The sequence below is a fragment of the Trachurus japonicus genome, chromosome 16 (assembly GCF_045865225.1).
Source record: "Trachurus japonicus isolate A0001 chromosome 16, Traja_1.0".
Taxonomy (NCBI): Eukaryota; Metazoa; Chordata; class Actinopteri; order Carangiformes; family Carangidae; genus Trachurus; species Trachurus japonicus.
The window spans coordinates 22,781,805-22,852,588 of record NC_140922.1 but is presented as its reverse complement, the minus strand read 5'-3'; the positions used below and the strand labels follow the sequence as shown (position 1 = coordinate 22,852,588).

Sequence of the window (70,784 nt, the reverse complement as noted above, 5' to 3'; positions counted from 1 at the left end):
CCAGAGGACAGTGACAATGACATTAGCAGCACAGAGCTCAGTGAGAAAGAACCGACACGAATAGAAGGACTCGTGGTTTTTGTTTTAGAAATTATATGTGAGCAGCAAAAGAAAAAAAACTGTCTTGTTGGGTCAGCAAACTACATCTTGAGGTTGGAGTGTCCCCGAAGGAGAAAATGGTGAAAGTATGGAGCTGAACCAGTGGCTGGAACATGAAGAACTAATCTGCCAAATGTGTATAAATCCACATAAGCTCTGTCAAATGCAGCAAAATCAAAATAATAAGCACATATTTCTGGTCGATTACTTGTCGTAATGTGAGTGCCATAGTTGTACCATTTAACCAGAAGATCATCATCATGTTTCTAATGCAGGCTTGTTTTCTGTCTCAGTGCCCATTTACTGAAATAAGGATGAGCCTCCTCTCAAATCTGACGAAGGCATGGAGATAAACAGTCATTCAAATGCTAAATGATTTCTAAAATTCATCCCTGAGGCAACATGTGGCAGAACTGAGGCATCTTCCTCCTGCATGTCATTACTATCCGCCTCACTATACTGCTGCTCTCCGACAGTGCTGCCACCACCACCACCACCACGGACAGCGTGAAGAGAAATCCACTCCATCCACAGCACGGATGTGTGAAAAGAGGCCAAATGGACGGGATGAGAAACTTAAGTGTGAACCGCAACCTTACACAGATATTTCAAGTGAGCGATGTTCCAACCTCCATGTGTGAAAATGGCTGTGGTGTCTTTCACATGCTCCCAATTCTTCAGCATTTGTCTCTTGTGGTCTATGGAAGAGGAGGAAAGTGGAGGCAAACACACACACACACACACAAAATCCGGATACTACAGTGCCTGCAGCCACAGTGTGGTAAGAGTAGAGGAGTGTGTGTGTGTGTGTGTGTGTGTGTGTGTGTGTGTGTGTGTGTGTGTGTGTGTGTGTGTGTGAGTGTGTTTGTGTGTGTTAGTGGGACCAGTGCCAGTCTTGGCATGGCTGGATGCCTGTCTGTGAGTCTCCTGAGAGGGGACCAGGGGCACAGCAAATTGGCACACAACACTTCTTGGTCCCACCTGCGTGTGTTTGTGTGCTTATATGAGTGTTTGTGTGGAAGGCTAATGTGTATGTGTATGTGTATGTGTATGTGTGTGTGTGTGTGTGTGTGTGTGTGTGTGTGTGTATGTGCTTGTGTGCGCGCGCATGTGCATAGTGAAGGCTACTTTGTGTGTTTTTCTGGAAGCCTCTGGCTGAGAGCAGCACCAGCTGTGGAGATGCCTTCTCTCCTTCCTCCTTCTCCTCCTTCTCGACTTCTCCTCAATTTCATCCTCCATATTTTCCTCTTCCCTCTCTTCTTTATTTCAGCTGACATCCCTGCATCCTGCTTTTGTCTCACATATGTCGCACATAATGCATATAATCCATCCATAATATCAACACAATAAACTTCGATTGTCGACACCTAAAGAATAATGTTTGGGATATTCTACAACAAAAACCCCAAACAAAAGTATTTAAGTACAGGCCACAAATATATGATTTAATTTCAAAAGAGGCTTTTTTTATAGCAAAGACTACATCAGCTGAATATTGGGTATCATAGTGAATATTTATGGCAGCTGTCAAAATATCTTCAAAATAGTCATCATCATTATTTTTATTAAAAGGAAAGAAACAATTTGGCTTTTATCCTCCAAAGTTGTGAGGAAATGAACATATTGCACAACTCAACTTTGCAAATGTGAACAACCTTGTTGTGACCGTGGTAGACCATTTTCCTCTCGCTGATGGTGCAAACCATTTAGCCATACAGCATCCATTCCCACACATGGAGGATTGAACTAGTTGCACCTTCGCCATTAAACCATTCTGTGGATGATTTAATTGCAACCCGTCATTAAAGATCAACATCTATTTTAGCACATCACATTTCGTCTTATCCACTATTATCTCTTTCTCACCCTCTTGTCTTTCTCCTTTTTCAGACACAGTGGTGTCAATTAAAAAAGAGACACCATGAAGTGACCTTTATATGAGGCCAGGGACACTCCTTCATTACCAAAAGGTGAAAGGTGAGGATGTTTTATTCTGAATCCAAGAACACTAGAGATAGAAAGATGAAATCAGCTTAAATCATTTGAAACTGCTCTTAATTTTCAGTTCATCTCCAATTTGAGCCTTAAGTGCCTATACAGCCTACGGGATTTCAGCAATCTCAGGTTTTATTACAGACAACACACGGTGAAATGGATCTCATCAAGTCGAGCACAGCTAAGATATGTGAAGACTGTTTGAACACCTGAATTATAGCTCAAGACACAAATCAATATATGAAAATAAAGCATCATCAGCATGTGTCATTTACCTATCTGTGGTACACTGGTGACCAACGACGACAAGCAAGAACTGAGCTCTGTCAAACTGCCTCTGGCAAAGACAGCTTGAGATAAGTACATTTTTTCATGCATAAACATGATGTAGCTGTCATTTCATGCTGTATTCTTATTGGCTGGTTAATGATTGCAGGTCACATAGTCGAAAAGAGTCACCTTTGAACTTGCAGTGCGAGTCAAGACCAAAGATGTCGCCATATTTCTTTATCTCTCACTAGGGACAGTCCAAAATCACACAGCGTACACCTGCCTTAAAGTGTAAGTGAAGGGCACAAACAGATATGAGTGGTACAGTAGGTGCCACTCACTGCCATTACAAACCACTTCAAGTATGTGTGTCGCCTGCAGTACTCCCATGTCACTCTGTTAATGACATGGAAATTAGATGAATGTTTTTTTTTTCCAGCAGCAGCAGTTGTAGCCCACTGAGTATTTTCACTGTCTTCTCCACCTCCATGCCAAAACAGACTTCTCCTTCTCTACACTGCATCTTTTATCAGCGGCTGCTGCTTGAATTAAATCAGACGCCTCCGTAAAAGACAAAGATACACATGTGCACACACACCCAATACACAAAAAGTGCACAATGAAGATGACTGACAGCTTCTTGTCTATCAGGAACAGAAGAGATGATCTTGGTCTTGGCCTTGCTTGAACTGGATTATTGTGAAATGTGGTAGTATGTAGTGTCTATTTTTATGATGGAGTGCATGTTAAGGCTTAAACAAAATGCCTGTATCAACTTGATGTTCGTTACATTTAAATTCAGAATGTGATAAACATGAATATATCTGAAGATCACGTCCGCCAGCTTTTTAATCTACCATTTGTAAGGCTATGTTGTTGTTATTAGTATTTTTGTTCTTTACGTAGACAGAAGGAGAGAAGAAGGGGTGGGCAAGAGGGATTTGATCCTCGGGGCAAAAAGAGAACACATGTGGTTGCAGAAGCAGGGGTCATAACCACTCTTCTGTCTTTTAGCACCCATGTCAATAACTTTTACCATCATTTACTGAACCTGTGCCAGCAAAAACGCAACATCTCAGAAGGAAATAAGGCAAAATAATCACTTTAGATCTCTCTCGCTCATGACTCTTTGCCCCGTAAAATGGAAGATGTAGGTTTAGTCCTGTCTGACTTTCAATGGATACATTCGATCGGGGTGAAGTCAGGATTGTCTGTTTTTTTCATTATCATAGAGTCACGAGGGGAAACTCGCACCACGGTGCAACTTGGCCAACGTCAGATGGAGCACCTGTAATTCAGAGACAATAAAAATCAAACAGGAGCACCAGTCAGCAGGCCAGCATTTGCACATTCAGATACAATAGAGCCCACACAGCTTATAAACATGTCACATACATCCGTTCAGCTTTTGTATCAACGTCAATCATCTTCTTATGAAATCAGCAAGTGGTCTGGAAGCAGCCGTGTTGTAAGTGAGGTACATATAGGAGGACAAATACTCCAAAAGCAGAGAAGCAGTAAAAAAACAGAAAGACAGAGGAGAGAAAGCTGAGTTGGTGGAGAGACAGTGAGACGGACAGACTTTCAGACAGGCAGGCTGACAGACACATAATCTGTGGACTCAAAGGAGGGGAATGTCATTGATCTCCCAGAGGACAATACAATACTCTGCCCTCTGTGACCACTAGTCTTTCATACACACACACACACACACACACACACGTACGCACACACACACACACACAGGGGTCAGACCTTTTGGGTGTGGTGGTGAATGGAGTCTAATTCCTATTCAGTCAGTTGGAAGCTGTCTAAGTCTATAGAGAGTCATTGTCAGGAAACATTACCCCGCATGCCACACAACACATCAGGCTGCATAACCTCCATGCATTCCTTTGGCTTTCAAAAGCCGCTGCTTTCACGACTATTTAACAACATAAACTGCAAACTTTAAAGTAGTCAGCAGAGACATAGGAGTCAGGAGACATGTAAAGGGTCCAACATTATGTACTTTTCATTGTTTGTCTTGGAGCATTCTTTTTTTATAGTTATTTATAAACAGTTCAGTGGCCTCCCAGAATAAAACACAAATAGGCAATGTACTTGACTTAGTGGCTTAACAAACAGGCCATTAGAAAAGAGAGAAATGCACATCATAAACACACACGGCTGCACAAGTTGTGGGCCAAGCAGAAAATTCAGTATATAGAGTCCACACACTGAGGTTTGCTCCCATATCAATAAAACAAATGGAGCGAGCGACTTCATTACTTCTTTACTTCCTCCCAACAAGTCTCCAACCTCAACCAACACATACAGAAAGTTGTTTGTCCCTAATCTAGGAGTGTACCAGCAGACATTTATTGTCATATAACTCGTTCATCAAGGTAGCAACATAAAGTACTTAACGTTACTTAAAAGTAAAATTTACCTGTTAATTATATCACAATTTCTGGCAATCAAAATATAGACAAACCATCATCCGACGATCATGATTCCCACAGATCAACAAACTGATCACTGACATGGTGATTATCTATAAAAACATGATTATCTATAAAAACATTACCTGAAGAAACACCAGTCTGGCTGCTGCATACACCATTTATACTCTAACCAATTAACTGGCTCAGTATAATTCACCAAATTACTGATCAAGTCCTCATTAGCCTTATATTCACTATTGTCTATACAGAATAAGCTCATAATACTCACTTCCCTCTGTGGAAAATGAATCTATAAACACTGATTATGCAGGAACATATTGTATAAGACTTTTTTGATTAAAAGCGTTCTGCTAAAAGCCCAACGACACTGTATATAATGTTATGTGGGAGCATCTTGAATACAAACTAAAATAGAACATCATGCTTCAGCCAAGCCTCAAGAAACACGGCTTCTTTTAAGAAGACCCACAGACCTTGCAACACGCAGTCAAAGTAAGACCCCATATGCACCGTTTTAAATGTTTTATTTGTGTGCTCAAGGTTTGTGACACATGGCAAGGCTCTCTGATAAATGATAAATGGAACAAAATCAAGTGGGCTAGAGGGAACAAAACCTCCAGACTGAAGTCTGCCATGTGAATATTTTTATTATCTGGGACCAGAGAACTGAAAAATGCCTCATAAAATGCCAAAGATTTATATTTCGAGTAGGAAGAGAGACATCTAAAACAACTCTGTAACATACATTTTCTGCAGAAACCATGGGCTTCCAAAAATACCCTAAAACAACAACATTTTTCCAGAGAGAAAAACAGAATTCTCCTCTGACAAGCATGTTCCCATGCATTATCAATGGTTTAGCTCAGCCCCATGGTGATAAAACATTTTCTACACATGAGAGACAATCTTGGCTGTCAGTTACTTAAAAGAAATGTTAAAAGTGGTGCTATGGTTCTCGGAGACACAGATATTATAAATAATGAACAATGGCTGGAGAAAAAAAAGGAGCCAATTACTGAGTGAGCTGGGAGCGTAACTGATCGCTGTCAGTGTGAGACAGAAGTGGACAGAGATCGATCGACGGGGTTTCAGTACATGTAAATATTTACAGCCTGACTAGTCAATACGGAGAGAGAGGAGGAAGAGGAGGAGGAGGAAAGTATGAATGTTAAGGACAAAGAGAGAGACAGAGGCACAGAAAAACTGAAAAACATAAAAAAAAAATAGGACTGATTTGGAAGAAAATAGGAAAGTAATTCAACATGAACACACAGAGCCATGTGCAGGCCCACTGCAGTAACGGTGACATTTGCAGTGTGCTGGTGGTTGTGTGCGGCTGGCTGATGGCCCACAGCGATGGCCTTTAGAAGAGTGACAGGCCAAAATTACCATTAAGAGCAAGCAGTATTAACCTTCCATTATACACACACCTCTCTCTCTCCTTCACACACACACACATTTCATTCCCATCTTTTACTACTCTATGTGAGTTCAGAAGCTTAATAACCTCAAGAGTTGGACAGATTTGATTGCTTTCTCTTTCTCCCTCTGCTCACCTATATCAGCCCTTCTCTCATCAGCCCCGGCCTCCATTTTCTCCTTCTATCCATCGTCATCTCCACCTTTCTTTTATCATTCCTCCCATCTTTCTCCTCTCTTATCTTCCCCTGCCCTCCACCCATCCCCCATTTTCTTCCTGTCTTTCTTCTCTTCCCTTGCCCACATATTTCCATTATTATCTTTATCAGTCTTCCTCTCTGCCCCGGCCCCAGCCCTCACAAGTTGTCTGAGTTGGTCCACTTAGATGGAGTCAGTATTTCAGTATAGACTTCCTTATATGAGTCGATAGAAACATTTGTTAAAAGAAAACGTGCCTTTAAGAGTGCAACAGCAAAACAGACAACCTCATTCTTTCTCTGTTCGGTTGAGTTGGTGTAAATGTCGAACCACAACGTCCTAGTGCCATTCCTAATGAAACCTGGAGTGAAAAACTTACATATCAATGCACTTGTCCACTTTTGTTTTTCATAGTCAGAAACATCTATCTATGATTTTTTTTTCATCAGCTGGCTCTTCAGGTGGTCCTACAGGTGCATTACCTTCTTGTAAATCACTACAACACATTTCTATTGATTAACTTGTTTTGACAATGTTAAGCTTCACATTTTATTTAATGTCTGTTTTTCTGGCTTCAGATGTTTATATTATTTGTACGTTTTATGTTAAGAACTTTGTGACATTACGTTTTTGTGTTTTTTTCCCCCCTTTGCTAAATGCACACAATGCCAGGTGGGGGAAATAAAATAACAGCCTTTATGGGATTAAAGTAGGTCAGCCATGTTTTAGCCTTTACATTATATGTGCATAACCCCGACCACTCTGCAGCACAGGGCTTCACCGCCTCATAGATGTAGAGGCTTTTCCCAACAATACTGACCTTGGCAGCAGGGGATAGACAGGCAGGGCAGTAAACAGACAGACAGACAAATAGACTGGCTGATTCTCTACAGGCTGCAGTTACTGCCTCGTATAGCCTTGGTGCAAGTGTGTGTGCGCGCGTGTGTGTCCAAGAGAGTGTGAGGGAAAGCTTGTGCTTGTATGTGATGTGGTGTGTGCATGTGTGTGTGTTTGTGTTATCAGGGTAGTGCAGACTCTGCTGTCCAGCGGTGTGTGAGATGAGACAGAACGAACGATTTACCACCATGAAACACTAAGCAGACTATTAAACACACACACACACGCACGAACGCACACTGATCCATCCTCTCCAGATACATAGGTACGCACACACACACTTTTTTCTCTTATCTGTTGTACCACACACACACACACACACACACACACACACTTAAACACTGTCATGCACACGCCACAGACTCATATTTAGCAGCAGTGTTATCAGAGTTCACTATTGGTCCATATCTTGGCCAGGGGCAACCACTTGGACCTGTATGATGACAGGCATATCTGCAGATAGGAAACTAACCAGCCAGTAGCAGTAGCCCACCTCTCAACCTCATAGCACACTCTAACATACCACTTTGCTAATACTGGGATGGATCCCTGTGAAGTCATGCTCCTTCAGCTTGCAGGACAGGTCAGGAGCAGGGTCAAGTGCAGACTGCAGTGTTGCAGAGTGGTGGTTAGCGTCCAGCTAAATATTTATCACGCTATGTGTTTATCAGTTTATCAATTAAAAGTTTTAATCAATTCCACCGTGAGTTGTCATTTCATCGTCATTTTGAAGCAATTTCTATCAAAACTTAATTACCGCCTTTGCACTCATTATTTAAACTAAGTGTGAATTCTGCAGCACATCTGCAGATTCCTTTGAGTGTTTTTGTTCAGTATTAATGCGAGAAGCAATGTGGGCCTCTTCATTTTGCATGATGCAAGCTCAACATGTTATTAACTATGAATCAGAGAATCGCACTGGGAACACAAGCAAGAACAGTCTGAACGATATTCATTAAAACTGGCACATGATTCAAACAAAAACAAGGCCAGCGTGGCCAGAAAAAGACGAGCGCGCTGCTAAAATCTGAAGCCTTGTGCGCATGTAGGCGTGTGTTCAAAACAGAGAGAAAGAGAGCAAGGTGGGGCACGAGAATGCACTTAAAATGAAAATCTAACTTATAACTCAAAAACATACTTGATTATTTTCTCAACTAGAGCGTCCACTGTTTCCAGTTAGTGAATGTGAAGCAGTTGTACTTTCATGACCTTCAGTTAAGTTATGGGGCTAAATTTAACCTGGCCTTGTAGCTGTCCACCATGAACGTCTTACAACCTCACCACACATAACAACTGTTCGCCAACAACAAAACAGACATGGGCTCATTTTCACCATTTGTTTTCTTCTAAAACTCACTCAGTCCATCCACTCATATCTTGCCTCAGAGTGGGACATGAGTGCGTTTCTGTGGAGTTTGCCATTAATCAACTTTAGTAAAAGTTCTCCTTTGCAATATGTTTTTTTTTAATGTGTTTCCTCAGTGTTTGTCCTGACTCTGAAAAGAAAGCGTTTTTAGCGTAAAACACTGCTATCTGCTATCTAAATAAATGTCATCCAGCTGCAGAGGCCAAACACTGATGACGAGAAGTAAACAAATACAAAAAAAAAAAGAGTCTGTATCTGGAGAGCACATCTAGGTTGAAGGCTATTTGGCTGGCTGCGTGTATTGGCAGAAGCAGCGATGCCTCAGTTATAATCCCAACAGAAACACAGTGAATTAGCCCATCCTTTAGTCTGACACAACAAAACAGAGAGGAGCAGTAGAACCAACATTTATCAATGTGAATTTGGCTTAAAGTGGTGTTCAGGACACTGTAGACATCACCACTCTTAACTTGAGACTTCTAAATCAAATAGATGAAGATTTTACAGTGTGACATTAACCCTACAATCACAGTAAAGAATTGGGGGAAAAAAATAATTTTTGCATAATAAATCATAGTAGTGATTTTACAAATCTTTTTAAAGAAAGAACCAATTGTCTTACTCTTGTAGTTATTTTGGGCTCAACTCATGAAACTGAATGAATCAGTGGAAGCAGCTTTTTAACTGTGATGCATGACACACTGAATTCACAATTCTCTAAATGTTTCTGATGACAAACTCCTGGCAACCCAAGGGTTTTGTTTATTTTGGGTATGATGCCAAAAATACAAGGGAGCCCGAATGTTATTCAAATAAATTCCCCAATCTCAAGTGACTTGTTTCACTCAAGCTCAAAATGTACACTTTCTAGACAAATTTACAACCGTGCTTTTCTTTTTTGGAGAAAAACAAGTTCACATCACACAGACTGCTCCTCCAGGCACAGCTCACCTTTATTGTGTGTTCTGCACCCAAACATCGCATCTTAGCTGAATGCAATTATCACAAAGATTCGTTATTAACTGATCAAGGGATTTCTATTGATCAATCGACAGTTTTTATCATCACCCCAATTCACAACAGACTCACTTATAAACACACACATTCTAAATTGAAAAGATAACAAGATAGCTAAAAATAAACAACAGATAAGGAAAGGAGTTGTTGTTAAATTATTGAAAAAAAACCCCCAAAAAAACCAAAACAGCAGACTGTTAAAAATCTATTTAGGTCTCCAGAGAAAGTCCCTGCCTGCTGATATTTGTTTTGCTCCATGCGTTCTGTTTTTATTGTCTAACTACCCCGGGCCAAACCATCACAAGTGTCTAGCAGGGGGGTTGGGGAAGCAGCCAAGTTGAGGCAACACTCTGCTGCTGCCTCCCCAGATTTACATTCAGGAGCCATTTTCTGTTTCAGCTACCCTGAATTCAGTCCGAGCCGGTCTCTCTCTCTCTCTCTCTCTCCCCTTCTCCCTCTCTTTGTATATGTCCCTCTGTCTCGTTCTCTCCATCTCTATCACTCTACTCATTATCACTGTCCACTCCAAAAGAGAGTAAAGGGAGAGAAGCAGGGGGTGGGAGCGGTGGAGGGTTAAGAGGGAGAGAAGTGGAGAGAAGGAAAAGGTGAAAAAGAGAGAGAGGGGGAGAGACAGAGCGCGAGAGAGAGTGAGAGAGAGTGAGTGAGTGAGTGAGAGAGAGAGAGAGAGAGAGAGAGAGAGAGGGGTACAGAGAGCTGTAGCTTTCTGCTGAAATATTCATGTTGGTGCCAGCAGCTTTTCCATTCCCCGCTCAGCAGGAGGCTGCTGTTTGATACATCCATCGCCCTCTCCCTCTCTTTTTTACTCGCCTCGTCTCCCCACCCCTCGCTCTCTCTGTCTCTCTTGACGTGTAAGGTTAGCAGATAGTAAATGCTCATCGAGAAACACAGGACCAATCTCTCCTCCGAACTGGACGGAGCAGCCCTGCCTTGTTGAAAAACAAAACAAAACAAAACAACTTCTACCACTAAAAAAAAAAAAAAAAAATGTTTTCTTGTTCCATAACATCAGCAAATCAATCAGTGAAAATAAAGCTTCTGCTCCCTCTTCTCCATTGCATACTAATGAACTGTCTTAGTGAATGGCATCACCAAAACGACCACTGGACACTGTTGGAGGGTTTCATCCATGTTGCAAAGTCTCTGAGCTGTAGTTTAATGTTATCAGATTTCAAACAACATTAAACAGAACTGAACATTTCAGCCATTTAAACCAATATCTTCTCGTCTTATTTCTCTCTCTGATTAACACAGAGTCGACAAGGTGAGCAGCAGCTACGGCTCCCATCTAGTTAGGGGACATATATTTAGTATTTTGTACTGAGCTACAGTCTTAAATATCTGCTGGACAGTTTCACTTCCCATGGAGAATTACAATCAAAATATGTTTTTGCTTTATCCAAACACATAATAGTCCATTCTGTCTTAGACAGTCACTATAGTGAGAGCGGTGGTGAAATCATGTATCTCTAAGATGAAGGTTAAAAATTCACCTGACAAGTATAAAAACATGCAAAAGAAATTAAGGATTTTAAAGATCGATAGATGTTGCACTTTTCAAAATAGTTTTTATTTACTCTCTCTAAAAGTTCCAGTGGAAACGTTTAGTGTCACATGATCCAAACACTGATCCAGAGGCCGTTCCACGCAGCCAAGAAAGCAGTCCAAGGGAAACACTGTTGAAAATGAGAAAACAGCAGTTGTAGTTTCCAAGGGCGAGGCTGTGCCTGTCGGTGAACAACTGCATCAGTTTATTTAGAACTGATGTCAGGGCCGGTGGTTAAACGGGGAGGGGCTGCCTGTATGGTTACACTGGTGGATATGCGTGTGCGCATGAGTGTGTGGTTACATTTAACCAGCACATGTGCCGGGGGATGTGGCAGATGTTGCAGAGGCAAGGATTAGTGTGTGTGTGTGTGTGTGTGTGTGTGTGTGTGTGTGTGTCTTTAAGTGTGTGCATTAAAAATATCTTTGCCACAGCAGGAAGCCACAGTGGCCAATTACAGTGCAGCATCTGGGCAAGCACACATGCATTTTGAGTGAGTTTGTGTGTGCGTGTCTGTGTGTGTGTGTGTGTGTGTAGTGTGTGTAGTGGAGGGGATGGGGAGGTTCAGGAGGAGTTCAGGTTATTTACATCTTAGCATGTAGAGTTTCAGTAAATGGTGCAGTGTGTGTGTGTGTGTGTGTCAATGGTGAGGCTGTGTGTCACTGCTGCAGGATCTAAACACACCATGAAGACAACGACAGAACAGGGGAGAGAGAATTAGAGGGATAGAAGAGTAAATACAGCAAAGCAGTGAAGACAATGATGAGAATGGAGAAGACACTTTCAGGAAGGGAGGGGAGAGATGGAAAGCTAAATAACAGCCCTGACATTTCCAGCAGAGATGTGATACCTCGCTGTCGCTCTCTCCACACTCTCAGAAAAAGAAGGAACAGGGTGAAAGTACAACATCAGCAACAATAGGTACAACATTTTAGTCTGTTGCATAATTCCCTCTGGAGTCGGTGGAAAACTAATCCTATTTGTTTTATTTTGTCTCTCTTTCTCAATTAAATCAGTCTGAGATGAAGATTACTTTGCTGTCTGAATAATTGGATGATTGGGAGCCACCGGTAAAGCTGGGCTCGCTATAATTTCACTGAAATGAATTGAATCAGCAGCAGAAATGAAATACTAGTAAATGTAATAATAACTCACATTTTTCATTAAAAAGACAAAGGAACAGCTTGTTTTGTTATTTTATACTTTTCTACAAAGTCAAATTTTAATGGGAAAAAAATGATAGCTCTTGTCCCATGTTGAATTTAATGTAAGTATGGTTCTCTTAGGTAGTGGTTGTTGTACTCAATTGATCTTACTCCTAAATCTTATGACAGTTTTCAGCCTTTTTTCCTCATTTGTGACCAAACAACACAACACAAAATCTGTGGATGACTAGAACATTAGTGGCGCACATGAAGTCTTCGTTCATCTTAATTACTGTCATCATCATTAGTGAAATGAGGAAAAAGTCAGAGATAAGGCCACACTAATGTAATCATATACAGAACAAATTGTAAAAGCAGGGAAATAACCATTAATCACCTGTGTGCTTTCAAGTCTTTATGGTATTTTGGGGGAATTAAAGGAGAAAAGTTCTTTTAATTGAGCTCCTGAGACAATAGAGCATCATAATTACTACAACAATCTCAGAAAGTGGTCACTAAAGAAAGCATCGAGTTATTGATGAGAAGGAGGGAAGCTCTATTCCTACTAATTATGATGAGGACTGTACAGGATCATGTTCAGATAATCATTGATATGATCCCTCAGTACTAACACCTTTATATTCAGTCAAGTGAGGATTTGCTACTTTTAAAAGGTTTTCCTCAGTTTCATTGGTACATTTCTTTTTTTCCCCCATCATCTGCACATCATCCCTCTTCAACATCTAATGAAATCATCAAGTTTTAAAAAATAATAATTTTACAAAACTCCATCCATCTCTACAAAAACAATCACTTCACTCAGCCATGAACTCACATTCATGCAGCCTGTTTCTTAATGCTGGTTCATTAAGTGATTATCATTAGGTGAAAGTGCTTCATGCTGCACTGAAACTCCACATTGTTCCTTTGGGGTTCATAGAAATCCTGTGGAGGTGTGTTAACAGAGCAGGAACAGAAGGAGGGGTGAGTGAGTGCTAGAGGAAGATGCAGAGATACTGAATGAGTAAGAAAGCTCTCAGACAACTTTAGAGCAATTGACTGTGTCATTAATCACAGTTTTCCCAGGTGAGCGACTGAGGAGAGAGTTTGCCCTAATGTGAGCACATCGACAGCGGCTTCCATTATTAATGTGTTCTGTATAGATAGTCTACACAGGCTGTAAAACACACCTTTTCTAGAAAGCACTAAAGACTCTGAGTGGACGTTATTGGACACCCATTACAAATGTGCTAATTTTGTCCCTCCTCATTCCTCTGAGTATAACCACAGATACTTTTTTAAGTGTTGTGGTGAACAACATATTGGACACAAATGCCTCTAAAATAAATTAATTTACAGCAAGAAAAAAGCCACTGGGCCTCCACACTGATGGACTACACAGACAAATTTGCCACAAATGAGGACTTTATTTAAAATCCTCCAAACCTTTAGAAGGTGGTCACGTTCAGTCTGTCAAGAAATAATTAAAAATGTACTCTGACATTATGAATGACATTGAGATTGTTTTTTTTTTTCATTTTTGCTTAATTGAATGAGAGTGAAATGACCCGAGTCCTGCTGTGATAATTAGCTGTTAGACAGCTCATATAGAAAATCTATTGGTCTCAAAGAAGGACGCATGTCTCTGGGTACAGGCTGCCAATCCTGCATTCAAAAATGCCTCGTTGGCCATTTGTTTTTTTCCTTTATTGTATTGGCTCGATGCAGCCACTCACTAGCTAAAGGAAGACAGGAGAAGCTGGATTATTGGTTCAGTAAATGGAGAAAGAGAGAGGGTAATGCAGAGTATAGATTGATGCAGTGGATATATTGCTGCACAGGGCAGAATGTGCTCAGCAAGGCAGAATTAGACTATCAAGTCCCTTAAGATAAAGCATGTAAAATATCCAGTCTGACAATGCCTCCAGGATACTGACTGCAGCAGCTAAACATAAAGCATCTTAATGGGACGGTTTCTGTTCTATTTGTTTACATTTGTGAATGGTCCAACCCAATGAATCCCTTGTTTATGAGTTCACTCAAGGCTCTTGTTGGACTTCATCACCAAATTAATTTGAGGAATTCGTCAGAGTAAATTTATAGTCAACTGGTAACTTCAATCAGTCCTGTCCTGATTGTGCCTCCTGGGGAAACTGCTGACAGAGCTGAGCAACACACAACGGTCCCACTGATTTAATGCAAACAGAAACTGAATGGAAATCCGATTATGCTGTGTTTTAAAATTAAGATAGTAATTTTAATCAGTGCCTATCTTTGTATACCTTCAATCAGCTGTTCAGCTCTTGAGAAAAACACAACAAAACAAATAATAAAAAAAACACCATCAGCAATGAGAAGCACAATAACCATAACAGCACAAGACACATAACACTATATCTAAATAAATGAAATATCCAGCTATGAGTCTTTTCGGCCTCAACCTGACATCTTTTGTCCCCTGTGCTCTTATTTTTCAACCATGTGTTGCTACTGCCACCCAGTGGTCAAAGCCTTCCACTGCCTCCACAGCCGCACCACAGCCACTGATTTACAGTTTTTTTTTCCGTCACTTTGGTACATTTCTCAGATCAGAATTTAAATTCTCAAAACTACTACAATCTCCACATCATTGTGTCACTTGTGCACATCAAAAAAGCAGTTTCTCATTTCTTTGAACAAGTAGCAAATGCTTTGGTTCATCCATGCAAATGATTATGAACAATTCTCTGCTGTTTCCTCATTATCAATTGCTTATGTCATGTTGATCAAAATGTATTATAACGGACTGTTGAATAGTCTCACCCCCTCACAACATGTATAGGCATTAGTTCATCCAATAAGTCTTTACATGCAAAATGGTTGAACAAGTTGTCATATCATGTCAAGCATATTTCTATACATTTCGATTAGACCTTCTTTTCTAAATCTGTCCTGAATTGGTAAATCTTGACTTTCTCTAACAAAGGGGAAAGTATAGCCGGAGCACAACACAATGTTACAATGTCTGACAATGGAAGGAGAAGGAATTGGACTACAGCACTGCATGTACAGTTTCCCCTAAGGAGATTGTCCTACGTATGTTCACATTTCTACTTCGGTTTTTTTTCTTTGTGCTAGTGCTGTCTTTTCTTTTCTGTATCGCAATGACATGGTCTGTCAACAAATTATAGAACAAACAGTAAAAGCGTAAATGTGAATCTTGTCCAGTCTCCCACATGGTGTAACTTACAATTTACAATAATTGTCATCAAAACTTTAGCCATAGTTTACATCAGAACATCCCTCCAGAGTACACTGTTATACTGACAACATGACTAAGCAATTTGACTGTCTTATCCACAATGACACAAGGACTTGTCATTCTGATGGCACTGACATGTTAATTGTCACAGTAGATGAACTAAGGATTTTGAGCAGGAGACTGGCTTTTGCAGGTGATTCATGGTGTTTTGCTATTCGTACGAATGTATGCACTTACTGTTTGGCAGACGTCAATGATGATTCGAGAAATGTACCAAAGTGACTGAGAAAAACTGTATTACAGTAAGGCCCAAGGTCTTGGTGCAATTGAACTGAACAAAAATCACTGCAGTTAAATGCTCATCTGTGGTCTGACAGGATTTTATGACTTCAACTGGCGTGGAGACAGTTGAGGTTCAATATGAAAGTCACATGTGACAAGGAAACAAATATCCCAGTGATATTAAACTTCTTTAAAACTTGATAATTTAACTTTCTTGTATAATAACATATTGTATCAGACACAAATCATAATCCATTGATTATTTTTCATTTATCAAACACTGACTGAATAGGCTACTAAACTTTAACTCTTATGTTTTCAGTTCCTTGTAGGCTAGAAAAAAAATCCGACATCTGACAAGCAGCTATGAGGTATGTTCAACATTTCTTGCCCATATTTTCATGTCAGTGTCACATTATTGTAGATGTCCATTGCAACAGCCAAAGCAACACTGTCATACAATGAATAGCTAAAATTGATCTAAGAGGGTTAGCAGAGACTTAGCTTAATGGCCCAGTAGCCTCAGTAATAAAAAAAAACATTAAAAAAAAAAAATACAAAGAAAATCTGTTTCCACTTAGTTACTTACGCATTTACAGATGAGAGGAAACCATAGACTGTAGGAAACGCAGTTCTGGATCCAGCTGCAGCTCTTTAACCACTGGTTAGCTTCTCCATCTAGTCAAAGCCAGACCAGTGTTGGCTTCTTCGTCCCACAGTTGGAAACATGGAGCTGGTAAAAACGACATGTATTGCTTATTATTTTCACTTTCCATGGTCAGCCAGAATCTGGTCTGGTGGTATCTGTGGCTGCTTCATTTGTGTTTTCATCTCTTTCTTTGACTGAAGCTTTTTCTTGACACCAGCACTGATGGTGCACCCGTATGCACTTTAACTTGCACGTGCTGCCAGACCGGAACACTACACTATAGAGAGGATGTGATTTAATGATCTGCCCAGGACACCATCAGTAACGCGAGGGTTTATGCTAGATGAAGACTGATCAACTTTTTTTTTTGCAGCTTTTTCTTCGCTTCACACTTAACCGCCTCAAAACATCAACATCCTGTCTCCTCCAGTCACATGTCGCTCACTTAACCAATAACAGACCGGGAAGAGCTCAGGTAAATGTGAGAAGAACTACACCGGCTGATTCCAGAGGTTATACACTGTAGGCTATTGTAACTCACGTGTATCACAATAAATGTACAAATGAACATAGGCTACATGGGTAAATACGTAGCCTATGGATAAAAATACAGCCTTTTTCTTTCCTTTCCTTTCCTTTCCTTTCTTTCTTTTTAATACATTTACCTCTGATGGCCTATATTAACTTAAAATCGGATCTCAGTCAAAATGTAAATTTTACATTGCCTTCATTATACAGTATTTAAACATAGGCCTACATAGTTTGCTGTTCTACTGTCTAACTTTTTGTTTAGGCTACAGAGCCCAAGGCAGGTGGGATTTTATTTGAAAATGTCTTCACTATTCAGAGAGCAGGCAGCACCTCCTGATGTTACAACCTCCTGCTTTTTTAATGGAGAGAGAGCATATTCACATCTCTTATATTCCACAGCTTACTTTATGGGTTTTTTTTTTGTTTGTTTGTTTTTCCAACTTTCTATTGATTGTTAAGTACTGGCCATTTTTAGAATAGCCTACAAGAATACAAATTGATTTTCACAACCTGGAATATAACACATCAACCTAAACAATCAACAGTTGTATGTTGGTGCACAAAATGTGCAAAATTAGGCTATAAGAAGCATTACTCATGCAGACATCATATATTCCTCTCACCTATAATTCATCATCATGTAGATATCACACAGTGCACCAGCTGTAGACACCTCCGAAAGGATTTTTGTCTCTGTTGTCCTCCTATTCAGTGTCATCTTTGAATTTTGGATGTGTAATGGACCATTATGGCTCCTATAGAGCTTCTACTAAGATTACAAAAAAGATTACACATAACTGTACATCAAAAATTCTCCATACGGGTTGTAAATTTGTTGACTTTTTTTTTTTCTTTTAATCCAAGAGTTTTATCATGGGAAATGAAACAGGACACAGCTCAAACATTTGTTTTGTTGCTGTCACTGTACAATCTGATCGACAATTTGTCCTTGTTGGATTCCGAGACAGGAACACGACTTCCTCTGCTGCAGCGACACACAACCTCACAGAAAGCACACAAGCTGGGTGTGTCAGTGAACGATGGAGAGAGCTGCTGTGGTGTCGGGCTGCAGGACTCCCTCAGTGCCAGAGTACAACATCTCCACCTCCACCTTGGCCTTCGACCAGCATTTTGCTACAACTGCTAAAGGAATTCTCCTCATAGCCGAGATAGTAAGTGTGAATATGTTTTTTTAAGTTTTAAGTTTTAAGTTTTAAGGCCTGAGGAAGGCATTATTAGCAAACACAATAGACTTTACAACAGGTTAATATTGGGGCATCTGATTATACTTTAAATAATGACTGACAGGAAGTAATAAAATTATCAGATTTTTTTGTCACACCTATGTTGCAAGCACATGTTCTTACCAGATAATGTAGAAATGGAGACCAGATGCAGTGCAGGCTGACTCTAGTCTATACAGTTTGATTAAAAAAATGATTCATATACTGTAATTATTTTATTTACTTTACTCTTTATCCACAACGTGAATGTGAAATTCATAGTAATAGCATAAGTACTGTATATCTGTGGTGTTGCTATAAGACAGTATTCAAAAGACCCAAGAAAACAAGAGTAAAACAAAAAACTATGTTTCTATGAAAATAGGAAGTTGACTAAAAACACTAAGCAAATCAACTCTACCTCCTCTCTCTCCCTCATTGTCTCTCTTCCTTTTCAAATCAACTGAGGGAAAAAGACAGGATAGCCTTTCTCTAAATACAGTCTGGCTGGCTGCCATACAGAGGCTGGGCACGCCACATTTGGAGCAATCGGACTGCCACACATTCAAATAAGTTACATGGAAATGCAGTCACACTAAAACATTTGATTTAGTAGATTTATATACAAATGATTGTGAGATAATTATTTATGTTGGTTGGTTTCATTAAATAATTATAGATTGAAATCAGTTTAACTTTGGTTGTACAAGAGATTTCATTTTAGAAGAAACCAACTCAGCTCAGTCACATTTCACACCAGACTTCACTTTCTTCCTGTGATATGAAACATCCAGCAGGAATCTTTTGTTGTGAAACAGGAAGGGTGGATTTAGAACAGTGTTGGGAGCAGCAGCTTAAACTACTCACCACCACGCCACTTGGATGCAGCGGAGATGGAGTATGTTGTGTGTAATGACCAATGAAAATTGGAAGTGAGTCATTGAAGAATAATCAACAGAACAGTCAGTATCAAAAAAGAGAACAAAGATGACCAGAAACATTACATCCTGTGTGATTTTTTTTTTTACTCTGGTTCATTTACAGGAATTTTCTCTTAATCTCAAAACTGTTCATTTCCTGTCCTATATCATGCTCCCTTTTATGTCTCCTCTTTTCCAGCTGTGTGGTATGTTAGTGTGGGTTCTGGTTGGGGGAACACACTATTTTCATTTGCCTGCCCTTTGCTGGGTGATGTTTGTTGCCATCCTGTGCTGGATCCTGACGGTTTCCCTGTTTCTTATTTACCTCATTGGAGTCCACAAGAGGATACCACAGGTCCCCTGGACTACAGTGGTAACATGCTCACACACACACACACACACACACACACACACACACACACACACACACACACACACACACACACACACACACACACACACAAAGTTGGACAGATTTGTCTTTTGCTCAGTGATTCACTGTTTCTGTCTTTGTCTCCTCTAGTCGCTGAGTGTGAACTGTAGCGCTGCAGCTCTCTACCTGGTGACAGCAGTGGTGGATGCTCTGACAGTCAACCAGGCCATTAGGGGGCGACACAACTACAACTGCTGGGCAGCATCTGCAGTAAGAGCACTTGTGTGCTAATGATCACTCAAAAAAAAAGCTTGTGTTGTTTTAATTAATGTCTTAAGTCGGTATGTCAGAGCATCAAAGGAAGTTGAGTCACAATGAAGTGACAAAACCACAGATACAATCTAATAAATGGTGCAACCTTCAGAGCAGAGACATAACAAACGACCCAGAGGTCTGGCTCTGTATTAGAGCAGCCCATTCAAATCTTACAAGTCTGCATGATGGCTTTTACGGCATGCAGAAAATGCCTTTATATAAAATAAGAGACATCTATTCATTGGCCATATTGTTCATCTGTACAAAGTGCAGCCAACCACTTCTTCACACCTGAAAAAGCCTCTGCAGAAGGCCACTGCATGAGAATGCATGAGAAAAAGATTTTGAGGAAAAAAATCTGAATCAAAGCATCATATTCTGACTTTCTGATGGCCTCTAATATTAGTGTATTTCCAGAAACATGACGTCATCTTTTCAAACTGTTACAGAAGACACTGTCTTTTAACAACCTGAGTATTATTCCTTTGATAAATATGTGCATAAAACTTGTGTAACAAGTGCTTTTAGGAAGACATAAACAAATTAAGAAAATGGTTGCATTAGTATTAGTAAGCCTGTGAATATTCTCATTTGTCCAGATCATAGTTATCTCAAGGAAATTTAAATCGAAAGCAACTGGACTTGGTTATTTGTCTAAGAAGACATTTCACCTCTCATCCAAGCGCATCTGACCATAAACTGATGAAGCCTCTTGGATGAGAGGTGAAACGTCTTCCTAGACAAATAATCAAGTCCAGTTGCTTTCGATTTAAATTTCCTTGAGATTAGTATTAGTAGGCAATGAGGAAACAGTGTTTTGAAACTGCCTTAACTCAGTTAATATGGATAAAATACAATGCAACTAAGAAATTGTGAAATAAATGTAACATTTAAGAAAGTTGTGTTAAATTTTCTTTAAATTTCTTCCATGTTTTTCTTTCTATTTCCTTTTTTTTTCCCCTTTAACCCTTTCCCCCTTTCACTCTTTCAGTTCTTTGCTTTTCTGACCACACTGTGCTATGCAGGAAGCAGTTACCTGAGTTTCCGTGACTGGAAAACCACAGAGGAGCAGCAGTAGTCTCATTGCCTCCTGTTCCATGGTAACATTGTTCAGACTTTCTGCCCTATGAGGGACATGTGCAGTCAGCTGAGCTGTCTACATTTTTGGACAAGAAGAAAGAAAATGAAGTACTGGGTATGTGTGGTAGAGTCCATATTTACTCCAGTGATCTGAGGGCAGCTCTCCAATAGGCTATTTTACAAATGCAGACATGTAACAGGATGCCAACTTCATCGTCCTCCATCTTATTGTTGGCTGTGTTTACCTTTTCTAGATTCCCTCCTACCCTTGCTTTAATCTTTTATGTTCATTGAGGTGTCATATGATCTTTTATGAATGTTTTTTCTCCATCATTACTACACCATATACCACCAAGTTGTTTTCAAGTTGTTTTTATTTTGTTTTCACAACAGGTATAAAAAGAATTAAGGCAAATTAAAAAGAATATGCAGAAATAAAAATCATGCAGTCATTTGAATCATAACTTGTAATCCTTTCAGTATACATTCTTCAATACATTTAATTTTGATTAAAGGTATAACTGCTGTTTGTCTCTCAGTGATGCACACAAATGCTCATGTTCCTTCATCATTGTTTTCATTGTTGATAAATCATTGTTCCATACACACAATTACACAAAAGGTCTCGATCTAAACATGGTGCAATATTACCCAGCACACATTTGATTACACGTATACGTACCACAGCTTGATCACTGATCAGTAAATCATACTCATTATTACTCAGCTTTTGGTCTTTGGTGGAATCTTGAAAAATCTTTTGCCTTTATCCATGTATATCACCCCCCAGTGGGCTGCCAGTGAAGTAATCCCATTGCCATTAAAGCGGCCACTCAGCAGTCTGAGCTCTGCGTCAACATGGATCGGGTAGAAGTTAAAGGAGTCCTGAAACACAATATTAGATGTTAATAAATGACCACAAGTATAAGTATGAATAAATATTGTAGCAAAGAGAAAGGATATATCACCCGGATAGGCTGTCCAGCGAACAGAGAGCGCCCTAAGGAGGTTACAAATATCAACTGATAGATGTAGGACTTGTCGTGTTTACCGGAGATCTGAAAAAAATGCATGGACACTGTGAGCATATTACAGTTTTACAGAGTTGCTGAAACAACATTTTCTGCACCAAAACCTCATCAACCCAATTATGGAATCAGTCACTCTTTACCCAAAACTATAAATAACTTTCAGCAATCACAAGTTCTCAATCACCATAATGAACATGGTGCAAAATGGTAAACAAAGGTAATATTTTTTTAGAAAACATAACATGAATGAGCTGAATACAGAGTTTGATTTTGAGTGCAGATAAAATAGTTGTGTGTGTTTACTTTAGCAATTGACAATCAAGTTTTATGTTTGGCGGGGGGGGGGGGTAACAAAGTCTGTGATTGTGTATTGTGTTTTTTTTTTATATGTCTACTGATATGTTTTTTGATATATTATATTGAGATGCTTATGTTAATTGAAACATAATGTCTTCATGTAGCAGCCAGTGTAGTCAACCCACTATGCCTATATACAGTAAGGGACTTGTTTCTCAGTCTACAGCCATGCCCTGAAGACGACCACGCTGGTCAGAACCGGTCGGCATTTGACTATTGTTTTTATATAATATGCCCTGAGTGCCTGAAGTAAGCCTAGCGCTTTTTCATCCTTTTAAAGACTAGACTAGTATTTTGCGGTAGTATCACAAAATCTCTGACCTGAACAATGACCTCATTGTCAAAGAGCGTCAACTCCTTTGGACTGCCAAATACTCGTCCAATCATCGTAGTCCAAGTGCGCTCATAACGCAGCTGAATACTATAAGGACACACACAAGAGGGAATAAATTGAATAGGTGAGAGCAGATAATGAAGGTAGACTGAATGTTACAGTCATAATGTGGCTGGATATTGTAATGAGTCAATGGACAAGGAGGGGAAAGACTGAAGACTTACCCAGTGATGTAGGAATGAGAGATCTCCCAGAGCCTGATTGCTGTGATCCTTCCCTCTCCATTTGAGGAGAAGGAAGTGCCACTGCCACCTCCAACTGCACGAGAGTAGGAGTAGTGAACTATAGCTGGAGTGGAAGCTACAGGTGAAGGAACAGAGGAAACAACAATTCTTTACTCCCTCAACACTAGAAATTGTGTAAAAAAAAAGCCTCAATAGTTGGATTAACTTCTTACATTTTGACCCACAGTTGACAGAGCTGACACAGAGCACAGCAAGGACAAGGACAGACAACTTTTGTGAGGGCATCTTGAAACAACTTTGAAATTAGAGACATCGCCATCATTATTGTCAACATCATAGTCATCAGCATCATCATTCATACAATTGTTTTAATCACCGAATCCATCTGATATTTGCTTTTTGGTTCCTATAAACATTTTATATCTCATCATTATTATATCATCACTAGTACAAATAGATGCACTCTGCAGTTGCAGAACGATGTTATTAAAGTTGATCCATTGAAATAAGATTAAGAGCAGATACAGAGTTCAAACTCACCTCCTGAAAACTGAGCAAATAATGAATGCTGTGATGCAGTGAGCAGGGAATTTTATATAGTATATCTCCCTCCACCCCTCCCTCCCCACCAAAATTACACGCACGCACACGCACACGCACACGCAACCCAACGTACTGTAACAACCCCTGTTTGCTTAACAATGGCATACCTGTTGTAGTTTGGTGGCAGGTTCTGGGAAATTGGAGAAGAACTTTCTGCCACATATTTTTCACCAGACTTACAGGAAATTCAGTTCATCGATCATGTCACATCACTTTAATAGTTTGAACTATCTCTTGCATTTCTGTTTGTGCACATAAGTGAAAAGAAGAAAGAAAAATAAGAAGAATATAAGAACCACTGAAGGCGAGGTCATTTTTTAATTTAAACATTTTTTTAAAAAGCGGTCAGCAAACAGGAGCTCACTCACGTGCAGACTGGTTAGATTCTGGTAGCTGAAGGTCAAAGGTTACAGTGATTCACCAAACATGATAAGAAGAAGATTAAGAGGATAGGTGGAGCGGAAAGAGGGGGAAGTAAGTGTGTCATGAGGGAGTATGGGGAGAGGAAGTTAAATAAAAAACAAACTAACATAAATAAACAAGTAAAATATTTAGAAAGAGCATTTCATGAAGAAAATGCAGAGGAGCGTGGGTTAAAGAGGAACTATGCAAGTCCGATCGCTTTTCTGCTGTTTTGACAACCCTCCTCTGGCCATGTGCATTTGTTTACAACAAAGCTGGCGAGAAATCAATCAATTGACGATGTTATGACATGTATATTTGTGTAGTTTAATCTGTCATAAACAAGAGATTAAGGGTTACAGGGCTTATTTGTGTCGCGATCGATGCACAGAGACGAGTGCTGGGACACCGGGGCGGCTGAGCTGATCTTGCAAGGTTATTTTTCAGCCAAGAGACACAATAAGTGACACGCACATGGAAGGCAGAGAGCCTCCATTCTCCCTCGTAACGAGTTAAGCCATTTATTAAACCATCACAATTACTCCAAAGCTGTTTAATTAAGGTAAAAATGTAGCATGGTTAAGCTACAAATCCTGCATAGTTCATCTTTTAAATGGATAGTTCACCCAAAATTCAAATTTCACTCATTATCTACACACCCTCATATCAACTAAGGGCTGGGAGAAGTTTCAGAGTCCTGCGTGCCTTCTCGGAGTTACCGCGGGGCTCCGTGCAGCACTGCATGTCCATATGACATGAGAAATTGTTCCGAAAAAAATTAAATAAGTATATATTTTAAGCTTGTTTGTAGCGGAAGCTCCCAGTGTTGCTCTGCCGGAATCTCGCGCGATTTGCGGAGCCGTGAACTGGGTGTCAATGCAAATCGCACGAGATTTGCACAGACACAGGCAAAGCAGTGAACTGAGACACTGGGAGCTTCTGCTACAAACAAGCTTAAAACATAGACTTATTTATTTGTTTCGGAACAATTTCTCATGTTGGGGCTTCAATACAAGAGGGACATTACAGACGAGCACTATGGAGGTATTTGGATGGTTTTTGGTGTGTCTTTTTGGACGAATAAAAGTGAGCACCGTTCGCAACCGTCATATGGACATGCAGTGCTGCGCCGAGCCCCGCTGTAACTCAGAAACACGGAGGACTCTGAAACTTCTCCCAGCCCTTAGTCGACATGAGGGTGAGTAGATAATGAGTGAAATTTGAATTTTGGGTGAACTATCCCTTTAAGTTTGACAGGGCTGGGGTCGAACTCAGTCTGAACTTGTCTCTTTGCAAAAGTGACATTGGCTATTCAAAACATGTAGGGTTTCAGTAAGTCACACAGCCCATATTGTTTACAATTTCTAAGGTTGCCGGGAAGGACCGAGCTATGCTTAAAAACAAACAAACCAACAGTTTATACAATATGCTGTCAAACTATGTTGGAAAGCAAATGTGTTTAGCTTCCCGAACAGTCACACTGGCAATTGGAGGGTGGAGCAAGTAAAAAAACATTTAAATGTGGGAATCGGCTGCAAGTGACAATGATGTAAAAAGAGAGCTAAAGAGAAAGAGAGACATAAGCTGGGGACTGTCAGGTGGAGATATAGTAAAGACTTTGGTACATGTGTATTGGAATATAGCCATTATTATTGAGTATTTGGCTGCAGCCACTTTAGGTATCTTATTTTAAAGAAAGATAAGAGGTGATTTGTGTCGTATTATACCTCACCCACTGTGTTGTGCTTTACCTTTTCTCCCCAGCAGATGCCCTCATTGAACCTTCATATCATCTGAGTCCCACACACTACTCACCACCTTAATGTGCCATGCAGAGTGTAATATATTACAGCAGTGAACAGTATTTTTTACTGTTGCTTATCAAATGTCGCTAATCTCTTCATGTACTGTAGTCAATTGTTTCCCTGCCACTGTTTTCACTTTTGAAAGTGAAGTGTCATTTTACTTGAACCTTAAACAGACTAAGTGGTTTATGTTAGGGCCTAATCTAGGTTACCACAGTTGCCAGGAAGTTACCATGATCACTTCCGTGTGTTGGTTTTTCCAGTCCATAATATAACGTTTATGACCATCAAGGCTCCATAAATCAATTTTTGAAGCTCATTTGGTTCCCTAAGCTTCAAAGCAGACAAATGAAATATTAAAGCAGAAGTAAGTGATATATTTGTGTTAATATAAGTCTTAAATAGTTATATCTTCCGACAGCAATCACTTACATAGAGTGTTTGGACTGAAACACGGGTCTGTCAGTCACTCTGCTCTGCTCTGAGCCGAGGAGAAAACATTTCTCGTATCCTACAGTTTTTATCCAATGAGGAGAGAGAACGGCATGCAGGGCTGTGTGTGCAGCCAAGGGATGCGCCTGAATGTGGTGACGTGGGGACGAGGACTGTTATGGTGCGTTCAAGGCAGCCCGTAACTCGTGTTTTTCCGACTTGTGAAGTCGTACCAGTTCGATCTGGTACGAGTTCACCGGTCGGAAGTTACGAGTGGCCGTTATAGTGACTTTCACCGGTAAAACAGGTCGGAAAAACACGAGTGGGTTGCCTGGAACGCTACAAAGTCGTAAGTTGTGACTTGAAGCTGTAATTTACGGTTTCAACAGCCTGCCTGGAACGCAGCATTAGCCAAAACGACCGGATCGCTTACTTCTGCTTTAAATCATCAAAGATGTTGTTCTGAGTAAAATTGACTTCAGAGATGAAAATGTGCACCTGTACTAAATACTTTATTCAACATAATTTCTGGAGAAAATGATAAGATTACATGCTAGAAATTCTTGAAACTGACTCAGTGTTTGTCTTTTTTTTAATTCCAGTAACTCATGTTATTTATTTATTTATTTTTTATCTTTATTTTACCGGGAAGATTGCTTGAGATAAAAAAAATAAAAAAAATACAACTCCTTTCCAAGTAAAGGCCTTTCTTTCTTGGATGTTGAAGCTCTTTCCACATGTGTTATTAATTACATTGATGTTTAGGCCGCAGCAGTTTGTTACTGAACAAGACAATATCTGGACCCAGAAACTGAGACAGCTACACTGTAGACAGCTCTATAATATTTAAGATTCATACTGGGTTACCTGATGCAAATCTATTCTCGTTGGTGATTATGTCAAGCTTAGACAGATATTATTTTCTTAAGTTGAAACTTCTATGGCAACAGTTGTTTTACAAGCTACCATATGTCGATGTTTATGTGGTAAGACATGAATTTAATAGTTGTGATAATGTGATATCGGAGAATAGTGCATTATATATCTATGTTTATTTATAGATAAACGTAACTACAAATTTAACCACCACCATGGCTTTATTTCTTTCCACCTTTTATTAATTAATTAATTAAAATATAATCCGTTCATTGTCAACAAATATTAAAATTCACAGTGACTTTAGCAATACCTTTCCATGTTTCTCACATTCTCCTGTTGTAAACTGTTTTCTTGTCTGTAACAACATCTGTTGCACGTCTGTCCGTCCTGGGTGAGGGATCCCTCCTCTGTTGCTCACCCTGAGGTTTCTCCGATTTTTCGGATTTTTTATGATGTCATGTGAAGCCCTTTGAGACAAACTGTTTGTGAAAACGGGCTATACAAATAAAATTGCCTTGCCTTTCCTTGCCTTGCCTTTACCTCTCCTATGTTTTTCACTTATGAAACAACACAGTCTGTTTTCAATCTGCGTCTGCGGGTAAATGCTTCCTCTTCTTAGGTATGAGCATGTGTTTCATAATGGTTTCACAATAGGTTTAAAATGGTGCTATAATAGGTTTTCAGCCCTAAGTGTTTTTGTAGTTTCTAATTATAAATATTTGTGCTCTGATTATGGGAACTCTCTCTCTGTCTCTCTCTCTTTTTTATTTCTTGGTTTTATTGGCACGACATCACACTGTACACATTGCCAAAGCCAGCATTTCTCTCTCTCTCTCTGTATCTCTGTCTCTCTTTATCTCATTCAATCTCTCTCTCTCTCTCTCTCTCTCTCTCTCTCTCTCTCTCTCTCTCTGTCTCTCTCTCTCACTCTCTCTCTCTCTCTGCTGTGTGTGTATCTTTGGGTAACTTTCTCTGATGTAATTTCTCAAGAACCACAGACCGCACAAGGATAAGCAATTTTTTCCCTGGCTGCTAAGGCTTGTGGCTGCTACACTCAGTTTTAGCAGTGTCCGGTGTTTGATTCTGCAGATAGATATCTGAGCCCATGTCCTTACTGTAATAAATATCAATTTGATGTTTGAACTGCATGTTTTAGATATCTAATTATGAGCTGGTTTAATAATCTGCAGTAGACACGTGTAAAATGTCCTTGTCTTTATATATAGCAGTCCTGGATTCTACATTAATCCTCTGAAGTATCAAAATGCTCAGTCCTCAAAGAAAAACATACGGTCTGTTTTCAGAAACTGGGCCATAGACTTTTGTTAATTTGTGATGTCACAAAAAAGCACTCACTGCCCCTGGTCATGCCCCAAGACTGGCCACTCTGGATCCACTGCCCAGCCTTGCAGGATTTTAACCGTAACCCCCAGCCCTTTGAGTGTTTACCTGAGATCTGTTACATTTTTGTTTTGTCTCAAAGAAAATGGCCAGCCAATCAGTGGAGAGGGTAAGAGCCTCTCTTCTGACTGACCTGCTATTGCTAGATGAGCCCTCGAGAGAAGCCTGGGAGAGATGATAGAGGGCTTTCAGGTATTTAAAACCATTATCTTCTTATGGACCAACTCTTGAAATTACAAACAGGAAAGTGTAAAATATCGCACCCCCACCAAACACGTTTTGCACGGTTGTAGTCACAGTACATATTATGATCTCCTGAAAAGATCCTGTGCAGAGCTGAAACTCGTCTAAGAATGACCCAGGATGAACTGTGCAGTGACAGTCTCTCTAAGATAGTTTTACACAAACATAAACTATAGGCCTACCTCTGATAAGGATTTATGAGTTTTCAAACTCAGAACAAGCTCTACGATCTGGTTCCAAAAATAGGTCGCAGCGATTGACCTCAGATTTACTGAAATCATGCCACGCTGTACGTGAAACTCATGAGCTGGCAGCAGAGCAGAAAGTGCTGGCTGGACACTGAAAACACTGACTTCAGTATGGAATCAAATTATGACAAATTAACTTTGTTCAATACTATTTTATTTGTCTGACAGGATAAATGAGCAATGCCATTTTATACATTTTTAAAAGTCATGGATAAAAAAAATACAAATGTAATGTGTTTGTCAGTTTAAAAACTGGAAAATGTGGTCTCTTGTCAACCCCCAACTTCCTCTTCAAGTGAACGTTATCGCTCTAGTGTGGCTTCCTTCTTCTACTACCACTAAGACATTTGACATTATAACCCCCAGAACTTATAAACATTGGTTCCTGCAGCGGAAATGCAGGAAGACTAAACTGAAAACACCCCTTAAACATATCTTAAGAAATTCTTCTGAGTAAGGTACCTGCAGTGGATCTATTTATTGTTTGATTTTAGTCCTCCAGCTTACCCACCCAGATACCCTGCCCCTCAGAACAAACCAGGTGAGGACAGAACTCACAAGGGTCAAGATGAGAAAGATCCTGTGCAGAAAATCTCTGCAGGATAGTTGAGCACAGGCTGAGGCCCTGCACCCCATCTTCATCCTCTGGTGAGATGATGTATAGACCCCTCTCTCACCTGAAACAGACTGAAACACTGTGAGAAAAATGTTCTTTGACTTCTCCAATGGTTTCAACACCGACACAGCCCATGCTCCTGAGGGACAAGCTGCAGTACACAGGAGTGACTCTCTAATTTTCGTATCACTGCCTCTGCTGCATTGACCAAGTAGCTGAGGTTAACATGGAGAATTACTTTATCACCTTGTGTAAAGTTATATAAAGTCTAAAATTTACCTCCACCTCCATATAACAACCTAAACTGATGCAACATTTAATTTCTCTGGGACAGCTATTTATATAAAGAACCATCTAGTTTTATGGCATTTCACATCTTCAAAGTCTGCACAGCTAGTAAATCAGGTAGCCCAGTCAGGTCTGAAGTGCAGAAGTCACTGCGGTTCAGTTTGCTGACAGCTTGGTTAGTTTTGGCAGACCACCAAAGTCAGTTAAACTGACTTTGTGACACAGACGCAAAAGACTGTTTTAAAACCTTGATTTTAATACGGACAGACTTATGATTTCAGAGGTGATAACAGAAGAGGAGTATCACTGGTCCTGCTGAGACAACTGTAATAAAACAATGACACTGAAAAGTGCTATGGGACTACATTTGTAGCCTGTCTGCATATTCATCCAGGGATTTGTTGAAAGGGCAGGTCATTGATTCCTTGTCTAAGTAAACAGAAAGAGCAAACACATAATCCTCATGGAAATAAGAGCTACGTATACTTAGTTAGCATATAACATTTGTAAGTCAACATTGAACACATGGTTTAGCTGTGGCTGATCAACTAACTTCAACTAAGAGAAAAATAATTGACAAATTAAAAATGTCACCTATTGGTGGATCTAAATGTAAAAGAGGATCATAAAATACTTCTTGGGTAATCCTGCTGATAACCCCCCCCCCCCCCCAAAAAAAAGGCAGTAAGGCAGTGGTGCAAACATAAGCTTCTTGGTAAAACCCTCTTTTCATCTTGTACCCACAGAGATTCCCTTGAATCGAGGCTGCACCCGAAAAGGAAGTTCTCTTGCAGCGTTTTCTCATACATGTCAGTAAGCGCTCACTTGTGCTCTTTACCGCACCTTTGGGTCCCACAGTGACACTCGTCCTGTATGTGGGTCAATGGAAACCTTACTGTCTCTCAAACATCACTGATTAACCCCTACTGACACAGCAGAGCAAGAGCTATTACACCATCATCAGCTTTAAATCGGTTCTTTACTACATGCTGCTACGCTCACTTCAGTGTGTCACTAAATGGCATTTAAAGTTAAACATCCCTGGGAACAGAGTGCGAGCTCAGCAGTTTACCTCAGAGGAGTTTCAACTGGTTGAGAAGGAGGGAGGAACAGAGCACTGGACTGTGGATATTGGTCCCACATTTCATTTCATTCGTATGGCTACTACATAATGTAGTCTATAGCAAATTCACACACACACACACACACACACACACACACACACACACACACGCACACGCGCGCGCGGACACACACACAGTTTGAAAGCAATGTTGTATCCAGTCTAAACCAGTTCTGTGAGCTCTGAGATTTGGCTTCTTAGAGTGCAGACAAAAAAAGAACGAAGGCATAATTACAGTAAACTGTTTTTGTGCACTAATGCTCCCCAATGACCTGCTATTGGGAAAAAGACTATGACTAATCAGAACCAAACAAAGAAAGGAAGAGGGACTACCAAAAACGCATGAATTGTACATCAAGAGGCAAACAGGTTGGAGCCAGCGCTAGATTCAGGGAAGCCTGGGCTGTTGTTAAGTGTTAACGGGGTTCACTTGAAGTCTGTGTTTGAAAACTTCCCTTTTTATAAAAAAGCCAAAAGCCACCACTCTACAGCTGAGTTTAAAATTAAGGCCAATATGCTTGAAGCATTATTATTATTTTTAGCACAGTGTATAATCAGGAAAAATATCTTGAAGGAAAACTACAACCTGGCAGTAGTGTCTTGGTTGATCCATCTGCTCGTTACAGTTTTGTATAAGATGGATATTCGCAAGTTAACTGATACAGCGGGACAGCCAAGCTGATACACTTTCACCTGTAACCTTTTTGTGAACCGTGTCCATGCTCTCCAAATTGATTGACAAATGTTCAGTCCTGTTTTATTATCATTTCGACACGTACACTGTTTGACTTGCATGCAGTATGAGGATATCGTACACATAAATATACAGTCATAAACAGAAATCTAGACAGGCAACAGACAGACAGTCACACACACACACACACACATCCTGTGCCTACGCACATGCATACACTTCGTGGGTTTTAGCAATAACCTCAAATGGACTTTTGGATGGCTGAAAATCGATGCCTCTGCAAAGGTCAATGTGTGGTCATGGTACTTTAAATGACCTCGCTACTGTTCCAGTTGTCTCCAGAGACCCACACATTATTGTAGCAAAGATTTATGATCAATTATGATTGACGGACAAGCTCAAAAATAATACAATGCCGGTTAATGTTAACAATTCTGTAATAACATGCTTTTCAAAAATCTGAAGCTTATCAATTATGGTTTTACTGAATGTTACAAAGATATTTTTTGTGTGTTTTGGTACAGTGTGCCAATCTGATCAATTTTGTTGAAAAGTTTGTTAACATCCATGTTGCAAGTGTTTTTCTTCATTCATTCATTCATTCATTCATTTGATTCATTCATTCATTTATTCACATATCTATAAAAAGAACCAAGTGTAAAAACATTCAATTTTGCATATACATTATGTGAAACGGGACACCCTAGGAAGCGTTTTGAGTATGGACTGAGCTTGAGAGGGACCCAGGCACAAAGAATAAGCCTTTATGGTCCTATTGCAACATTTCTTTGATTGCTGAGTGTTAATCAGCAAAACAAATTGACAAAAGGAATCTGTATCACCATGGATATAATTGAATGTAAAAACATTGCTCAATGTTGCTATTAGTAGTCAAAGACTACAATTTGCACACCTTGTGTAAGACTACACACATAAGTGTTGACAGATGATTCTGAGCAATCATAACGTTCACTTTTTCTCCCATAACAATCTTCCATCAGTAGGTGAGTTTGTTCCAGCGGGTAACCGGCAGTGGGAGTGAGCTCTGACAACAAACCGAAACAGATGAGCTGTTCAGCTTGTCTGGTTTTTCTACGGCACTGTAAACCTCTGCAAGCAAACCACAGAGGTCGCATTACACCCTCTACACCATAACCAAAAGGCGTTTGACGTTAGTTGTGTTGTTAGTTGTGCCCCATCATGATGTCAAGCCTTTATTCTTTATAGAAATAAAGAATAAAGATAGCTGACACCTATGATGAAATATTTAGATAAATAATACCACCTTAGTATTACATCATTTACCCATCTGTCATTTTCTACAATTACATAATCAAAAGTTTCATTTGAATATGTGTTAATGTTAAAAGTCTTTACTGACTTCTATTTTGTTGATTATTTTGTAAATATCCCCATCATTAAAACAAAACAAAACAAAAGAACTATATAAATATGATCCTATGGCAAATGCCTTTGGTAGGAAGATGGTCTTACAGGTACTAGGACATTTGACATCTCACTGCTCTAAAACAGGCTTAAAAAACTTACATTTAGATTGATTTATGGTCAGTATGGCTACATCTCTGAAAAGCGACCATACTTCTCCAGTTTAACTGTCATCATTGCAGAGAAACTTGTACTTGAAAAACTGGGTTTGAGAGTCGACCCACATGCAGTAACATGTCACACCAACAAACCGCCAACAACAAACCCTATCCCAGATATGTTCACTTGTGCCAGCTTAATTGCATTGTCCCTGTCCGTGTGTGTGTGCGTGTGTACTGAAGCTAGGGAATTGAGCACACCAGCCCATGGTGGTTTGGTGGTTTGGAAGCATGCGTTCATGGGACGGAAAGGATTTACAAGAATTGGGGGAGAGGTGAGTCTGGATACAGATGCCACGGCTAACTGCCAAGAAAGTGCGTGAGTAAGAGAGGGAGAGAGAGAGAGGGAGAGAGAGAGAGAGGGGGGGGGGGGTGGCAAATGCATTGTATTCACATATCAGTTTTCATAAAAGACACAGCCTCAGTCTGGCACTCATACTGAAACTCAGGGTCAATTCTGGGAATTCTGGGACAATCCCATGTCACTTCCAAGACGGCGCCTGAAGTATCTCATAGCTATTTACCAGCTGAAAATCCTAATAACTGGCTTAAATCAGAACTCAAGGGATGCTACAGATGTGGCCACTGTCCTCATTGCAATAAAACCTTTTGAAGTTAAAAAATAAGACCTATCACATTCATCACTTTGTTTCATTTCATTTATTTAGATCTCCATTAGCTTTGGCAAAGGCCATCGCTATTCTTGTTAATTGTAAAATCACTTTTGTGATTTATAAACTTGGCTGTCCACTATCCTCTAAGTCGCACTAAACGCAGATTACAGAAAAGACTTGCAGAACACAATTAGGAGGCAACCAGGGCTATCCTATGGCCAAACATTTTAAAGATCACCATGGCAATGACACATCTATTTTGTTGGCCATTGATCATATTCCCCTTTCCTATAATACCTTCCAGTGAAGCCTCCTACTTTGTACATAGAGTATGCTATTTCTGGTTTTGGGCATGAGATATGTATATATTTCGTAACCGTTTTGCTTGTCTAATGATGAAAGTTGGATATGGATTTAGTGTTTTTATACTGTTATAATTTGTTCATGCCATCTCTTCATTCATCTACTGACTATATGGAGTTTTGATGTCTGTATATTAGTATTTTAGATAGATTGGCACTGGGCACTTACCTGTAGTGGGCCGGCTGAGCTGCAGCTCATTTAGGTTACCTAAGTGCTGCTGCCTCATACCCTGCTGAAGGCCAGGGAGGCCGATTTATATCAACTCACAGTCAAAATCAAGGCTTTTTAATGTTTCCACAGAAACAGTTAGCCTCGTAAACCAGCCTCTCCTGGAAATGCATTTCTGCATTTCCAGGAGAGGCTGAAATGCATTTCCAGGAGAGGCTGGTTTACGAGGCTAACTCTTTCTGTAAAAAAGAGTAGCCTTGGTCCCTGTTTTTTCCCTTACAATGCAATGCATATTGAGACGATGTCCCTGAGGTTTCTCACGTTTTTTTTCCCTGTTAAGACTTCTCCTGGGAGTTTTTCCTCAGTTTATGAGAGGGTCTAAGGGCAGAGGATGTTGTTATGATGCTATGTAAAGCACTTTTGGACAAACTATTTGTAAAAAATAAACTTGTCTCGCCAAGGCAAGGGCCTTGCCACATTTTGATAAGCTCTAGGTTTGTTTGCTTTTTTTCTAATTACCTCTAGTTTCCAAGACACCACTACAAGACTTTTTATAATATTCTCACTCTAACTCTGTGGTCTGTGAGCATCTTGTGCGTCACCCTTCTTGAGAAAATAGCTCTTATATTATGTGCTCCTGCTGGTTCTGCTTTTTCCGCTCGTTTCTGATAACAAGATTTATGTTTTGGCATTCTCAGTTCTTTCAGTGAGCACAAGTAACCTGTCTGCGATACAGTACATCAGCCAATACGTTTCTCAATAGTTTTCGGGGCTATTGTTGTTCCAACATGCACTAAAACATTTTTAAAAGAAGGCAGGGGGCTATTTCTTGGAAAATAAATATCATACATTTCATGAATATTGTATGTTTTGTGGCTTTATTTTGATGCTCCAGGATTACATGTGGAATAATTTAGTAGAAAGATTAGGCTTTTTTGTGGGCCCTACTGGGCTGTAGGCCCCTCAAAATGTCCTGACCTAACTCCCCTATGCAATGGCCCTGCTGAAACCTATTTATGTAGTTTTCTTGAAGCTGCTCATTTACAGTTACAGTGCAATGAATTTGCTATTTTTATCAACTGAACTATTGCCTCTTAATCACTTTCTCTCACTACCCTGCCGTAAACAAAGAACTCCTTAAAAGATAAAAACTGTTTACAGTATGAATCTTTAGCAAAAAAAGAAGAGGAAGAAGCTTTTAAACACATTAGTTCATTGTGGTGGTCTGATAAACAGTAGCATGTTTTACAGTTATGAATTCAACTCATTTTAATGTTCTGCTTTTACATTCCATATCATTATAATATACATTTATTCACCCTCCATGATACGCAGATGCTGTCCCCTATGATGACAGGAAAAGGATATAGACAGAAGAGATAGTTAGATAGTGATGTTTCTTTAATGAATTGAAGCAACAAACTCAAACCACAACTTCAAATTATGAATCACATAATTATAAAAACCACCTCTGCACACCACATGTGTGTGCATGCAGGACCTGACACGTACGCATTCATCAGGTGTGCGCATGGGAGCATGCATGGCTGCACAGATGCATGTGTGCAACTATGTGTATCTATATATCTGTGTGCCTGTGTCTTTACCTATCGATCTTGCCTGTGTGTCAGACTGCTCACTGTCTCAAATTGATCCATTTCTATTTCTCTTGTGTAACAGCATCTTAGCGGACTGTTGACCCCACAGTGTCCTTTTTGTAATTTCCTGACCTGATATTGGAACAAGAACAAACGTGTGTTTGATTACTGGGATCATTATCAGAAGCAATCTTTTTGTTTCTTAACTGGTAGCAATCCTGTTGTTGCAGTTGTAACTGTCCTAACTTTAAAGTTAAGTTATTTAACTTGTCGATTTTGAATGAAATATGAATTACAGTGATAAAAGTGAAGACATTTGGAAATAAAAGCCTTAAAGCATCTCACAAATATAGGATTACTGCTGCTGTAGCTCAGCATGTTCAGATTCAGACCCACTGAGAAGTCTTCTTTAATCGTGTTTATCCAGTAATCCCAATGACCACAGACAGAATAAACAAACATCTCTGTGATTCTATTTGATTATTACTTTACTGAGATAATAGCTCACTCTGGAAATTGATCAAGTCTGAATGGTTGGTATTGAACACTGATAATTTATAAATGGTCAACACCTAAATCAATGTTTACTACTTTGATTAAATCTTGATATTAAAGCTTGAGCCTGATACTAATCCTGACAGAGTGAGACGGTTAAGATAAAGACCCCTAAAAGACAAATACAGGTAGGTAACTGTCCAGCACGTTATGTGACATCCAACCTGCCAGCTCAAAAAACAAAACTAAACAATGGTTCTGTGTCTATAGCACAACACCATAAGCCACAATTCATGAATTAAGAATTATTTCTGTACTGTTACATTACGGGGAGTCCCTGCATTGCACAATCCCAAACAATCCCTAATTGTTGCCTCAAGCCTTACAAGATTAAGCTTGTCACATAAACTGTTGTCAATTGTCATTTCTCAGGAGAAAAGTGAGAAAAACGTAAGTGAAAGTGGTTGTCAGAAATGAACATAACAGGATGCAGTGATGGGCACAAGTATCAACAACTTATGAGGACAAATAGCACAGTGTAAAATATTACTTTATCAGTAAATCAGTAAAGAGTCATATTTAAATGAATAGCTTGAAATGTTGTCATCATTGTCTGTTACAGGAAGATGTACACTAATCAGAAGTCTGCGTGACAAATACAATATGTAACGTCATCCTGCCGCTGCTTAGTTGCATGCAGGAAACAGGAGAAAACAGCTAGTCCTGCTCAGTCTATGAAGAAAATACACCTTTCAGTGCTTCCAACAACTTTGTTGTTGTTAGATAAATTCATTTTCAAGTATCAAAAGTCATTTTTAGCAATTATTTTTCTTAGATTGGACCCTGTCATTCAATGTCATTAGTAATAACAGTAAATACACTGTGTAATGACTGATTACACAGGCATTTTAATGTCTGTATCTGGTTGAGGTGTATGTCATCTCAATTACTTCATGGTAATTGCATATGTACAGTATGATAATGCTTTGAAATTTTACATTTTGAGTATAGACATTATATGAATCCCAATGTGAAAATGTGAGTTGAACACTTCAAGTATTTTCCCTCAAAGTAGTGAGTCACAGGGAGGGGTGGTAATACTTCCTAGTTCACTGAAATGTTAATGTAATGAATGTACCTTTCACCACTGAGAAAAGCACAGATGAGAAGGCCCATTTAAAAGACAATCAAATTGACAGACGTGCAGATCTTCCTATAAAGACACCAGTCACTGATCCACAGCCTTGACACAGTAACTGTCTGAATTCCAGCCAAACTTAAGGACAGGGACCGAGAGCAGGTCAGGTTAATGTGTTACCGGCTCTGGCTTTCAAGCACCATTGTGAAATCATTGTGTGAATGTGTGCAAACTGTGAGGAGCTGTCGGGGGGGAAAAGGGAGGGTTTACGGTCAAAGTGGCTTATCTCAGCGATTAATCCGCAGGTATAAAATGCTCCTGGTGCAGAGGCTCGGAGTGGACATGCTGTTGCAGCACTGAGCCTCCATACCATCTACATTCTCCTTCTCCTCAACACCTTCATTTTCAATCAGCCATGGGAGTTGCCTACAGCGTTGGAGAGTAAGTGAAATACATTACCAAGACAAGAATCTGCAGTCAAATGGAAGTAGCCTACTTAGTTTTTTGTTTTGAGCATTATTACACATAGGTGCAAAATAGTTTTAGGGGTTAATAGTAGAGGGCAAATTAATCTGTGGAAGCCAGAGTTGTAGACATGATGTGTTTGTGACAGGAATACAATGAGATATTGAGTCAAAGAAAAAAACAGAAGTTAACTCTAAGTTGAAATTCAATGTAGACTTAAAACATGAATTCTTGTACAATGCTTCCATTTAAAGAAAAAAAAAGAAAAACAGAAGGGGATTTCAAAGAGGGATTCCTCATTTTCAATTGTTTACAGAAATCTTAAGTCAAGATGACTTCATTTAACCACATATTTAAAGCATGCATCACATCCCTGCTATTCGAGTCACATTTCCGCTGCTCTTTGACTATAATGGTATGCCATTTGTTTAACATTCAGTTTGTTGGTTGGGCCAACTCTGATTAATGCTTTAAAATAGCAGCAACAGGTTGAGTAAATCAAATATGATGTAATGTATGTCAGTACTTTTTGCATTTCTGCTTTTAGTCATTACTCATTTTTATCCAAAACCATCATAGATGCAGTATATGTTGCTTATTTACACTTTGTCCCTTTTCTCCTGCAGGGTTGACCACCTCTACACCTTCTTTGTGCAGTGGTCACCAGATATCTACACTAAAGGAAACAAGAAGCAGCGCCTCTTCATTAAAGAGAAGCGTCAGAATCGCTATCTGGTCGTAGAGAAGAACAAAGTGGCTGTGATTAACAAGCTCCTCAGCATCCCTGTCCACCCCTCAGCTGAAAACTGGGAGGTAAGGAATACAAATACATCATTAGGCAATCATAAGGCAATACAGGATCGTCACTTTGGGACGCAGGAGAAGACATTACGCTGGGCCACCACTGCTGTCCAAAGTACCACCTTAGTGCAGACATACATGCAACAATCTGCATATGGAAGGATTCAATAACCTCTTCAATTAAAAGGAAATAACTTTATCATCAACTGAATGATAAACTAAACAAAAGAACAACAGATCTGCAGCAGATTCTTGGTCTATCAAAAAACAATATGAATATTGTTTATAGTGGCTCTGGAGGAGGGGTGTGGGCAATATTTGGACATTTCAAAATTTTTAAATCACTGCTCCACTTTGGAAGAGGAGCAGTGCAATTTCATGGTGTGTTTGATGCGTAGCTGTGGGGAAAACGGACTCAAGCCTCCCAAATTACAGTAACTGTGGATGGATCCTTGGCTGCTGTCCTAGTGCTTCTGGGAAATCCCACTCTCTCCATATATGGACCGGACATCCTTCCCTTCACTCGCTTACAGAAACACAGATCCCCGCTAGAGCTACACCCTCCTGTTTCTTGAGAAAAGAAACCGCTCGTCACAAAATCTAGCCAATGGCAAGTGCACGGAAAGTGAAAGTATCTCGCAGGGTATAAAAACACCGGTGAACACTCTCGTTCATTCAGTGCAAACATTGACAGAGATCAGGCATGATGAAGCTGCTTCCAGAAAATATGCGAGTGCTCTACTTTGCCAGTGATTGTTTGGAGCCCTATGTGGAGGTATGATCACTGCAGCATGCAATCGTGCTCTGGATTTAGCAGATGAAAAACAACTGATTCCGTTCACCTGTGATAACTGCGATGCACATGATCTGTGATCTGATGTAGCCTAGGCCTACTAGTAGAACAGGTTGAGCGTGAGGATTTTACACGTGCACTTTCGGCGCAAGAGTCTGTAATCTAGACATTAATTATGACAATGTGTGACAGTTGTCTTACCGACTTGTTGCATCGTGTGTTCCCTCCAGATAATCAGAGTGAATGACTCCAAGCGCCGCCTGAGTCTGTGCAGCTCCGAGGACTCCGAGGGCTCCGAGGGCTCAGAGGAAGCTGAGTACCAGGATGAAGGAGAGGATGATCTGCCCATCCTGAACGACAACAGTCTGCTGCTGGAGGACCTCCACCTGGAGAGCGTAAGTTACCACCACCAACATCACTTTACAGCTAGTTTTTCCTAGTTTTTATTTTATTTTATTTTATTTTATTTTTTTACACCTGTCAGTGTTGCATCTTTTGATTAACAACTCCTTCTCCTTCAACAGCTGGCTGCACACATTCCACCAAGGACCAAAGGCTATGCATGGCAGCTGGTCTACAGCACCGCCATCCATGGAAGCAGCCTGAAGACACTGTACAGGAACATGGCTGATCTGGACAGTCCTGTGCTGCTGGTCATCAAAGACATGCACAAAAAGGTTTGCATCTTTATCTTTTACCCCACAAAGCGAAAAATATGAATAAATAAGATGAAATAATGTAACAAAAAAAAAAAAGAAGAAGCAGAAGAAAACACTGACTGGATTTTGAAAGTATGTCTGTACGGATTCCTTTAATAACTTGTTGCCACCTTTGGTCTTTTCAGGTGTTTGGTGCTTTTTCGTCACATCCATTCAGAGTCAGTAAATGTTGCTATGGCACCGGAGAAACTTTCCTGTACAGCTTCAACCCTGATTTTCAGGTAAGATCATTCTTCAGTTACCGATAGTTTGTCCACCAGCAGCTGTGTTTTTATTACAAGAAATGTATGCTGCCAAAGAAACTAAACATCATCCCCAGAAAGTAGTAACCTATGTTTTGAGCACTGTTTTCTAATGTCTTGTATTTGTTATCTTTCCAGGTGTACAGGTGGAGTGGGGAGAACTCCTACTTTGTGAGCGGCAACATGGAATCTCTGCAAATTGGCGGCGGAGAGTAAGTGATGCAGTTAATTAAATATAGACTTTGTCACCCAAGTAAAAAGCTGCCATTACGCATCTCAGTGTCATAAAGTAATAACAAGCTCATAAAGTGATAAAACAAATTGCTACCCATGCAATATCACAGATAACAATGCCAGTTATCAGTTGGAAAGGATTTTATGTTAAACTGTTCTTTTTTCCCCTGTGTTTACAGTGGTGGCTTCGCTCTGTGGCTGGATGCTGATCTGTACCGTGGTGCAAGTTTCTCCTGTCCGACCTTCAACAATGAGCCACTTTCCACACACCAAGACTTTATTGTCCAAGACCTCGAAGTCTGGACTGTGCAGAACTGATGAGATCATCTGAAAAGACGAGAATCCACAGTATTGTCTGGAGTTGCAGAGCTTCAAGACTTCAAGGCGCACATGCAGTTTAGCCACTATACTGTTCAATACCTGATAGAGCAGCTGCTACTGTATCATCTGTGTACCTGGCTGAGATTAGCTCACACACAGCATGAGGCCTGTTCTACTGGTTGTGGTCTTGGCATTCTGTTTATAGCCTACTGGTTTAGTCTGTGCCTGTTAAAGAGATGAGGCTTGATTAAGTCCTGTTATTCAGAGTGTTGCTGCTGTAAACCACTGGCTATTCATCTATAGCCCTGTGCAAAGCCCAGTATAACTGGCACCAAAAGCTTTAATCCCTCCATGCCCCCGTTTGGTTATGGAGCGAGCATTATGATACAAAGTTCACAGTAACATTGCGGGATAAAATGTTTGTAACTTCCGAAAGCACATTCAGGCTTTAAAGATTTTTTTTTTCTGTATAAGCACCAAAACGGTTTGTGAAAATTGACGTTAACAGTCATCGACAAAAAAGTTACACATTTAATTTATGGTAAAAACACTGTAACTTGATAGGAGCCATTGTGCTCCTATCCAGGCTCTAATTGTACTTTTGAGTTTTTTTCTAACTTGAGGTCTGGTTTTCTAACTTGACATAATCAGGTTAAAAAATTAAAGTACTGAGTTGCACTATAAACAATCTGTTATGTGTGATGTGTGCCTATTTGTGTGAGAAGGGACTACCATTAACTGTCATGTTATTTTAAAGGGAAACACCTGCCTGCCTGTTTGCATAGATGCATAATATTTTAAGGAAGGATTTGCGTTCTTTTACACCTTTTTACTAAATATATATTTAAATGTTTTTGGTTTTTTTTTAAGAAAATGTTCCTGTGTGTTAGTTTGTTTTACATTTCTTTGTGTGCAAATCAGAGTCTATGAGGCAGTGCTGGCACTGCTGATGTTTTTGTGAAACCACATTAAACATTTCCAGGTGACTTTGAGTAAAGCAGTCATATTTTGTCATGAATAAATCCAGTGTTTCAAATAATGAAATAGAAGTAGACTATAAATGTAATGAAGTATGTGTTTGACTCCAACATCAGGGTGCAGGGTAGTATTTGATAAATATACTTGTGCTACAATACTTAATAGGCATAGCAAGAGCAAACAAAACCAAATATTCACAAAAAATGAACAATGCAATAGAAGTAGAAGTGAACAGTAAAACTTGTAAACCGTCAGTCTCCTAGATAATAGGCTGTTGTACCTTTAGGAACTTATTTCACCTAAAATCAGTCTGTTTTATTGCAGTCACACCCCTTTACAACTAGATGCTCCAGGGCATCGAGCAATAACTCATAACGGTTTAATCAAATGTAGAGCATGCCAGAGTATAGTTCACTGGGTTGAACAGGCTTCCCTTGAATACAGTCCTCGCTGCAGCAGCCCTGGTTCGATTCACCCAGCAGCCGTTTGCTGCATGTCATTTCCTCTTCTCTCTGTCTCTCTATTTCCTGTCTCTCTCCAACTGTCCTTTCAATTAAAGGCATAAATGTCCCTCCAAAAAGTTTTTTTTTTTAAAAGAGAGAGTGAAAGAGAATGAGAATGCCCTAATGGTGTTTTTTTTTTGTCTTGATTTACTGATTTCAAGTCTCATTTGGCCTATATACACTTAAAAATGTGTTAATGCATTTTTGACAGTATAGATCTGCATCATTGGCACCTCAGTGGCACATCACTTCCTGTGATGAAGGAAGGTTTGAAACAAAGAACAAACCAGTCTGAAGAAATAAAGAGCAGGGTAATTTGACTTGATGTATTGGAACATGGTGTAAAACCACAGCGAAAAGTACATCAGTGTGGGTTCTCCAGCAGTTGCTCTGCATTACAGTGGGAGGGGATTTTTTTTACTCTGTGCCTTCGGGTACATGTCCTTTCCATGGAAAGACCACAAATGTTATGCAGTAACGCTGTGACATTGTTACTATACCTTCAGTGGCGTCATAATCTTCATGGCATCTGTTGTTCACCTGTTGACCTTAAGGCTGCCTTTGCCAGATTAAACTCTTATCATTTTTCACACTCAATTATGCTATCTACAGGTAGGCTAAATGTTAGTTGATATGAGATTTTTTTTTCTCTCTTGCTCATCAGCCCTGGACTTAAGCTATGGATTGTCCCTTCTCCGTTTATTAGTTGGATCTGAGAACCTATAGCCAATTAATGTATCCCACTAGCCCATGAGTTCAAACATCCTACTACCCTACCGCCAGGAGTCGGGACTTTCCCTGTCATTTTATTTGGCAACGAAGGTTTGAACAAATGACAACCTCCTTATCTAGGCCCCCAATTTGGTTTTGTCACATTGTTTTGTTTGTTTTTTTGTCCTGTTTAGGAATTGGGAAATGTGTGTCCTTTTTTCTGAGGCAATAATAGTCCAATGACTGAATTTAGATTTTAAATTTGAGGAACAGGGATGCTTGACCCTTCACATACACATTAGAGTAGGCGTGAAGGCCCTTGATATTGAAGCACTGCTGAATCCTGATATGAAAAAAGTTTTATATAAGCCTAGGCCTAGAACAGATCCATGCGATATGCTGTGTGGAAGCGGAAACAACACACTGATTTCATTTGTGATACACTTTATCATTCAAGTAGCCTATGCCGAACCACATCGCACCCCTGTGGTGGCTTTCTTCCATTACACCATTAATCAAAATCGGCAATCTACCGCCTCCCCTTGAGAGCTCGATCACTTCTGGGATCGACCGAGCTGGTCTGGCTCACCCTTACCCCAAAAGACAACAATGGCCGGAGTGGAGGCAACTCAACCCAATGCAACAGCTGATATGTCTCAAACCAACAGCGTACCGACCGAAGGATATGAGAAGAAATGTATTTTCTGCAAGATTGTAAACAAGGAAATGGGAACGGAGCTTCTTCACTGTGTGAGAATAATTATTGTTACACCTGATTAGTGAGTGTTAGCGCCTGTAGCTAACCAGCTGTTAGCCTGCTCACTGCGTAACGTAACGTAAACACCTGCGTGAAGAAGCATCGTTAACAAATACTGCATCAGTGACAGCTGCTGGCCTTGTGAAGCTAATGTTACGTTTTTATTTTCACTTTGTAAATCCACTGTTTAGTAATTTACGTATAACATTACATTACCTATTGTAGTGCCATAGCTGTGTGTAGTTGTAGTTGTATTGTGTTATGAAAAGAGTATAATAGACATATTGTGTATGTCTTTCGTGTTCAGACCTTTCAGGTAAATTCTGGCTTGTTCTTGTATATAATAGATTTGCCACAATTGTTTTCCTCACTAAACACTACACTAAAGAGCTCACCACTTCATGTTTGTTCACATACTCATGGTGTGTCCCTTCTGCAGGATGAAGAGATATCGTGTTTCAGAGATATCAAACCTGGTGCCCCCCACCATTACCTGGTCGTCCCAACCAGACATGTCGGGAACTGTAAATCACTCACCAAAGAACATGTGCCTTTAGGTGAGTTTTCAACCACAAGCCTTGTGACTGACTTATTTTCAGTTCATGTCAGCTTGGACAATTTCACTGAAAATGTTGTAGGCCTACTTTTATCTTGCATTCTGAATGAACTGTCAGTGGAAACTAGCTTTATTTTATTTTTTTAAAAAACCTTTCTAAAAGATCAAATGTTTTTGTCATGCAGTGAAGCAGATGGTCGAAAAAGGGAAGGAGATCCTTCAGAAAAACAACCTAACAGACCTCAGTGACGTCAGGTGGGCTTCATTCAGTGGTGCATTTGGTAGATCTAGCTCTTCACACTACTAGTTGAAGGCTCATTAATGTCAATGTAAGGAGGGAACATCCCCAACATTTTCAGTAGAGCAGCTTTTGTCATTTGATGAAGTTACTCTCAGGTCTTTGAACTAAACTACGAACTGACAGTGCACAACTGACCAGCGGAGCAGCTTGGCCTGTTCTGGACCTGTGTGTAACTGTAACTGACTCAAAAATGATTTATCTCTGGTAACATACCTGCTGCTTTGCCAGTGTAAATTAAACTTGACGCAACTTAAACTGAGTAAACAAACTTACTGTAGAGCCTCTCCAACCTGTCTTAAAGCATCTACAAAGAGTGTTGTGCTGGTTTTGGTGACCCCTGCGGACAAAAGTGGTAGTGTTTTGCCAGAATAAAGACTGCATTTCCCATGAGCCCATGAGCTGTAGTGCATCTCAGAAACAAGAGACTTTTGCACATGTTCTTTGTAGTTGCTTTAAATTCAATGAGTGAGCCAGCGGCACCAACACCCTTTTACTTTGTCTGCAGGTTTGGTTTCCATTGGCCCCCATTCTGCTCTGTTTCACACCTACATCTTCATGTCCTGGCACCTGCCAGTGAAATGGGATTCATGTCCCGCATCTTCTACAGACTTAATTCCTATTGGTTTATCACGGTACGTACCCTTTTAACGTCTGTATTGCATTATCACACATTATATGAGGAAAATTTGTGACCTACAAGACTGACATGTAAGTGGTATCAATGAGTTGTGGGCACATTAAAAGTATAAAGACAGGTGACCTATTAAAGGGATACTTAATAATTCACCTGACAGTGAGTAGAAAATTGGTGAGTTATCGATTTTGGGTGAAGTATCCCTATAACCTATTGGTTTTACTCCTCACATTTATTTTTCTCACTCTCAGTTTTCCTTCACAAGATTTAAAAGTATTCATGTGTGGATGAATAATATGAGGATTGTTGTTGGCTAAGATTTCACATTAAAGATAAACCCAAGTCCTGCCTGTTGCTCTATGAGCGATTTACTGTGTAAAAACTGTGTAATAACAACTGACTGGACAAGAGCGTAGATTTAGTCAACACAAGAAACTCATAATTTGTGTAGCAGTTCTATCAACAACACCAACTTTTTGTTGCCACTTGCCACCGCACATTAGTTCATTAAGGTACTGTAAGGTTTAGATCAAGCAGTTCTGTTGTCAACTTCTCTTCTGTCCACATTTGGTCATGTTTTGCAGGCAGACCAGCTGATTGAGCACCTCAACTCTAAAGGAGAGACCAACTGATGACTTGAATGCAGCGCTAGCAGTATTTGGCTATAATGAAGTGACTGAGACATCCGCCGTCATGCAGATGTCATGTTGGATGGAACACACTCATATTAAGTCACTGGCTGTTTGACCACAGTGAATGATACTGTATGTATTTCTATGTTATTTGTAACAAATGACTAATAAGATTTTTAATTTTATGGAAACTTTTGAGACTTGAGGCCAAGTAAAAGCTTATACGTATGAAGCCAAATCTTGTTTCTTGCCACTGGAGATGTTTTAGGAATAAATGTTTTTTTTATTATTATTATTAAATCCATTGATCCACCATAAACAATTTAGTCACTTTATGGACCAAGTAACATTCAGTGTGATTTAGATCTTTTAATCACCAAAGAAAGTAATGGAGGCAATCTGTTGAATAGAACAATGGGTTCACCGAAGTGACTTGTGAGATTTTCAATATCGATTTCCAGACAAAGAAATTATTAATTTCAGTACTTGTCATGTGGAGCTGCCTTAGTGTTTTTGCACATCACATATAAGCTGAAATGTATTCAAATATCTCTGAGAAGACATAATTTGAATAGTTAAAATATTGTGACATCAGGCAGCTGTTTATGTCAAGTTCCTCAGCTATTATGAGTTCCGTCTTTGCAAAGTGACATCTTTCTTAGTCATTTACAAGGGTATTTTACTGTGAAAGCAAAGTGTATCAATCATGGTAGTATGAGTATGAGTCATCTGACACTGCAGTGCTCATGTTTGATTTGATGGAATGTCTTAAGACTGTGTTGAGATGAATAATATATAGTATCTAATATGAACTAACTGGATGGAGCATGTCAAGTCAATACTACAGTTGCTAAACACTAAATTATATAAATGGAATGTGAGGAAATCATGCTTTTTGTACTGTATAAGAGTATTTGCACTTTTAGAAATGTTAATTTATCATTAATCATATATTGCTGCTTCTCAGTATGACTTTCTCAGATTTGTTAGCCTCTCAGTATGTTTCAAATGTAGTAAATATAAAGCCTGAGCAACTATACCAGTTTGCACTCTTTCTCCTGTTCATTGAACAACACTCTGGTTCAAAAAGCACCTACAGAAAGACAAACAGAGCACTGTGTCTTTTATTTCTTTATTATGAGACCATAAGCAGCATGTGCTCATTTATCAGTCCATTATTGCTCATGTTTAGAAAGCCCATTTATTTGCATGGCTATTACTGCACTGCCAGTAGCAGCAGCAGCAGATATTATGGCATCTATCAGTCAATGCATAATTCTTATGTATGAACTTCACTCCATCAAAGCAGCACATTAGTTCATTGGACATCAGTCTTTGTGTGCCCCGGGTATTGAGTTTCAACCCTTAACAAAGTTGCCTAAATTACAAGCACACTTGTAATAAATACATGCTGTGAATCACCGAGCCAAGTGGGATCTGGTTCATCCTATAGCACCATATTGTCTGTCACAGGTGGCCTCATGTTCTCTTTGGCGTTGGTTCACTCTCATTAACCACTCTGACTTCATTTGAGCTGCCCACTCCTCCACTTCCCCCATATTGAAAGGTTGCTCATTTATTTATTTATTTATTTATTTACTTTTAACTGGGTGTAGTTTAGCATCACTGAATGAAATCTCATAGATGAAATAATGTCAATAAATGAAAACTAAAAGAAAGCATAAATATGCAGTGTATCTCTGGTGTTCAGTTAAAAAAATTCTGTTATTTTCCTTTTAAAATATCTTTTACTTTGTAATACCAATGAATTGATTCCCCTTGACACTAGATTTTTATCAGTTTTGACTCTCGCACTCTGGACAGCAGCTTCAGTAGTTCTTATGTTTGTAACTAGAAGAGAAAATGCACCTACAGGGATACACAGCAAGGTGGTTTGAATTATCAGCCACTGAGGTTTTTAGTTGTGTAAGCAAGAAAAGCTATTATTTCTGTGCGTTTTACGTGTCTACAGTGAGTGTTGCAGCTCTGTACCTGCCACTGGCATAATTATGCAACATGAATCAAGGCATCAACACCAAATCCAAGTGTCGGGTCACGGTAACAGAGTGATAACCACATGGTCATCCTTCCCCTGCCACAGCATCTCCCCCTCAAAGTTAACCAGCCTCTGTTTCCTCGCTCGCAGAAGAACCCCCACCAGTTTATTGGAGATAGTCACGTAATGCTCAAACAGCTTCCCAAATTCTACGGTGATCACTTTCCCATCGCTGCTGCTTCCTCCCTGAACGCCGGCTGTCGTCTCTCCAATGGTCCTTATCACCTCACACAGCTCCTGAACCTCTCTGCTGATGTGTGTGTGAGCATCTTTCCCCCGCTGCTCCGTCATGGAGCCTTGCAGGGGCCTCCCGTAGTCGTCCTGCCCCCTCTGAGGGACCACCACACTGGGCCTGGTGTCGTGACTGAAGGGATTGTGCTTCTGGTACTCCTGGTGCTCGTCTGACCACTTCTGCCAGTTCTCCTTTAAGCCTTTCACGGAAACAATGCACACTGCTGTGTCGTTGCTCAACTGAGAGGGAGCTGGGACGTCGTCCTCGCTTTCCATGATGGTGGTGCTCTGACTGTTTGTCTCCATCACTGGCTCTGATGAGAAGATTACAGAACTGTAATTCTGTTCATTTGTGGGTCCAGATAGCTACAGTACATAAATGCAATGTTGTACTCACTGAATAACAGCAATTTATTATTTCCATTGCTCAGTAGCAACTGTATGAATCCATGATGACTGGTGGCAGAGTTTAGTAATGATTAGCAGTTTTTGCCATGGCTAAACTCTAAAAGAAATTACACTTAATAGTAAAACCTATCTTAAAAATGAGTTGGTTTGCAGCTTGTGCTGTGAAGCAGCCTACAGATCTGTGCAACCTTTTCAGAGATTATAGTAACAAGCATGATTCAACTTACATGTGACTCGACCCTCAGTTCACCTGCAATATTGTGTCATTACATCCGAGCTGCACAAACAATCCTGTTGTCACGCTGCAACTATGTAAAAACAACTGGCACAACAGTGCAACACTGCTGACAAGAGCAGGACTGTGTGTGTGGATGCCTGTCTGTCCCACAACGTCCCCGAGCGAGGCAAAATCACTATGATGGGCATTGTGTGTTAGCCAATGGCATTGAGAGGAAATCATGACAGCCAATCACTGACGGCAGAGAGCGGCGAAGACAAGGTGCCTCTGAAGTAAAGCAGATTACAGCCTGAAGAGGAGAGAGGACTTTATCTACACACGCGAGTACAGCACAGAAATCTACTGATGCTGATATTCATTTGGATTAAAAACTAACTAACTAACAAACATTTAATATAAAAAATTATATGTTGTGACCTGGTTGTGACGCACAGTGATAAAGAGTTGATATTAGATAATCAAAACAGCAGCAGTTTGTGTGAACTTCTCTTTTTTCTTCCATCTGTAGAAATGTTCACAGTGCACATATATAAAAAAGAAAGAAAGAAAGAAATACACACAATGCACAACTTCAGGCAACGCTTTATAATCAAGTGAAAGAGGAAACCTCGTTCTTCTACCATGTATGGTGATGGTCATTTGAGACTCAGGGAGGTACTTTGTTTCAGAGCCCGGTTTCAACCCGGACGTATTTTGAAAGCGCACCAACCATGGCGGCCTCCAGTGGCAGATCATGCCTTCAGTATCTGTTTCATCTTGCCCAGGATAATCTGGATTTCAGATTACCGGTAAGACTCAGAAACTGCTCCCAGATCCTGTCCAGCTCATAATATTCATGTTGAAGTTAAATTGTTTGCGGGGGAAGAGCAGAGTTAGACAGACAGACAGACCCCCCCTCTCTCTTTCTCTCTGTGTGTGCTGTGTTAGCTACCGCTCAGGCTAAGTCACATCTCTGTGGATAAATTATGGATGTATTATTATATAATACTTAAAATATTATATAATATTCGTGGGATAAATGCATTGTCGTCATGTGAAACTGTGTTTCTCTGGTGTTTTATCACCATAGCAAATAATTAACACTCCCTCTATGTACCGTATCTACTTGATAGGTTCACAGGATTTGTATGATCTTTTGTAACTGTTAGCTATTGAGTGAATAGGAGCACTGTTATTGTCACAACAACACCGTGTACCCGTGGACCTACATAATAGATTTAATCTGCAGTAAATACAAATAGCCTATGTTAAAAATCATCTGAATCATTATTTGTTGATGTCTTTTTTCTTTGCTGTGCTCCTGTGATGGCCCACTCTACCCAAAATAATCCTTAGAGGGACACTTTTCATTGAGCCCAATTCAGAAAAATTTAAATTTGAATCATGTTAACTAATAAGTTAGGAAATATTAATATTAATTGGATTATGATTGATTACGTGACATGATCCTCATGAGGAGCCACTGAAAAATCCTCTTCTGCCGTATCTGTATAGAAGTTTTCTGAAAGCTTCTCAAACAACCTTACATAGGAGTTGACTATCTGGAAATCTGCAGTATCAGCTCAGTGTGTGAAAAGCTTGACAGAAATCAACTGAAAAAGATATTGCAGTACTAAATCCCCACTGTGCCCCTTTAACTTTAACCTGCCTGCATACATTATGGTGTTTTCCAAAAGAGTGTGATACGTACATAAATCACTGTTTATTGTCTTTCTCTTCTTTCTTGCAGGAGATTAAAGCTCTGCTGGCTCTCAGAGGAAAACCATTCCACCCTGATGAAAATTTCAAAGAAAAGGTTTGAAAGTCTGGTCCTTGCTGTTTCTAACAAATAGTTTGGCTGCAGCCTGGTTATCTGACAGCAGCTCCATCTGAAGGTTTTGTCCTGTAAACTATGTTTTCCCTGCAGCTACATGTACTCATCTTCTTACTTGTTCCCTCTAGTCTCCTTTCTGGTGTCTGAATGGATTGTCTGAGGAGGACGTCTCTGCCATCATGGCCAGATCTGTTTGTGCAAAGTAAGTGGTGGCCCTGCACCTACTACCGTCTGTCCACTGCCTCTCTTACCTTCACTATATTAAATTACATTACTCATTACTAGGTCTGCCTTTGAACTATGGGGCCAAGGACGAACACACAGTGAACTCAGGACATCGCTCTTGAATTACCCCTCAGAGAACATGGTTTGTGATGCTACAGTTTCTAGTTATGCTGGACACATAAATCCTTGCAATTTTCGGGGGTAAAAGTCTTATGTGAAATTTATCTGGTGCAAGTCATGTGTTTTAGTTTGTGTTTGTTGCTCTTTCTCTGTATTTCACTACAGTCGCCCTTCATGCACAAAGACTCCACATACAGAATCAACATCTACACCTTCAACAAGACACTGCAGTTTGAAGACAGAATCAAAAGGATTGACGTGAGTGTTTAGATGTTCAGAAGTGTGTGGCGGTGTATCACCATCTTTGTGGACTTGTGCATCATGTTCTGTGCTTTCATCTGCACTTTACTTTTATTTTATCTTTTTATTGCTATGTGTATATTGTATAGTGGCCTAAGCCAGCTTAAGCACTTTATTATTTCTCTAAATTTTGTGAGTCATTATTTTTGGTTTTCTTTTCTTTTTCTTTTCTCTCTTTTTAATTTGGAGGTTTTGCTTCATCAGTATTTCGTTTGTAATTGCACAATGACAATAAAGATCTTAAATTTCATATCAGGCTATGGACTATCTTCCATTTGAGGGCACAGTGAGTCTTAAGAGCCCTGAGCACATCTTCTGTATGTTGGAGGATTACGGTTCAGACCCCAACAACATCCCAGAGGATCCAGACTACATCTACTTTGGCCGATGGGTGAGATGCATGCAACTCTTTGTTAACATCTGGCTGAAATATATTTTTATTGTGAAGCAAACAGTGTATCGGTAATACAGCCTTCTTTGGTATAGACATTGCCTCATTTCAAATGTCAAATGTAGCACTACCAAGTGCTATACGGGTATGTACATTGTACAAAACACAATATGAAACTTGTAACATGAATAACAAAATTAAAAACAAGTAAATAAATAAATCAAAAACAATAGATGGGGAGATAAACTGAAATAAAAAGCAAATAAAACCTCTAACTCCCTCCCCGTCCCATCCTGCCCATCCAGTGCTACCCAGGGTTGTACTACATCTTAGGCTGACATGAAGTAATCTGCAGCTGAACACTTTTCGTCCTTTTGCGCTCACAGATCGCAGATGGTCAGCGTGAACTGATCCGCTCCCACAGTGTGAAGAACAGACACTTCATTGGAAACACCAGTATGGACGCTGGCCTGTCGTTCATCATGGCCAACCACGCCAAGGCCAAAGAGAATGACCTTGTTTTTGACCCCTTTGTCGGCACAGGTGAGTTATCTCCATCGCAGCCTCTTACACCATCTACATACCCGTCCACCTCCACACAGGTCAGTGAACTCTGTCTGTTCTTTGTGTCCGTCACAGGGAGCCTGTTGGTAGCATGTTCTCATTTTGGAGCCTATGTGTGCGGAACAGATATTGATTACAACACCATTCATGGCAGAGGTGAGTGTTGTCTACTCTGAGTTTTTTTAATTTTAATTCAAGTTTGCTTCAGATCATTTATGTGCAGAAGCAACGGTGACAACGGTCTCTGCTCTGAATTCATCTTCCTGAATGTGTCTTGTGTCTTTCAGGTCGCTCGAGCCGTAAAAACCAGAAGTGGCGAGGACCCGATGAGAACATCAGAGCCAACCTGCGGCAGTACGGGACTGAGAAGATGTATTTGGATGTGATGGTGTCTGATGCATCCAAGTCTGTGTGGAGAGAGATTCCTCTGTTTGATGCCATCATTACTGACCGTAAGACCCCCTTTTTTTTCTTTTTTTTTTACAGACCACAGGCCAATATTATCCACAGTGTTGATAAATGTAGCCAAATTCCTGCTGTCTATTGTTTTTTGATGGGGCTGTATGAATTTTGAGCTGGTCAAAATCCACCTAGTTGTATTTGAAAAGTGCAAATCTCAGACTTAGTAATGTAGACTATTGACTTGACTTGGCACACATTACAGTTGTAGTGTTTAACAGTTGTAGTTCTTTGGCTCTTATGCAACCAGCCTCTTCTAAATTGAGTATTTCTCATAGTGGGATAAATCATATCTTTTATTTTTCTTGTTTTCTTCCTCTTATGTTACGTTTTTGTTGTCAGCTCCATATGGCATCCGTGAGTCCACAAGGCGAACAGGCTCTCACAAAGACGTCACTAAACCCCCTGACGGCATGTAAGTACCGCACAGTATTAGATGGTAGGCCTGCAGTGAGCCCACTTTGAACTCTAGACCAAGTTTCCATTAGATTTGAGAGTGATTTTTAAACATTTCTTTGGTATCAATTTCAAATAGAAGAAGGAAAAAAAATCATCCAATAATCCTGCAATTCATCTAGTTAGACAAATAATCCTCCATTTTTTCTTTCACTCATCTTCCCAGTTATGTCGAGTCTCACGTCCCTGTCTCACAGGCGTACCACCTTAGTGACATCTTCACAGACCTGCTAAACTTCTCCGCCCACCACCTGGTCATGGGCGGGAGGCTCGTCTACTGGCTGCCTATCTACAGGCCGGAGTGAGTAGTACACAGACTTTTACACATTGAGCCCTGTTAATTAAACCACTTCTCAAAGTACAGTAAGAGTAACCCACACTCATGAAAGCTTATTCAGCTCTGTTATTGTTATTCGAACACTGAACCACTTGTTGCTCAAAAACATGTAATACTTTGTATCAATAGGGGGCAGACTAACACCATAAACCATCAACCAGACCTGCACAGAAGGGAGACTAATCTATTATTGGCCTAAATTAATTCCCTAAATAACCAAATGAAATGAGAAAAAGAAGGATTATAGTGTTAACATAATACATTTATCAAATCTAATGACTGCATATATTTAATTAAATTTGGTTTGTATATTGATTGGAGTACATGTTAAGAAACCAAAGACTGTAGTAATGACTGTATTGATCAGTTCAGACAAATACATTTACAAGCTGCCAAATGCTTTTAAAATCAGGAAGTATATTAGCAACTCTCTCAGTTCAGAGTCCAGTGGACTGACTGGCACACTGAGGACTTTCCACCCCACTTTTCCACTTGGGTTTTTTTTACTTACTGTTTCCCATCAGCACTATCCCATTCCCACTCCTATAAAACATTGTCCACCTCATGTAAACACCTGTGTGAATGACAGTGTTTATACACAGCAGTATACAGGTGTGTTCAGGTTTTTCCTCCCATACAGCTGGGCCTCAGTAAACCACAACTGACAGTGCGCTGCTTTATATGTACAAGACGCCTGCTCTGAAACAAAGTTGTGCATTGTTAAATGTTTTGTGCATTAAGCAGAGAGTGAAGTGCTGACTGGAAGTGCAGGTGTTTGACTGTAAAGGTATGAACCACAACAGACGGCAGCAGCAGCAGCAGCAGCCGATGTTTGAGCCCTGTGGGGCTGGAACTCCCTCAGGTCACTGATTATAAGACCGGGGAGGGCGATGAGATAACCATGCATCCTCAGGTGTTTAGTGTGTGTGATTGTGTCAGAGAGAAAGAACACATGTATAAACACACCTTATAAACCTATGAGTTTTGTTTACCTCCTTCACGTTTTGTCTGTTTATGTGTATGTATCCACCAATGTGTGTGGTCTTACATGTATTCATTCATACATGTGCATCATCGCGGTCACACATTCATCTTTGCTACTCATCTACCGGTGCTTGACTCTGTGCCTGTCAGAAAGCCGTGCCAAAATAAACGATCTGAGGCCAGCCGAGTCAGATATGTGAACTATCTGTCCCTGTGGTCTGCAGGCTGACCCGTGTCGCATATGTGTTTTTGGATATGTGTGTCTGTGTGTGTGTAAGCCCAGACGTAGCCTGTCTCCTGGGCCTAATCTGGGGCTCTACAGGGGAGATATCAGGTTTCTGTCACCCCCACATATGTGTGTATCTGCAGCAATTGCTTTGATAGGAACAGTGTGTGTGTGTGTGTGTGTGTGTGTGTGTGTGTGTGTGTGTGTGTGTGTGTGTGTGTGTGTGTGTGTGTGTGTGTGTGTGTGTGTGTGTGTGTGAAAGTGTGTGCGCGCGCATGTGATGACAGGTGACACAAAGTCCTGTCAGCAGAAGACGGCTTCTAGATCAGGTCAGACGCCTTGAACTCTCTTCCCTTTCTCCCCTTAAATAATAAATGGCAGGAGAAAAAGTATCAAGACGGACGATGGAGTATCAGTCATCACAGCCATAAAGTGACCTGATTACAACATAAACAAGTCAAGCAAAGACATAAAGCGACTGCATTGTCAGATGTAAGGTGATACACGTATCACCGAATACAAATGAGCCATGATTTCATTTTTAGGTCATAATTTTAAAACCTCAGACATTTTGGACAATCGCTCATTTAATGATTTTTGCTCTTTCACGAGGGGCCATTTCTCTACTGTTCATGGGTCAGATTTTACATGTTGTGAAATATAGTACATTTAAACTGGCTTTATGTTGAAATATTATGGGAAAAATAAAAGTATTTAGTAATGTTTTGTGATACATTTTAGGTCGTGTGACTTGCACTATGACTGCACCCTCAGGGCTCATTCTGACTATGAGAAAGAAGAAGTTTAAACGACAGAAAAGAGCTGGTGAACAGTAGCAGTTTGTGTGAAGGTGCCCTTTATAAAGTCATAGACTCCTAATAAAAAGTAAGCTCTGAAGATGAAAGACGATCCCTGCCTCCGCTTAGACGTTAACACCGTCTCCACAGGTCTGGCGCGCCGCTAACGGCCCCTGATTGGCAGGGGAGAATTATCGCCAGGCTGCATCACCACTAGTCACCGTGACGACCAAACATCCCGTTGCCGCAGAGGCCCACACGTGGCCATAGCAACAGGGCAGACAAACAATGACGTACAGATCTGGCTTTGAGAACGGGACTGTTGCTACTGTGACGGTGGTTCAGAAGGAGAAAGTGCTACTGACACAAATATGCAAACACATACATCATCTGCTGTTAATAGGCCCTAACCTGGACTGGCTGGTGATGACAGAGGCAGCCGTTGACCTGTCAGGTCAGACTCACTTTTTCCAGCCTCATCTTTGCACACAAAGAGCTAAGTTAGCTGTATGGTATGAGCAGCGGTTCCACCACACCTTTCGAAACGTTTGTGATTTAGTCGGGGAAGGAGAAACAGAGTGAAGTATACTATGCACACAGAAAGATGTTGGCGGGGCGGCAGAGAATAGTTGGCAAAAGTGGTAATTTTGACAGGAATCGTGTCCCTGCAGCCTTCATGTGGCCTCTCTGTACTTTCCTCTTGGAGACTGATTATAAACTCTGTGTGTGTGTGTGTGTGTTTTCCAGGTACTCTGAGGAGATGGTTCCTCTTAATCCCTGTCTCCAGCTCATCAGTAACTGTGAGCAGACTCTCTCCAGCCACACTTCACGACGCCTTATAACCATGGAGAAGATCAAGGAGCCGCAGGTGTGTGTGCATATGCTTCTGAGTGTGTTTGCAATGGAGCTGAAATTTGTTCATGTTAATGGTGAGTCGGTCGACAGAAAATTAATCGGCATCTAATGATCACGGCCAAACATTTTCCACTTCCAATCCCTCCCATGTGAGGACTCGCTGTTTTTCTTTCATGGTAGTAAATGGACCAACAGACCTGGGGCTCGACTTGCTGGTTGGATGCAACAAGCAGTTAAATTTAATAGACTTTTTAAAGATTTTCCAACATTTTGAAGGCATATTTAATAAGTGAGGGTGCAGTTTGCACGAAGGGTTGTGTTTTAGCTTGCAGATGCTTGAACATGTGAGGAGGTACACGTTTTTTTTTTTTCTGTGAATCGTGCTGTGCGTTTCAGTTCTTCAGCACATTCTGCACATAACTGCATTTAACTTGTGGGTATTGTCGTTGTTTTATAAATCAAGTACAAACATTTACTTACATTGGTGCCCAGCTAATATGCATGAAAAACAAGTTATTTTAAAGGATTTAAAACATGCATATTCTTCTTATTCTTCTCTGATGTGTACACGACTGCAGGGTTGACCATATAATTCAATTCTGTTCATTGTTTGATTATAATCATAACTTTGTAAATATGTCGTTTTAAGTTGTGCACTGTGGTTGCATAGTTATAAATGGCAACATATCTGCACAGCACCAAGCTGCTGCAGAATTTGTTTACTGTGTTTGTATGTGTGAGCATGAACAGTAACACAGATATGACTTAGTTTATGTAAAACGAGAGCATGTGTGTGTCTGCCTGTTCTTTGATGTTTTTATGTGTATTTCGTAGGATTGTTTGTATATGTAACCACATGAGTATGTGTCATGCACAAGTACATGCATGTATGCATAGGCCTATGTTTTCTACATGTCATCCCAGTGGAAGTGATGGTGTGTCTCTGTCTGTCTGGGGTTAATCCTCACCATCTGGCTGTGATTGGCTCATTTCTTTTATACTGGAACCCTAAATGGCTTAATCACACATCGTATGGAAAACAATCCATCTTTGGATCTGTCATCCATTCTACTTCAAAACCCCAAATTGCTCCCATAAAGGGCCCCGTATGACACGCACACACACAAACACACAGTTGTTTGATCTTATCTGACTGGTATCTGTCTCAGGGTTTTCCCTTTCCCAATATGCCTGAGTTCACACCTATCTGCACTCGTTCACCAGTTCACGCTTGATGTGTGTGAGCAGCACTTGGACATGTTTGCATGTCTGTGATACATGTGGATGTGTCCACACTCTTTCTGTGTTTTGACAATAAAAGGGCCAGCCTGATTACTGGTAATGTTTCTTGTTAAGCTAGTGCAGAACAAACTCTCTTAAACCTCATATTTTCTTATTTATGGGGTGTGACATAATGAGTTTGGTGACCATAAATCACTTGTAATTCACCCAATTTAACACTAAATATATGTCTCCACCCACCTGTAGAGACCAAGTGGTTATTTCCACTGTTTTTCAAGTTGGTCGTAGTCGTGTCCTTCTATCGGGGTCATGGTGAGGTTGTCAGTCTTGTTACCTGGACTTTTCCCTCAGAGTGGTCATGGAAACTGTTTTGAGGTTGCTTGGCAGTATCGGCAAGCGAAAGAGAGGTGTTGCTGACAAATTACAGGCCTCAGCATTGGAGTCGTCACTTCCAACTCAAGTCACCTCATTATTTCTCTTCCCAGCATCTCTTTTTCTCCCCTCATCCCTCGGTTGACCAGCAGCTACCTTACAGCCAAGACAAACTGTTTAGTTGTAGGGATTCATAACAGTTCATATTCATTGTTCACATAGACGCACTGTGTCCTGTTCCTATATGCAAACAAGGAAAAGGTATGCAAACCTCGACATGCCAATATTATGCTGACATGTAGCGGGGGAAGCTTCATTTGCTGGAAAGAGAAAGAGCTGTTTGAATTTTTTTACAACCAGATGACATTTATGTTAATATAGTGTTATCAAGATTTTACTCTCACCACATGCTCACAGTGACACATAAATACATGTATTCCAGTTCATATTCAACTATGTGTAATGTTCTTTCAAAAGTTCCCTAATTTGGGAAGACAGGCTGCGCTTTAACAAAGTCGGTTCGAGTAATCTCTGTTTCGATGTCTGGCTCTTTACAGGAGTTGGACAGCCTGGCCCATCTCTCCGACCCACGCTTCGGCCCCTACCAGGGACACAACGCCTTCAGAGAGAAATATTTCAGTGGACTTAACAAGAGACGTGGAAAAGAGGACAACAAATCAGACTTTAACGGTGTGTAAACTAAGCGAAGCCTCAAGATGAAGATGAGAGGAAACTCTTCAGAACAACCACCTACAAGACTCAGTACGTGGTTGGCAGTAGACTAAAGGAGGACACAAACTGAAACATATTTGTTATAATCATACTTTTTTTTCCTTTTTTAAATCTTTTTAACTTCTTTAAATTATGGATATTTGTATGCCTTATTTTCTTTTCAAATAAATTGATAATGTGTCAAAACTATTCTCTCCGAGGTGCTGACAGATAAATTATAAGACACATGTAGACACTTGCAGACACACAGCGCCAGACTGGTATTGCAGGGATTTAATGAGTCACTTCCATAACATGGGGTTGAAACACAGTAAAACATATTATAGACAGACAGAATAGTCAAAAATGAAGCAGCACAGATGTCCTGTCATTTTATCGTAAATATGGTTGAAGCTGCCAGAACAGTGCATCCCAAAACCATAATGCAACTTGGCATCTTTCATAAAACCCTTGATGACTGGTAAACACCACATTTTTCAAACTCATTACGCCCCAGTCTGTCGGTTAAGTCTCAAAGCCCAAAGATGAAATGTCAATATCATCAGGGATATTTTGTCACACTTCATAAATCTCCTCCTCCTTCAGATAATTGAAGAAAAAAATGCTGAGTGGACCAAACCAGTCTTCCTCAACATTCACTTATATCACAACCAACATATTTCATCAGTACTTTTTGATGGTAGCGTTGCTTGACATTGCTTGAGAGCAAAGAGCTACTCGCCAGCAAGATAAAGCTTTAAAAATATTCAAAATAAAGTGTACCGGTACCGGTATATACACAACTGATACTGGCTTTATTCAGTGAGCAGTTGCTAACACACGTTCAGCTTCTGTGCCAGTACGTGTCTACTTCTCCAAAGACGGCTGCCGAGCTGAATCTACTGCGGGTAACATGCTGTACAACTGTGTCACACAAACCCATATCAAATAAGCTGAACTGATCCCTTTAAAAGGCCTGGTTGTAACTGCACAGTCTTTGTTAATTGGCTTTTTTTTCATTAAATACGTGGACTACTAACACACAGGGCCTAAATACAGAATGCGGAGCCACATTTAGAGCCACGGCTGTGCTATATTCAGACAAAGGGAGCATGTTTAGGCGAGAGAGAGGCCTCCCTGTGCCTGCAGGAGCCCAAATGACAGGGCGTCCCCACCTCACCGCACACACCACTACAGTTAGTCAGCAGCTTTTGTTGTTTTCCGACCACAGTTTACATGCAACCTGGCTCATTATTCATCTCCTGAGAGCGACGCAGCAGGCCTTTATGTACATTACCCCTTCGTTCTGTTTATCAGTTGGGCCTCTGCCTTTCCACCACACTTCCCCGTTCGCCTTGCTTCACAGGCAGAGAGTTCCAGGCACCATCACATGATACCCGGCTCGCCATCGTTTGCGGTGCGTGTTGTTTACAGTTCCCACAGTGCCCTTTTGTTGTCTATCATCATCAAGCGAAATCAAATGATGCCGCTGGACAGTTAGAGACCTTGCCTTTCTTTACTTATCACTTCTGTCCTCGTTCTCTTGGCATTTCCTCTCTTGTCACATGTAAATGAGGACTACGTTCGCCACAACTGAAGACCCCTCTATGTCGACGATGGTAGCTTTAATGCTGCCGCTGTCTATTATTGTGTTTGAGTAGTGTTGTGTGTGTGTGTGTTTGCTCTGCCACAATAAAGTGATAAAATGTGTTCTCGAGAGCCCTCAGTCTCCAATGATGCAGACTATAATTAGGGAGGGGGGACAGGGTAGGTGGGGGTTCCTCGCTACACCATGTAATGCTGTCCAGACGTTGAGGAAATTCTGTTTGTGTGTGTGTGTGTGTGTGCATGTGTGTACTTGTGAGATCTGGTTTTGGTTTACATTGGATACTAACTGCAGCAGAGCTGTATCCTGATTTAATTCAGTGACAATACCTAACCTGCAAATAATAGTCATATTCCAGCCACTGCTTCATAATAACACATTAAACCCATTTTTGCTTTAATTTTCATTAACATATTTATCAACTTTTATATTTATCCAGTAGGATTTTTGAGCAGAGGTTCAGTTCCTCCTCCATTCTTACTTTCTCCCAAATCCTATCTCCATCTCCACCTCACCCCCACCACTTCTCCCAGCCTCGTCTTTGCCTCCACACCCATTTCACCTCTGCCCTTTACTCCTCCCACTTTCTGTCCCTGTAGGAGGAGAGAGTCGCTGTTTTGGAACGATGACTCCTGATTAAACTCCCCTCTGGGTGAAGTCTAGAGAGGTCTTCACACTGCTGAATCAGCTTGTTCACACACACACACAAAAAATAACACATACAACAAACCAACTACGAATAATTAGACACAAATGTTAAGCTAAAACTACAAACAGAGGAGAAGGGATGTTGCACACTCGTAGCCTTAGATGCAAAATAATTTAATAGGATCGTATAAACAAAACCAACGTTTCGACCGTGATGGTCTTCATCAAGGCTTAAACTACAACAAATTTCCAGCTGTGACCCCTTGAAGAAGAGAGAACCAGTCACAATGCCTGATCTTTGTGGGAGGGAAAACCCCTTAATCTGAGTATCTAAACTCTTTTTTGTCACCTTTTACAGGCCAGAGGAGTTGCTGAGCAAAAGACAAACAAACACAAAACCACACAAGTGGTCCCAATAAATGGCATTTGTTTGGAAATGAGCCTATTTACTCTCCTGCCAACAGTCAGAAAAGACAACTGATAGCTACCCCTCTAATGTCTGCAAACTGAATATGAAGTTACCTTAGTTTAGCAGGGTAGACAGGTCAGTCTTTGTATACACAAGAATCACAATTACCATAAAAGCATCAGTCCTCTATACAGTAAACTGGAAATGATTAAACTATATATAAGAAGAAAACACATGCATAACACTCAGAGCCTGAGGGAGAATCTCTGCTGTAAGAGGGAGTGGTGTAACGGTCAAGATGTCCTTATCAGTCCTAGTTAACTGTGATGGATAGATGCTCCACACATCTGTTTGCCAGCGATGGATAGTAAATGATTAAACACTTATTGACCTGTAGCTCTAGTTTATACATGAGTGGACCTTTTTCACAGATGTGTGTTGGTTGCATGAAATGTGTGAGTAAGTGAGTGTGTGTTTCACAGGGGGATTGTATGTGAAAGAAAACGTTGTGAGCGTGTGTGTGATTTGGGAGGCAGGGTTGTAAGTGTTTGAAGGCAAGAGCTGGAAACTTCATAGCATACAGCTGGTATTCAGGACTGTCCAGACTTCACACACACACACACACACACGAGCGACTAAACCCCGTCGCCCTATTAAAATAATGGCCTAAGTCATTTTTTGACGAAAATTAGTTTTTGGCCTAAATCATCTCCTGATAATGCTGGCCACCTCTGGTAAAAAATTCTTAATCCTTAGTTGAGAGGATCATGCTTTTTATGTCCTATAAGACAATGGCCTATGTCAAGAGGGTGACTTAGGCCATTTTATTCTTGGCCTAAGTCAAAACTTTTTGATTCTTTGGGATAAAATGTCTGACTTGGGCAATTTAACGCTTGTGTGGTTTTAGCTTCCTGCATACACTGGTACTTTACTGAGTTGAAACTGAACATTTTAAACTCAAAAATGTCAAGTAAAATAAACATGTAACATCTAATTTATACTTATTATCCCCTATTACATGGCTTACGACTTTCATCGATTCATAAATTGCATCATTTAGTGAATCTGCAAGTCTGATCACTTCTCCGCTGTTTTGTTAAAGCAGAAGTAAGCGATCCGGTCGTTTTGGCTAACTTTCTGTCAGGGGATGGAGTTAGCAGCCCCCACCCTCGTCATGGATCTATTGGTCCTCATCCCTACATCACCACATTCACGCACATCCCTTGGCTGCACACACAGAGAGGACCGCCCCTTTATGCTGTTCTCTCTCCTCATTGGATAAAGGTTGTAGGATACAAGGAAAGTTTTCTTCTCGGCTCAGAGCAGAGCAGAGTGACTGACAGACCCGTGTTTCAGACCAAACACTCTATGTAAGTGATTGCTGTTGGAAGATAGACCTATTTAAGACTTATATTAACACAAATATTCCGCTTACTTCTGCTTTAACATCCCTCCTGGTCGTGTGCATTTGTTTTCAACGAAGCCTTTGATAATCAATCAGTGGATCGATGGATTATCACATACATATTACGATTCAGTACCTGGGATGAGAATCAGCACCTCTAACTGTACGTTCACACCAAAAGCTTCCAAAGCGTCAAAAACGCCGGAAGTCAATTCATTTTCAATGAGCGCCTGGCGACACTGAGCGTCCAAAGCGTCAACAGGCGTTGCCGCGCTTCCAAAGCGTCCAAAGCTTCCAAAGCGTCACCAGATGAGAAGTTGAGCCAGGTTTAACTTTAGGGTAATTAGCTATGACGCGGTTAAGCGGCAACCGGCGGCAGCCTGTCAGAATAGAGATGTCCGTCGGCTGCCTTTTTTTTCTTTTTTTTGTATTTCGGCTCCCCAATGACCAGCGCGATCGAACTTTGACGTCAGTCACCTGACGAGCGGCCAAAGCGGCTGAAAATATTTGCAGTTTTGGAAGCTGTCTTGTCTGACGCCCACCCACGAGCGTTTTTGACGCTTTGGAAGCTTTTGGTGTGAACGTACAGTAAGTCCAAGGCCGTGGTTCTCAACCTCCAGGTCGGGGGAGAGTTTCTGCCTCAAATGGAGGAGTTTAAGGCCCTGTCCCACTTTACCCACTTCCACTTGATTTTGACCCAAGCACTCAGTTTTGCACATTCTCGTGTAGGGGTAGTGTGTCCTAATTATTTCAAGAGCGAGGGAAAGTGCTCCTACGTCGTCGCTACGCGTCACATAGGTGACCATGTCGGCTATGCTAAGTGGTGTCCCATTGCGTAGGGTACGATCTTTACTTCTAACACTTCTATCTTCATCGTCAAGGGGTATCTCCCTTTGAAGGCCACTCAGAACCAAGTGCTAGTGTTAAGGGAAGAGAAATGGGATTGGGCCTAAGTATCTTGGGGTCTTGTTCATGAGTAAGGATGGACTGCGAGATTGACAGGCAGGTCGGTGCAGCAGCTGCAGTAATGCGGTCGTGGTATTGGTCTGTTGTGGTAAAGAAGGTCTTGATTTACCAGTCCATCTACGTTCCCACACTCACCTATGGTCATGAACTTTGGGTCATGATCGAAAGAACAAGATCCAGGATACAAGCGGCCGAAATGAGTTTCCTCCGCAGGGTGGCGGGGCGCTCCCTTAGAGAGAGGGTGAGGAGCTCTGTCACCCGGGAGGAGCTCGGAGTAGAGCTGCTGCTCCTCCACATCGAGAGGAACCAGCTGAGGTGGCTCGGGCACCTGTATAGGATGCCCCCTGGACGCCTCCCTAAAGAGGTGTTATGGCCATGCCCCCCCAGAAGGAGACCCTGAGGAAGACCCAGGACACACTGTAGTGACTATGTCACTCGGCTGGCCTGGGAACACATTGGTATCCTCCCGGAAGAGCTAGAGGAAGTGTCTGGGGAGAGGGAAGTCTGGGCCATCGAATTTCAAGTCCAAAAGATTTTGTTTACAAGGTGTTTTCTGCTCTTAAACGTGCCAACCAGGTCGTTTTTGACCCTAATACCACACAGGAGTTAATTTAACTCAGGGTAATTTCAGTTTTGAGTTTGTACTATGGAATGTTAGGGCAGTTTAAGCCAGGTTTAACTTTGCCTAAGTCACCCGAAAATGTTCGGAAAATGGCCTAAGTCACTTTATTCTTTAATGTTACATAATTAACACACAACGTTCTATGTATGTCAATAGTCATCCACTGTCAAGGCCTTTTTGATTGAAATGATTAATAAATATCATATGCTCTGAATTTGGCAAAGTTTTTTGTGTTTTCCCGAAAACTTGAAAAAATGACTTAGGCCATTATTTTAATAGGGTGACGGCACAGGTGCAGTGCACCTGTCCGTAGCCAGAGGAGTTTGGACACCTGCAAGTCCTCCACCCCTTCTCCTCTTGCCTCCCTCACCCTCAGGTCACCCCGACACCCTCATCCACCCTGGGAAGCCCTCCGCAGCCCCTTTACTTGCTGGTTGAGGTAAGGTGAGAGCTGTTATCTGAGGGTGCGGGAGGAGACACACAGCAGAGGATGAGCCATTATAGTGCTACAAATCACCACAGGGGGTCCCATCTCACACAGCTGTGTGAAACTCAAACCATGCCCGGGAGAAAGAAGAAAGGAGGGACAAGTAACAGAGCAGAGTCAGAGGAAAGTGGGGAGTTTATCTTGTGATTATAAAACATCTTCCAGTTATTTTACAATCAAGATAGAGCAATTTCCTTTCATGTTTTTGTAGCCCTCTTGAAACGAGTGCCACTAGATGACAGCCTTGAGCAGAGAAAGTGTATAAAACTATCTCCTAAACTGATAGCCGGGGGGTTCTTTGTGTGCTGTATGTGCTGCCTGTGCTCCAGCCTACAGACTGTTTGCCATACAATCAATACTGTACAAGTTGTAAACAAACAGTTCAGGGGCTAAGCTTTTGAAGTGATAGAGCTGTGGTTGAGAAAGTGCAGAGCAGCTCTGAGCACACAACATCCTCTTCAAGATACTCGCCTAGACGTGATGAGGGTTGTTGGCCCAGGAAGTAAAGGGGGTGACTGAACGGCTTGTCACACAACTTCCTCATCTATCTTTCACCTATTCTTGGCCCACCCACCATGACCATATTTGACTGTCAGATCTTCATCCTGTACGGTTTGGAGCTCAAGGAAACTATGGCACAGCTGCTCATGCTTCACTTTACATTAACCAGAAATCGCACTTTGCAGTTTGGCCGCTCTTTGTTTTCCTTTTGTGACCCTACAGTGCTTCACAAATGTCATTGTTGTTTTTGTTAAATTAGGTGTTTGTCTGTGTGTGTGCATGTATTTGTGTGTTTATGGGTTATAACACTTAATACAACCGGAAAGAGGAAGAGAGGGGAAAAAAACTGTAGCAATGAGCCAAAGACAAACATGGGTCTACTTGGATGTCTGCATATGTGTTTCTCTTTGTGTTTACAGTGTTTGTGTGTATTTGTGGCTCTTGTGGTTGTCAGTACTGTTCTTCATTAATGACAAGAAACTGCTGGATGGCTCCCTCACGCCCTCTTTTAATGAGTCTTAACTGCCAAGTGGGTACACACACATGCACGCGCGCACACACACACACGCACACACACAAGATGGCAAACACAGTGTGACACATTTCCTCTTCCACTCTAGCAAGGATCATAAATACTTGACTGGGCCTGATATAAGTCACCATAGAGGATGTAGGATGTAGCCATTTTTATTCATTCATACATTTTCCATGGCTGTCCTATTTAAGGGACACTGGGAGCCAGTCCCAGCATGCACTGGGCTCATGGCATGGAAACATCCTGGACAGGTCACTAGTCCGCACAGGGCAAGTTCAGACACACACCCTCACACTGACATTCACACTAATGAGCAAATTTGAGTCCCCAGCCTCACCAGACTCACATGTATTTTTCCCCAATGTGGGAGGAAACTGGAGCTGCCAAAGGAAATATCTGGGAACACCGGAAAAGCACTACAGAAAGGAAATATTAATATTCTCAGTGATTTACATGATATATTTGCAGCTGTTTTCAAAATGACTTTCATGAACCTCATGGCCAAGCGCTATGTGCTTCCTTCTTTAAACCTCACCTCTGCATTAGAGGACTGTATCGTCCGCACACTGATATGTAAAAGTACCAGCAGATTTTCTTTTTATTCCTGAAGTCCCCTCTTTATCTCTTCCACCTCCAGCCCACTTTGCATGGTCCCTGCATCCCCCACATCATCCCTCTGCCTGAGAAATTACATCTTTCAGGATGAGCTGCTCTGCCTCTCAGCATTGAAGAGTGCTGTCTGTGCAGGGTTTGAATTTCAGCGATGCACCTCAATGCCTCTTGGGAGGGTCTGATTGAGGTGTAGGGGTACCGTGTGTGTGTGTGTGAGTGTGTTTGTACTACAGGCAGTTGTGTGAACAGCCCTGGCTGAGTAGATATGTACTTTGCCGATCCCACTGACCACTCTCACGGTTGTTTAGCTGAGCGGAATGTGTTATCCATGGGGGTGTGCGTTAGTCGGGGGCCAGGATACACGCATGATGCTCAAATGTTTTCTAATGTGGGACCTGTGGAGACTATTACGCCCGTATCACTGCAGGCTGAATCTGTGAGGTGCCTCCTGGCTACCAACACAGTCACACCTGTCCTTTCTGCACAGGTGGTGCCTGCTGAAGACCGGCTAAACCCATCTCACCTGCATGCCTGCCTGCGTCTGGCAGTGTCTCTCTGTGTGCCGGCGTGTACCTCTGTTCATACATCTGTCTTGCTTTGTCTCTGTGTTGCCGCACTTTCTCTGTCAGTTTGTCTTTTTCCATTTTCTCGCATTTAACCCCAGGTGAGGTTTTTTATCAAGGCCGTTGATGTCAGTTGATTTGTTAGTGCCGATCTGGATGTTGTAGTGAGTTTGACTTAGGATCACTTGAGTGATTGGTTGTAAAAGTTCCTGGGAAGTGATGAAAGGACAGGACATTTACCTCCTCTTTCTTTGATTTAACGGCCTCTTCTACTCTTCGTTCAAACCACATGTCCTCCCAGTTCAAAATATGGATGTATTACGCAAGTACCGTCCTGTTTCCCTTAGGTGTCTTAACCAGAGGCCCTGCTGTTCCGAGCAATGTGTTTTTTTGATGGTTGTTTGATCAATCATCAGTTGCAGCCGTCAATGAGAAATGTATTAACAAATGAATTCCCAGTGCTCTTTAAATACAAGAACAAGAAATTAGATTTCTCTTAATAGCCTCATATTCAGCAACTTATAATGACCTGGAAAAACCTCTTCCCCTCAGGCAAGGTGAACATAATAACTTGTCTTCACTATTTAGACAACCTAATTCTATTTTTTCCATTCATTTCTCTGATCTGATAACTCAGGTCATATAAAAAGCGCCTGGATGAGGATCTTTTCTAACTTCATTTTCTCATTCGTTCTTCATTTTCTCTGCTCGGCTGTGCGGCTTCGCCAGTATCTGACAGTGTGGAACTCAAACCAAATAAACCCAGTAGATTTGAGTTAGTGCTTTTTCTTGTTGTTACAGCTTTTTGGCTTGGCACAGGCCACGACCAAAACTGACTTCCATCCATGCAGCATTCAGAGCTGCCCAGAGCTGTAACAATTTGGTTTTATATTGCAGGTCAGCAAGGAAAACTCTAACACTGGTAAAAATGTGTGGTGTTGTAAGTTATCTCTCCATACAGAGATGAGATAACAAACGGCATCTTGTGAGCTTCAGCTGTCTATAAAGTTTTAACAGACAGATACTTAACTGCTACTTAAGTTTTTTATTATTATTATTGTTCCCTCTGAGTTCTGGAAAGAATAGGATTCCTGAGGCATTTTAAATGGCTGATATAAAATGAAGTGTTATGGGCAGATTAAAACTAAAACACAACAACATTTTCAAACAAACCGCAAAAAATGTTGTTGATTTTTTTGTTTGTTTCTTTTCTTACTATTTGAACAGTGTTGCTATGCTACCTCTTCTTACTGTATGACCATAAACAATTTGCAGACCACAAAAGACACCGCTCCTAGTGCAGGGCTTGTTAGGCTGCCAGGTCACTGGGGTATACAGTACATGTAAAATGCATATGTTTTTTTTTCCTACACTCTCTTCTACACATTTTGGTGGAGACGGGGTATATATCTGTAACTCACTCTTCCACCTGGAAACCAAAAAGTGAATGTTGATGTGACTCTAGGCTGCATGTTACACTCCAGAGTTTGTAACATGAGGCTGGTGGGAAATTGGTTACAATTGTTTACTTTGTGAGTTTGGATATTGCATGATGAAAAGTTTGTTGCTGCTGTTTTTTATTTCATTCTTGCGCTGCTTTTGTTGAACATTTTGAGGTTTTTATGAATCTAAATAAATAAAATGTGTGTTTGTGTAAGCTTCTGCGTGTGCATGCAGGAGCATGTTAGCGTGTGTAGGTGTCTGCACAACAACGTGTGTGTGTGTGATTTTGACTATCTGTACGGTTGGTATCATGGGGGCTTTCCAGAACATCCTTTCCTTTGCTTGCAAAATTTCCTCCCACCTGCCCCCATTGAAACCTGCCCTCTCCTCGTCTGATGCATTTAACCTCCCACCTGCCAGACTCATGAGCTGATTCAGCATCTGCCATAAAACAGTAACCGGCCCCCGGTAGTCTAAAACCACCAGTTTTTTTATTTGAACTTGATTTGAATCAAGGTGTAACATGGTCATTCTCTATGGCCCAGGGTTTTTCCACATGTAGAGCACAAATGTTTGAGATTTTTTAATAGATGTTTTTACACAGTGGCATGAATCAGGTCTTTTACCATCATTCCTTTTCTTCACATTGCAGCAGGCCTTTTCCTCCTATACCTGCTTTTGATAAAGGTCTGTTTTTTTCTTGCTATTATAGAAGGCAACTCACCTCTTTCTGATGTTCCCATATGGCTATAAATGCTTGAAGAAAAAAAAAATAGGCTGTTCATTTTATGCTGCTTTGTTTGACCAAATCAGTCGAGAGTTGAGTTCATGTTTGACCCGTCTACTCGCTTTCTTCTCATATGGTTCTGTCGGCTTCAGCAACCTCCACACTTCAGACCTGGCGACGGTTTCTTGGAGAACTGAGCCAGATGGCGCTGGATTCCAGCAGCACAGCAGGATACTGAGAGAGACATCATGGAGGCTTAAGATGTTGGGCCGAAAGTGACGGGTGTTTGGGCACAGCCTGCCACTGTGACGGCTTCTTGGAACAATCACAAGATGAAATATATTTCTCCTCTTAACCTAAACACACTTCATTTTTGTGGTACGTGTACATGTGTCACTGTGGGAGAAGCCTGTTGTAACAAACAAAGTCCTTCCATTAAATCCTAAAATTGGACCACCAATGAGCTCTCTAAAGGAAGGGATCCAGCAGCGCAAACAACAACAGGAGATGAATTACTTTCCTCACTTGTGCTTGTGGGCCATTCTGGCAGTGCCGTTGACCATAGTCATTAGTGAGCAAATAACAAACCTAACATTTATTTGCTCGGTTTTAAGCGGCTCAATCAACCGTGCTTGCTGCCAGTTCGAATCCATTCCTTGGCAAATGATGATGAGATTGTTAAAGAAATATGGAAGAAGTCATGTCCTGATATAAGGAGTTTTATCTCACCCTTTATTAGACACTTAGCACCTCATCAGAACTTTCCAGACAGAGCTGTTGTTAAAATGGATGGTTGGATGCGTGCCAACCTGCAGCTATGGTGAGTATGACTGGCAGGTGTTGGCGGCTGTTCCCACTCCTGGCATTTCCCGGTACGGTCCACACACACACCATACTGCAGAGGGAACAGGCTACGTCTGTTTTAAAAGCTGCTAAAGCACCATGTGAGCGGTCAACACAAAGGCTCTCTGAAGGAGTGGGGCTTTCATGAGGTGAAACAGGTTTTAATCATGATGGCAGCCATGCTTCGTTTTTTTTTTTTTTTTTTTTTGTCTTTTAAGTTATCAGATATTTGAAGTTGGTCTGAAAAACTCTTAGAAACAAAGCTGATCAGGT

General features: G+C 40.7%; 6 protein-coding genes across 7 annotated transcripts; 4 read left to right on the top strand and 2 right to left on the bottom strand.

Moving 5' to 3' along the window:
- Positions 1-18,103: 18,103 nt before the first annotated feature.
- On the top strand, positions 18,104-21,744 carry cmtm8b (CKLF-like MARVEL transmembrane domain containing 8b). Its single transcript, XM_085803359.1, has 4 exons — positions 18,104-18,292; positions 19,463-19,636; positions 19,787-19,906; positions 20,943-21,744. The coding sequence occupies exons 1-4, from the start codon at positions 18,161-18,163 to the stop codon at positions 21,027-21,029; spliced, it is 513 nt and encodes a 170-aa protein (XP_085659485.1). The 5' UTR covers positions 18,104-18,160; the 3' UTR covers positions 21,030-21,744.
- A 10-nt stretch (positions 21,745-21,754) lies between these two features.
- On the bottom strand, positions 21,755-23,289 carry LOC146972416 (zymogen granule membrane protein 16-like). Its single transcript, XM_085802583.1, has 5 exons — positions 23,211-23,289; positions 22,978-23,113; positions 22,741-22,840; positions 22,000-22,089; positions 21,755-21,916 (listed from the first exon to the last, which is right to left on the bottom strand). Exons 1-5 carry the CDS (start codon positions 23,281-23,283, stop codon positions 21,755-21,757), a joined length of 561 nt encoding a protein of 186 aa, XP_085658709.1. The 5' UTR covers positions 23,284-23,289.
- Positions 23,290-38,069: 14,780 nt separating this feature from the next.
- Positions 38,070-42,273, top strand: ncoa7a (nuclear receptor coactivator 7a). 2 transcript variants are annotated; one of them, XM_085802619.1, is made up of 7 exons: positions 38,070-38,153; positions 38,804-38,990; positions 40,002-40,166; positions 40,296-40,448; positions 40,616-40,711; positions 40,871-40,944; positions 41,146-42,273. In XM_085802619.1, exons 1-7 carry the CDS (start codon positions 38,128-38,130, stop codon positions 41,282-41,284), a joined length of 840 nt encoding a protein of 279 aa, XP_085658745.1. In that variant the 5' UTR covers positions 38,070-38,127; the 3' UTR covers positions 41,285-42,273. The 2 variants fall into 2 exon arrangements, with proteins under 2 accessions (XP_085658745.1, XP_085658746.1); XM_085802620.1 differs by lacking the exons at positions 38,070-38,153; positions 38,804-38,990 and adding an exon at positions 39,652-39,753.
- Positions 42,274-44,034: 1,761 nt separating this feature from the next.
- On the top strand, positions 44,035-47,467 carry hint3 (histidine triad nucleotide binding protein 3). The gene is made up of 5 exons (XM_085802617.1): positions 44,035-44,229; positions 44,676-44,793; positions 44,978-45,047; positions 45,599-45,725; positions 46,312-47,467. Exons 1-5 carry the CDS (start codon positions 44,089-44,091, stop codon positions 46,357-46,359), a joined length of 504 nt encoding a protein of 167 aa, XP_085658743.1. The 5' UTR covers positions 44,035-44,088; the 3' UTR covers positions 46,360-47,467.
- Positions 47,468-48,117: 650 nt separating this feature from the next.
- Positions 48,118-49,396, bottom strand: LOC146972413 (actin-binding Rho-activating protein). Its single transcript, XM_085802616.1, has 2 exons — positions 49,282-49,396; positions 48,118-48,960 (listed from the first exon to the last, which is right to left on the bottom strand). Exon 2 carries the CDS (start codon positions 48,950-48,952, stop codon positions 48,413-48,415), a length of 540 nt encoding a protein of 179 aa, XP_085658742.1. The 5' UTR covers positions 48,953-48,960; positions 49,282-49,396; the 3' UTR covers positions 48,118-48,412.
- Positions 49,397-49,950: 554 nt separating this feature from the next.
- On the top strand, positions 49,951-59,259 carry trmt11 (tRNA methyltransferase 11). The gene is made up of 13 exons (XM_085802615.1): positions 49,951-50,080; positions 51,022-51,087; positions 51,234-51,307; positions 51,391-51,472; positions 51,616-51,708; positions 52,007-52,141; positions 52,528-52,684; positions 52,781-52,861; positions 52,993-53,157; positions 53,507-53,579; positions 53,787-53,921; positions 56,712-56,832; positions 58,991-59,259. The coding sequence occupies exons 1-13, from the start codon at positions 50,003-50,005 to the stop codon at positions 59,129-59,131; spliced, it is 1,401 nt and encodes a 466-aa protein (XP_085658741.1). The 5' UTR covers positions 49,951-50,002; the 3' UTR covers positions 59,132-59,259.
- Positions 59,260-70,784: the final 11,525 nt, after the last annotated feature.

Excerpts from the sequence above, each read along its gene's own strand:
- LOC146972413 (XM_085802616.1), bottom strand. The coding sequence starts at position 48,952 with ATGGAGACAAACAGTCAGAGCACCACCATCATGGAAAGCGAGGACGAC.
- hint3 (XM_085802617.1), top strand. The coding sequence starts at position 44,089 with ATGGCCGGAGTGGAGGCAACTCAACCCAATGCAACAGCTGATATGTCT. Across the intron at positions 44,230-44,675 it reads GAACGGAGCTTCTTCACTGT|GATGAAGAGATATCGTGTTT; the intron begins GTGAGAATAATT and ends TCCCTTCTGCAG. Across the intron at positions 44,794-44,977 it reads CAAAGAACATGTGCCTTTAG|TGAAGCAGATGGTCGAAAAA; the intron begins GTGAGTTTTCAA and ends TTTGTCATGCAG.
- cmtm8b (XM_085803359.1), top strand. The coding sequence starts at position 18,161 with ATGGAGAGAGCTGCTGTGGTGTCGGGCTGCAGGACTCCCTCAGTGCCA. Across the intron at positions 18,293-19,462 it reads TTCTCCTCATAGCCGAGATA|CTGTGTGGTATGTTAGTGTG; the intron begins GTAAGTGTGAAT and ends CCTCTTTTCCAG. Across the intron at positions 19,637-19,786 it reads AGGTCCCCTGGACTACAGTG|TCGCTGAGTGTGAACTGTAG; the intron begins GTAACATGCTCA and ends TGTCTCCTCTAG.
- trmt11 (XM_085802615.1), top strand. The coding sequence starts at position 50,003 with ATGGCGGCCTCCAGTGGCAGATCATGCCTTCAGTATCTGTTTCATCTT. Across the intron at positions 51,308-51,390 it reads GCCAGATCTGTTTGTGCAAA|GTCTGCCTTTGAACTATGGG; the intron begins GTAAGTGGTGGC and ends ACTCATTACTAG. Across the intron at positions 53,922-56,711 it reads CTGCCTATCTACAGGCCGGA|GTACTCTGAGGAGATGGTTC; the intron begins GTGAGTAGTACA and ends TGTGTTTTCCAG.
- ncoa7a (XM_085802619.1), top strand. The coding sequence starts at position 38,128 with ATGGGAGTTGCCTACAGCGTTGGAGA. Across the intron at positions 38,991-40,001 it reads CCTCAGCTGAAAACTGGGAG|ATAATCAGAGTGAATGACTC; the intron begins GTAAGGAATACA and ends TGTTCCCTCCAG. Across the intron at positions 40,167-40,295 it reads AGGACCTCCACCTGGAGAGC|CTGGCTGCACACATTCCACC; the intron begins GTAAGTTACCAC and ends CTCCTTCAACAG.
- LOC146972416 (XM_085802583.1), bottom strand. The coding sequence starts at position 23,283 with ATGCCCTCACAAAAGTTGTCTGTCCTTGTCCTTGCTGTGCTCTGTGTC. Across the intron at positions 22,841-22,977 it reads TCTCATTCCTACATCACTGG|TATTCAGCTGCGTTATGAGC; the intron begins GTAAGTCTTCAG and ends GTGTCCTTATAG. Across the intron at positions 21,917-21,999 it reads TCGCTGGACAGCCTATCCGG|GACTCCTTTAACTTCTACCC; the intron begins GTGATATATCCT and ends ATTGTGTTTCAG.